The 72,089-nt window shown below is 34.9% G+C and overlaps 4 protein-coding genes and 1 long non-coding RNA gene across 9 annotated transcripts in view; all 5 read right to left on the reverse strand.

Annotated features, from left to right (window-relative positions):
* The window catches only part of LOC128206402 (histone H3.3A), a 1,897-nt gene extending 1,565 nt beyond the window's left edge, over positions 1–332 (reverse strand). Inside the window, exon 1 of the mRNA XM_052908816.1 lies at positions 237–332. The gene's annotated coding sequence lies outside the window, so the exon portion shown is untranslated. The remainder of the gene's footprint in view (positions 1–236) is intronic.
* Positions 333–6,772: 6,440 nt separating this feature from the next.
* Positions 6,773–12,569, reverse strand: LOC128214169 (uncharacterized). Its single transcript, XM_052920507.1, has 8 exons — positions 12,521–12,569; positions 9,141–9,437; positions 8,701–8,979; positions 8,337–8,441; positions 8,125–8,164; positions 7,923–7,939; positions 7,522–7,628; positions 6,773–6,934 (listed from the first exon to the last, which is right to left on the reverse strand). Exons 1-8 carry the CDS (start codon positions 12,567–12,569, stop codon positions 6,773–6,775), a joined length of 1,056 nt encoding a protein of 351 aa, XP_052776467.1.
* A 4,272-nt stretch (positions 12,570–16,841) lies between these two features.
* LOC128214177 (uncharacterized) lies at positions 16,842–44,967 on the reverse strand. The gene is made up of 20 exons (XM_052920519.1): positions 44,812–44,967; positions 43,171–43,452; positions 42,467–42,775; positions 41,849–42,151; positions 40,933–41,226; positions 39,328–39,624; positions 39,035–39,190; positions 26,166–26,263; positions 25,821–25,935; positions 24,877–25,158; positions 23,360–23,677; positions 22,762–23,064; positions 22,132–22,422; positions 20,271–20,567; positions 19,831–20,109; positions 19,463–19,615; positions 19,259–19,298; positions 19,049–19,068; positions 18,651–18,757; positions 16,842–18,052 (listed from the first exon to the last, which is right to left on the reverse strand). Exons 1-20 carry the CDS (start codon positions 44,870–44,872, stop codon positions 17,891–17,893), a joined length of 4,167 nt encoding a protein of 1,388 aa, XP_052776479.1. The 5' UTR covers positions 44,873–44,967; the 3' UTR covers positions 16,842–17,890.
* Positions 44,968–47,313: 2,346 nt separating this feature from the next.
* On the reverse strand, positions 47,314–49,780 carry LOC128242737 (uncharacterized). Its single transcript, XR_008262687.1, has 4 exons — positions 49,489–49,780; positions 49,279–49,318; positions 49,077–49,093; positions 47,314–48,104 (listed from the first exon to the last, which is right to left on the reverse strand). It is a non-coding gene; the product is annotated as an uncharacterized LOC128242737 (long non-coding RNA).
* Positions 49,781–70,689: 20,909 nt separating this feature from the next.
* The window catches only part of LOC128210662 (tyrosine-protein phosphatase non-receptor type substrate 1-like), an 8,864-nt gene continuing 7,464 nt past the window's right edge, over positions 70,690–72,089 (reverse strand). For 4 of the 5 annotated variants that reach the window (XM_052915046.1, XM_052915015.1, XM_052915029.1 and 1 more), the window contains one exon: positions 70,690–72,041. In XM_052915046.1, the coding sequence (XP_052771006.1) occupies positions 71,880–72,041 (162 nt within the window). In that variant the 3' untranslated portion in view covers positions 70,690–71,879. The remainder of the gene's footprint in view (positions 72,042–72,089) is intronic. The other variant, XM_052915022.1, reaches the window with a different exon arrangement.

Here is a 72,089-nt window from a genome sequence, read left to right on the forward strand (position 1 = left end):
CACGCCTTTCGTATGTGACGGAACTTGTGCTCGCAAAAATTTCCATCAGAACAATGAAAAGAAAAATGGCGGTCGTTTTTTTTACTGATCGAATTTCCGCTCTTTCTGAAGAAATTGGACGGATAAATAAATGGATATGCCTGCATAATTGTGCACATTACCCTCCAGATATACAAAGTATATGTTATCAAGACAAATCATGGAATTATTTTATGTTTTTCAGATATTTTTCTTACCTTTACGATTCAGTCAAATCTAGCGGTACTACTTGCTGTGAATTCTGGGTGATTATGTTTATTTTTGGAATACACAACAAATCTACGTCACACAAGTCTTTAGTTTCATTGGTCAAATGCATAACGCATACGATTGGATCTTATTCTAAACATTTCATTGGTCAAAATGCTTTGATATTTTGATGTTGATTGGTTAATAATGATCGACGACTTTTGGCTTCGTTTTCGTAACCCGAAGTCTTTTCGTGGTTTTCCGACTACTTTTCCGGTAAAGTTCGGACTCATCCGTAAAGCATTAATTTCGCGCTATATTCAAAGCGCAATCTCAAACACGTGATACTTGCAAATCTGTTTGCCGCTGAAAATGTATTTAATCTAGATACGTAGATCCGGAGTGGCCAGTGCCGTAGCTACACTGAGGCACACCGAGGCAGCTGCTTTTTGGAGCATATAACAATTTCTATAGCTTAAAAAACAACTCTTTTTGACTAACTTCATTTGCCTCAATGTACACCAACCATCGACCAAAGATACTCCAGAGTGCAGGAAATCGCTTCTTGCCGGGTGTGTGTGGGGGGTGGGGGGGGGGGGGATGCCCCAGGACCCCCATAGACCGTTCTGCCTCGGTGTGATTTTTAAGTCTGGCTACGGCAATGGTGGCGTGTACTATTCAGCTCTACCGTTATTTGCGCAACTTATAATGTGCATGTATACAATGTAGTTCAACGTGATCATAAGTAGCAAATTCGTCTGCCGGAATGTCGAAAATGTAATTGACCTCGAAGAGTAACTCAGTTGGAGACTCGCAGAGCTGTAACTTATTAGATGCTGAGAGACTATAAATTCGGGTTAAAAATGGAGTTAGCCACCCCCCCCCCCCCCCCCCCCCCCGAAACTAATTAATTGATTGGCCTGACTGTGGAAAAAGACGGGCATTTTTCCAAGTCCTCTAACGATTCGACCCTCAACAACAAATCCAATCATTGCCTTTGAAACGCCAGAAATCACCGCTACAATTCTGGACAAACGTCATTTGTCTCATATTGTTTTGTGACGTAAGCGGCATTCTTCCATAACAGTGCTGTAAGAAATATGCGGGAAATAGCCATACTGCGGTTTTCACAATATTATAAAATGCAAAAACTGTTATGTTGCGAACTTAAATGAATCACTCAGAAAAACTCAAGAGCATGTACCCGAGAGTCAATGAGAATAAGGGCGTATATTTGTTGATAATAAACTACTTTTGGGTTTAAAGCTGCACTCTCAAAGATGGACCGTTTTGACAACTTTTTTAATTTCTTGAAATGAGCCAATATTTGAGTAAATGTCTGAGAAATAGTGATATAAGACTGCTGAAAAAAGATCAGATCGCAGATTTTCATATATCCGTTCGAAAGTTAATGTTTATGGCTTAAAGCGTTACTAACGGTTTATGAAAAATGCATAAAACATCAACGTTTGAACTTAAATATGAAAATCTGCGATCTGATCTTTGGTCAGCAGTCTTATATCACTGGTATCCATGCCGTTTTCGTATAAATTGGCATGATCCAAGCCAAACAATAAAACTGAGTTTTCAAAACGTTCAAACTGAAAGAGTGCAGCTTTAAAATAGTTTCACGAACTTTGCTTTTGTTGCGACAGTTTCAAATAAAATGAAAACCATTATCGTTTGTTTTACGAAAACCGAATATGGTTCTGAAACTATCGAAACCTTCTCCGCGGAGGCGGTTTCGTTGGTTCGTTCCATCCGAAAACTAGCTCACTTCGAAAAAAAACACCCCATGGTAGACAGTGATCAAACACGTGTGTTGAAACACCATTAAGTTAAAACAGGCAAACGACCATCTGCGGTATCAATGTTTTAAAGAAATTTAGAAATAATGGCCACATGCAGAAGCTCCACAATATGGTTGGAGCTGTCTTGGAGTAGAATTGTTATTGGTCCCAGCTGTACACAAAACCATGCAATCGACATTGTATTATTTTTTATTTAAATGTATATTTGCTAAAATAAACTTATTTATTTAAAATTTAGATCTACAAAAATACCTAAGATTCAACTGAGATTTAAGCAAAAGTTACTGATTATTGAAAGTATGAAAATAATGACAACATACCTGTATTTTTGAAGATTAAGCTTGTTTAAGTCCCTTTATTTTGAAAGCAAACATGTATATGCCTTCCCGGACCTTTTTGCTCATCTTAAATACCAAGTTCGAACAATAAGGTACAGATCTCAGACTTGACAAGTGCTATTAAATCATCAACTTGTCACCTATTAAAATCTATAAAGGAAACTGGCTTCGCCTAAGGTTCTTAAAAAGCGAGTTAAGAATCTCCAAACAATACGATAAGTATCAAATGACCTGGGGCTAAATCAGGCCAAATAAACATTCGTTGTTTCCACTAACATCTCAATAAAATTAGGTAGGTAGGTGATCATTACTTAATTTATGAGACTCGAGATTCTGTACCATACCGATATATACCAGGGTATATCACTTTTGTAGAAAATTTAAGATGGTCAAATGTTAACATGTTCACTCCAAAAATGCATTTTTTTAGGAAATTTCAAAACGAAGTCCATAAACGCAGCAAAATACAAAAGCTCAAAACGAATAAGAGTAATGGGTTTGTGATGTTCCGGCTATGGAGTTGTTGTTGTTGTTGAGTTTATAAAGTTTATATTAAGACGATGTACTAATCTAATCTGGGAGTAGGATTGCTATTGGTCGAAGGTATAATAAACCGTTTGTTCTGTTCCTTAATTGTAACTTTGACTGATGGGAAAAGCTGAGAAGAAGTTGTGATATATTCGTATATATTAGTCGTATGCATTCAAACCTTCATTGGCACCGCTTTCAAATTTTAAATTGATCGACTTTTAATGTGCCGTACGTATTGGTCGAAACGCTAATATATTGACCGCTCATATTAAAGTTGAAAAGAAATAGTTTGTCTAATTTGTGTGTGACGTCAGCGTCTATAAGAAACCCATGGATATTTGTATACTACTACTACTACTACTACTACTACTACTACTACTACTACTACTACTACTACTACTACTACTACTACTACTACTACTACTATAAATAGTAATAATAATAATAATAAAAAAGAATAATAATAATAATAATAATAATAATAATAATAATAATAATAATAATAATAATAATAAATAATAATAATAATAATAATAATAATGACAACAACAACTATAAAACATCATATATTCAATATAGCCTTCTAAAACAAAACATAACGACATACAGCTTTACACAATTCACACATGTATACATACTATTATTTAAATATCATCAAAAACGTTCAACAACAAGTCATATAAAGCATTAATGAAAAATTAAACATGATAATTATGTTAAACACAATTCACACATGTATACTATCATTCAAATAGCAAAAAGGATAAACATAGATCATCATATGAAGCAGTAATGAATAATAAACCATGGTAAACACAGTTATCATTTCAGCTAATTTACCACGTTCCGGCAAACACCGAATTCATTTTACAATATTTAAATTGAGAAATATAATAATGAATATAACGTTTTAATAAACTGTTTAAATATATTCAGTCGGATTTCAAGTCTTTACTAGTCTTTCAGACCCCACCCGTCCCTTCAAGTCATCTAAGCATCCCCTCTAAGGCCAAATGGTAAATCGGTCCAAGATGTTGATCAGGAGGACACTTCTCCCTCCCCCCAAAAATGTTCAGCTTTTTTCAATATAATATAGTTATGCCCAAACATCCCTGGTCAACCAATGAGGGTGTGTGTGTGGGGGGGGGGAGGGGAGCTGTTGGAACCGCCATTGTGTTTACTTCTACAATCATATGAATTTGCAAATCAGATTACATATGCAACAAACAAGCAATCGCTAGATATTGAACAATTGCAAGTTTTACTGACCCCGAGCAAAACATTGATTTAGAGCTACATGACTGCTAAATGCTTGAAAGGACGAAGGAGCGAAAGTGCAAAGTCGAAGGGGCGAAGACACGAATGCGCAAAAGTACGAAACTATGGAGGAGAATTATATTACAACAATGAAAACTTTTGCAATATCGACATTGAAATTGCATGTTATGATAAAATGCCTCTGTTAATATTATGTATATGTATAACATCATGTTATGCAAATGATAACAGTAGGTCAGTTTTATACGCTAACAATATAGGTTGGTTTTAAAACACAATCCTTCTTTAATACATTTACATGTTTAACTCATTAGACATGAATAATGAAAAAAAAACGATATGATTTGTGTACAGATAGTTTAATTAATATTTTCGCGCCCTTTTAACTGATGGTTTGTGGCCACGTAGCTATTATTTACATAGATTAATTTTCTTTTAAACGTGTTGAGCGCGAAATGTCTCTATTATAACAGCCAGCAAGCTTGCTAAATAACGCACTTGTGACTAAATGTAAATGTTGGCAGCTCTTTTCATCGACATATGTGTATGTGAGTTAAACTTAGGACAACATTTAAAACTTTCAAAGTTTATGATTGTTTTTATATTTGCCATATCTGACATTTATACTCTACTTTTATATAATTTAAGTAACGACAAAAAAATTAAAATTTGTATAAGCATCGCAAATGGCAAGACATGGATTTTGTTATATCCTCGACTTCATGTTCATATTTAATGTTGGCTGAAGTTCAGTTTACACAAATATGAATCAAAATAATGAAATATGGCACTAAAATCATTTCAATTTACCACTACAATTGACTAAGATCTTAATTGGAACGCCCCCTGCCTTAGTGCAACTACGAATGTTAACCTACAAGACATCATTTTGCAACAAAAAGTACAAATTTTGAACAGTTTGGACTTGACGAGAAAACTCGACGTACGATGAAATCATCATATCGCGATCTAAAATGTATTGTTCAACTCAAGGGTAATGTGTCAAATAGCATTTTTCATACGAAAACAAGTTCGCCAAGGTGGTGTCCTTTAACATTAGAGGGGGCACAACCTTTTCACATTCGCGCCTCCCGCAGATCCAAAATCCAAATGGTTTAAAATGTAGGCAAAGGGGTACTCCCCAGGAAAATTTTAATACTTTCTAGTCCGAAATTGGTAACTTTGAGCTTATTTCTTTCTTTCCGTTAAATATATTAATATATTATCAACTATAAATCTTATTAAATCACAACAATTTCAAGCAATTTTGCTGTCATGCTATTTAGATTCACTGGGTGTCGCTGAATATAGGAACAATTTTGGTTCGATAAACTTTATAAAAAGAACATATAATGGATATTTTATAGTTAAAAAAGTGAAGAGATTGAGAAAAAACACAAGCATATACAAACATTAGACTGTACAAATACATCATTACACAGATGGTAAAGACAAAACATCTTACAAGGCGTCCATATATTTGAAGTACATGTACATGTAATAGTATAACAAGATGCACATGATGTCCTATGCTCCACTGGCTTGACCGTTTGGGTGTTTTTAATACCCCAAGAATGTACATACGAATTACAGGCACTATACAGAGCCCACATTCAAAGGGAAGCAAACAATGATCCTCATGGATCACAGACGGCGAAGGGAGAGAAACACTACAATACGACACAACTCTCTGTGCAGTTTGCCTCCCTTCGAGTATACTTCTGCTAGAGCTATAACATTTCAAGGGGTATAATTTACTCATGCATAGGCGGATCTGGCTGGTTTAAGAGAAGAATCTAGCTCTAATGGATATCTACTGTATAAGTTTGATTGAGATATACAATCAACACTTTACACTGCATCGCGTTCACGAGTAATTATTTACGGACACGGACGGACGAACGGACACCACGCCATGGCATAAGCTCTTCTGGTTTTTGGCCAGTAGAGCTTAAAATCATTCAACACTATTTAACAAAGGTAAGAGAGAAAACCCACTGCACTCTCTTCAGTATAGGTTGTCTTTTTAAAACTGAAATATACCACTTTAACAACTTAGACAAGGGAGTGAAAAAAACTACAGTCACTGAATACAGGTTGTCTCCCTTATACTGAAATCTTTCAATGGCAACGAAAGCAAATTATTCAAAAGCAATGATAATTTCAAGGGCCACCATAATCAAGTAGTGAAAAGGCGGATATTGGTGGTTTAAGGAAGGAACCGAGATCTCATGCAATAGTTAACTACTTTATAAGCTTGATTAAGATAAATCAAAACTGAATACTTTTAACAAGTTAACAAGCAACGTCTTCTCTATCGAGCTTAAGTAAATTAGTATAATCATGTATATGCATATTATTTGTTTGGAAATCTCAAAACTCTAAAAAAGATTGCTATCAGTGGGACTGATGTCGCTGAAAATGAATAGGATATGTCTTTTTTATCGAATGTATATCATATGGTAAATGCTATTTCTCAGATTAAATATGACTTAAATCATTTAAGAAATTTATTTTTCTGAAATGCTTTGCATTTGAGTACATCAGCTTATGTGCACGTAAGTAGAGTTATTATCTTCCCTGACGTTAGGTTATAATATTGTCACTGCTTGATCCACTTTCTGTTCTGATAGTATGAATTTCAGCATATTCTGTCGGACTTGGCGGCCTCTGTCTCGAAGGTGGTTTGCCGGCTGTCTCCAAATGGTCGATGTCTATATCTGCATAAACTAGGTTGCTTTCTGGACCCTAAAATACATAATAATGCCCTTGAGTGACGACAATATATAAAAAACAAACATTGTGCGGTTACATGAGTATTTTGAGACAGAGTGCTCACACGAAGTCTATACACTTTTTGAAGGCAAAAACAAACCCAAATAAACAATATCGAAACAAAAATGACGAACAGATTAGTATTATCTGATATGTTCATGAAATACAAAATGATGCGATTTAGTTTGATTTGTATTTTGCTTTATTGCTTGATGTTTTTCTATTGATGTACTGACAGTTAATTTTAGTAATAATATTGTTAATACTGTTTTATATCTGCCTTCACCTGTAAACACTGAATATGATATATGTCCACATGGGCCATGGCCTTCTAGATGTTATGCAAGTACAACTGTGAAACTTTGACTTTACTCTAAAACAGTGGTTCAGAAATGTTTTGATAAACTTAAAGTACATGTTTCAGTTTTATTTCAAATGTATGTGTTCATCAGTATTAATACTATTTATTGCTTATCATACATTTTTGGATTGCTTTTGCATATGTTTCAGACCATTCAACTGTGACTTGTCATTTACAGCCGGTTCCATAAACATAATACCTTCGTTTTAGGCCCCACTGCTTCTGTCCTATTTGTCCTGATTTTGTTAACTTGGGCGTACGTAACCTCTTCGTTCATTTCTACTGTTTCATTTTCGTGCACGTTGACTGCAGTGAAAACTGTTTACATATATTTTATATACGGCAAACAATTAAAGCGGTTCTTATGCTATGGTCAGCATATTAGTAAAGGTATGTATGGTTTTTTTTTCGGAATATATAGATCCATGTTTGTTTCACATACAAAAACACAGTACAATTTTGACTTAATATTTAATCGACATATCAGTGCCATTTAAACGAAATCTCGGTGCCACGAAATCACCAAATCCATGGCTATTACCTTGGTGACTTTTAACTTTAACTTTTAAATAGTTTGGTTACATGAGATGAATAACTCACCATGTTGGACAGGCTGACTGAAAAAGTAATTTTATAAAGTCATAATTAGTTCATTATTTATGTATAAACGACCATCTACACCAATTGTCAACGGAGAGCGCGTTCTAAAAGTTGAAAATGTTGTTCAAAACAACTAAAACTACTAGTACATGAATGTAGAAATGCAGAAACTGAAGAGATAATATCAAATAAATCTACGTACGGTTCACTTGCATTTACGTGTTGATTCTTCTTTAAAAATCCTACATTAGAAGAAATACATGTCAAATGAAAGCAACGAGGTGGAGTAAAAAATCCATAGATACAATAGATAATCCCCGAGCATAATATTTACATAATTTGCTACCATGTCTGTAAGAAGTGACCCCAAAACACAACGTAAAAACACCCAACACAAATGCTAGTTAACCTTACGTTTTCTGGCCAATACGATGACCGATGAAATAATGACAGCCGCAATAATAACGCTCAAACCAATGATTATCCACACTATTGGTATATCGTTACTGTTGGTCGAAGCTGTTATGGAAATAAAATCAGAATTGTATGTAACATGTTTGATGTATTGAAATCATAATGTTCTAATAGCGGGATGTTTTTGGGAAAAAAGGATGTTTACGAAAATATCAGTTTAATCATTTCGCCCTCGTTAAGTTCTTAAATAACTTAAAAATACGTAAAGATTAATAAAGAAACACATTCAACATAAAATAGCACACATGCGCACGTACGCATGCACGCGCGCATACCAAATATACTAAAAATATCTAAAACATACCTCTTCCAATTGCAAGAAATGAACTGTTCGCACTTGTGTTATAATTTCCTAATTCGAAATAAGCTGTGCATGTGTAGTTTCGGTGCTCGTTTGTTTCTATCGGGATAGTTTTCATCACACATTCCTCGGACTTATTGCAAACGAGGAGTTGTGTGTCTCCGTTTACCGTCCAAACAATATCCGAAAATGGTAGACTCTTTGCCGTGCAAGTAACGCTGGTAGAGTCATGAGCATTAAGCAATACTTCGTCTTTAACCGACAAGTGAACACTCGGTTTATCTGAAATAGGCAAATGCAAATTGAAAAATAGAAATAGTCAATTATTTATATATTATTGTTTATGACTATCTTTTCATTTATCAACGCCTCTTATAAATACAAAAGACTGGCAATGACTCCTCGGTATTTTAGAACTCTAGAAACGCTGTCGAGATACGTACATGGCACTTGTAAAGAATGCGACTTGAATAGTTGAACATCAAAGTTGGAGCAATTGACGCTGCAGGTAATAGTTTGACCGTTGTTTTCTTTACTGAGATTCACAAACACCATTAAAGACGAATTATGTATTTTGTCTGTCCCGTATCCGTTTGCACGAAGTAGTTGCCCATCTGTTGTCCAGGATATCAAGCAATAGTCATTGTTTACGTCCGTGAAGCAACTGATATTGAGAGTATATATGTCCTGCGAATAGCTTGTTATATTTGATGCGTTCATTGTCAGCGTCGATGGTGGATCTGTAAGTGATAATAAATCAATCAAAACCGCAGCAAACGGATCCACGCGCTCGTCGCTTTTTATTTCCGAAAAAAAGGGCATAGTCAATTTTCAATTCATCAATTTTTGAACATAAGTATGAAAACCTGCGATCTGATTTTTGTCAGCAGTCTTATATCACTGGTTACCATGCATTTTCGCAAAAATAATCTCGTTCCAAGACAAAAAGTTGTCAAAACGTTCAATCTGTGAGAGTGTAGCTTTAAGCTTTGAACAACACTTAACGTTTTGCACGTCGACTACGTCACCGCTATGCCAATATATTTTCTAATTTTATTAGAACGGACAAAAATCAGAAACAAAAGTTGTGTTATAATATTAATGTTTAGATTATGGCCTCGGGCAACAGGTCAGTGTCAACCCCTACACCAAGGAACAACAGATTTGACTGTTACTAACATAACCATGCAATAATCGTATACTAGTAAGGCCTATACAGAACTTAATGATTTATTTGAAATCTGCTTGAATATGATGCTTGGCCATGTTTAGTTTTTAACCATGTGTCCTGATAAAACATATGACATGTTACTTTAAAACTATGCATCCAACTGATGGACATATTTAAGAATAATTGGTTCAGGAACAACAATGACTTAAGGATTCGGGATGCACAGCAAAATGAATCATACTCCATATTCACATTTTTGTTTACCAAGATTTTACCTTAACATAAATTTTATATTATAATTATATGAAATACCATTTTACAAAATAAAACAGTACTTTGTAAAAAGGTAATAATAAACCAACTCCGTCTTGAAAAGTAAGGCTTATTTCAGCACCTTCAATTACATAAAACAATGAAAAAAAAATAAAACTGACATGCCTTGTAAGTCGAGATGAATATTTGGACTGTAGCATAAACCGTATTTTGCATGAAGGTGTCCAGTTTTCAGAAGATTTGTGTCAATCACCGTAGTAAAGACACCTAACATTGGATAAGACATAATGGTTGACGGAACAGGTATCCAATTCTTGTCATCACTGTTGACAATGATAGGCTTTTCAGAAGCCGAGAAATTGAAAATTGAAACTGAAAATTTCGGCAATTTTCCAAATAATTGAGATCTGTTTTATTGTGGGTTAGCTTATATGACTGAATCAAAAGCATTGATGACAAAATCAGCTGATTGTGAGACAAAAAATGAAAAAGTTGTCAAATCGAATAATCTGTGAGAGTGCAGCTTTAACGACTAAACTATTTTGGGTTAAGAATCCAGCAAAGTTTAAAAATAAGGAGACGAAAGTGCAAAGTACTGTTTCTAGAAATCTGATGAATTATTTGATGTGTTTTATATAAATATTACAGTTTTACAAAATAGATCAGTAATTTGTACAAAGGACATAATTAACCAACTTTTTGAAAAACATATGCTTATTTCAGCACCTTCAATTGCATAAAACAAGCAAAAAACAATTAAAGCTGACATGCCTTGTAAGTTGAGAATAATTATTTCACTGTTGCATGAACCATATTTTGCATATAGATGTCCAACATTCGAAAGATTTGTGTCAAACACCGTAGTAAAGACGCCCGACGTTGAATTTGACACAATGGTTGATGAAAGAAGTGTCCAATTATTTCCCCTTATGTAGAAAAATGTAGGTTTTTCAGAAACCGAGAATTCGATTGGCTTGTAGATTATTGTAACATTTCCCCCTTTGAAAGCTGGCTGTGAATAACTGAGATTGCCACAATTGTTGCCAACCACTGAAAAAAGAACATCATTACATATATGCATTTATATATAGAACTATAGAAATAATAGCTTACGAAGTTACACGTAACGACTTCCATACATTGTAAATATTACGGTGCAATATAAAATATAACTGCTTTTTGAAGAAAACATCCAACAACCTCATTTTTTATGTTTCGATTAGATAAAACTGTTAGGAATAAGTTTAAAGTTTACACCCTTTTCTTTAAGCTCGATTATGACTAAAGTGGATACCTAATAGAATCACTCTCGCGTCCGTTTTTTGGGTAAAAAACAATACTGGTGTACATTTTAAAGGGGTAAGGCGCCAGATGGTCCCGAAATCGATATATACATTATTTCCACAAGACAAGCCAAGAAATGTAAATACAAGCTAGTAGGAGGCCGATAATACATTATTTCACATAATTAAAATAATATTTTGTCGCTCTCTCAGCTGAGTTTATCCGTATAAAATTAGCGCATACTGGTTTCCAGTTTATAATGTGTATATTTAGTAGTGGAAGGCAAGTGATTAGCACAGATACAAATACCGAAGCTATTTTTAAATTTACTGGGATTTAAGTGGTAGACAAACAAAGTATATTTGGAATTGGAAAAATACCCCAAAACTGCGAAAGATACATGTATCGTAAGCGATGTGATAATCAGTAGGTAGGATTTAATGCGTTGTACACATTGATATCAATTTTAAGTAAGTTTTTGACAATTTTCTTTTTACTTGCAATTGTATTATCTATGTTTGGTCCCTTTAGGCCTTTTTAAAAAAAAAAAAATTGGTTAACGGATCCGCCGCCCAATTATTTCGAAATCTCCAAAAAATATAAAAAATGAAAAAAAGTCAGATTTTTTATCTGCGCACATAAAATGATGTAAAACCTGTTGCCTGTTGCCTGTTCCTTTGCAACATAAGGATGCAGTTTTAAAAATTGTTTTCAAAATGGCGGCCTCATTTGAGCTGAGATCATACAATTTTTTTTCTCATTTTCAATATTACCATCTGCATTTTAACAATTTGTTTTGGTAATAAATGTAAACTCAAACTGCTGCTATAATTAATGATATTTTGATCTTTTTGTTTTGGGTTTCCCCACAAACGCTATGAAAAATTTATGCATTGTAAAAAAATTAGTAACTTACAAGTCTGAATTCCTTTTTTTCTTTTCGCACCACCCGTCCAACATTTTTAAACAAAAATCCGTTCACCAATTAATAAAAAAAGGCCTTTCGAGATCGATAAGAAAATACCCCCTTGTTGGATATCTAACCAAAATCTGACACCTTTACCACAATAATACTCTCACTCAATTATTACTTACCTCCCTTGAAGCAAATGAACAGAAACACTATGAGGAATGGCACATTCATTTTGACACTCATATAGACACTTTTTATTACAGAAAACAGAATATCTTTAAATTCCGATAGTGTCTGCTATTTTCATGTACGAACATACTATTTAATACAACAACACAAACAAAGGGAACATTTATTTAAGCTTGATATACCAGAGTTGCAACTTTGCTTACCAGGAAATGAGTATATTTGAAACATTATTATATTGATTCTTAGGTTTTTGGCTGATAAAATTGTTAATATCTGTTTCCACTTTTAAGACAATAACTAACCTAGTGTTGTCAAAATTGCTTTTGTTTGTATCTTCCTCATTAAGATGTCACTTAAAGGCTTCACTTGTAAGAGTCTTGCAGTAAGTTTGTTTTCGAGACTTTCCAATCTTATGACAAAAGTCATATATAAGGTATTTTATCTAAGAATATGAGCAAACATTCGTGTATATAATATAGATCCAAGTGTTAATATGCAAGGTGATGCCTCATAACCCAACATGTAATAGTTATCATTTGGAAAAGTGTTAGCTGTAAATTATAATTTAGTTGTTGATTATAACAACAAACGGTCGTTGTTCATACTGTATTAACTGCATGTATCGGCGTCGTGTTGAATATATTCCGGTGTTTGTTTGGATGCACAGTATGCTAGTCGTGAATAATATGTCACGAGGGTGTCAAACTCGAATTAAGTATAAGGTTTTGACAGTGATCAAACGGCCTTTACACTCATCAGTGTGGTTTATTCTTCACATATCCCATCATAGTTCGAACTTGTAATGGATTGCCCCTCCATATTCAGATGACAAACGTAAAACCAAGCAGAACATACATAACTGTTATATAAAATCACAGTTGTCCTGTTAGCGCAGTCGTTAGCGAACCCGCTTCTCACTAAGTCGTCACGGGTTTGATTCCCGGCAAGTAAGAAAGCAAGATGTTTATTTTCTGCGTATATGCTCTTCCATTTCAAAACATGATATATTGAGTACAATTGAGAGCTGAATAATGTGCTTTGTTTTTATTAGTGTTTGTTTAAAAGAGTATTAAATCATGAAGAACAGTAAATTAAAATGTTTATTTCGAATACGATAGCATGCATCAATTCAAGGCAAAATCTGAGTAACTTTGTCAAATGATATAATAACAAACCCTTTTTTAGCAATCATAGACTCAAAGCGTCGCCTCTACGGCCAAATTGTAAATCGGTCCCAGATGTGGTGTATACAGTTACCAAATTTGATAGTCAACATTCGGAAAACCTCGGACATTTTTATCGAAAACAACCTCGGAAATATATGAACGGTTTACAATGTCAGAAATCGGTACATTTTAACTACGCTGCAAGTAGATCGCGCAGTCATTGTAATTAAGTAGTTAAACTTGATTTAACTCTTTGGAATCTTGAATAACGTTTGAAATAATACACTTCACTGGCAATCAATTTAAACTCAGATCTAAAAATACAAGCTAAAACATTACTTTTAATAAATTATATAGATTACAATTGTACGTATTACTTCTTCTGATGTACCGGCTTACATCCGAGGTTGATTTCGTAGAAAATGGCCGAGGAGTTCCGAATGTCATCTTAATTTTCCAAGAGCCAACTACCGCAGCTTGCGAAAATGAAACAAGCAGGTTCTCTTCATTTAAAAAACAGATTTACTTACGGTGTTCTGTTCGTCCCATCGTGCCTTCTCCCTTACGCGAAGGAGCGAAGTCGTGAAGGGACGACGACGAAGACGATATGAAGGCGAAGAAGCGACGGGACGAAAGTAAGAAAATCCAATGGCGAAGGAGCGTCCCCTCAGGTCTTCGCTCCTTCGCGTAAGGTTGAAAACACATTGGCCGTAACAGAAAACGTACGGGACGAAAATCCGAAAGTATGAAGGCGAAGGGGCGAAGGCGAAGACGCAAAGACTGAAAGGCACGACGGCACAAAGGCGAAGACACGATGGTACGAATGCCACTTAATTCGCTCCTTTGCCTTCGTCCCTTTGCCTTTGTACTTTCGTATCTTCGCATTCGTGTCTTCGCCTTCGTACTTTCGTACCTTTGCCCCTTCGTCCCTTTGCCTTTGTACTTTCGTATCTTCGCATTCGTGTATTCGCCTTCGTACTTTCGTACCTTTGCCCCTTCGTCCCTTTGCCTTTGTACTTTCGTACCTTTGCATTCGTGTATTCGCCTTCGTACTTTCGTACCTTTGCCCATTCGTCCCTTTGCTTTTCGTTAGCGCAAGCGCTTTTCAATCATTTATCATGAACTGACCAATCATCTCTGCACGGAATGGGAATGGGAATGGGTTTCTTCAATAGAAACAATGCACTTTTGATGTAAGGGAAACAACTCGGTGTTAAGTTGTACTAACTATGAGAACGAATTGTCTTTCTTGTGCTCGCGGATCATATTAAGCGACATACACGTTCTCTATATAAATGTATATATATATACGATTTATCTAAATAATTTTCCTTATGGCCGATTCCCATTCTGTACAGTGACTTGTGTCTCTTACTTGTTCTTTAACTGATTTATTGAAATGTTATGTTTTAAGGGGTAATATATATATATATATATATATTGAACTAGATAAACGACATACTCAACAAAAGTATTCGCTTACTATAGAAAATTATATCTGCATGCATTTCTGGGAAAGTTAATGCTGGGTTGAAATTTTGTTCAGTATGCTCATACAATCGATATTGGGGGGGGGGGGGGGGGGGGTAAGGGGCAAGGGGTGGGGGTCCTCCCTCAAGAAAATGTACAGCTATTTTAAGTTTAATATAGTGATGTCTAGAATTTCCCCTTGTCAGCCAATGAGTGAGGTGGCATGGTCCCTAGGCTTCAACGTTGGAACCGCCATTGTGTTTACTTGTTCAATCATATGAATTTACAAATCAGTTTACATATGCAACAAACAAGGAATCGCTAGATATGGAACAATTCCAAGTTTTACTGACCCCGAGCAAAACATTGATTAAGAGCTACATGACTGCTACATGATTGAAAGGACGAAGGAGCGGAAGTGCAAAGTCGAAGGGACGAAGACACGAAGGCGCGAAAGTACGAAACTATGGAGGACAATCATTTTATAACAATGAAAATCTTTGCAATATCGAAATTGAAATTGCATGTTATGATAAAATGCCACTGTTTATATTTTGTATATATATGCCATCATGTAATGCCATTGATAACAGTAGGTCAGTTTTATAAGCTAACAATATAGTTTGGTTTTAAAACTCATTTGACTTGAATAATAAAAAACAAAATACGATATAATTTGTGTACAGATAATTTAAGCAATATTTCGCGCCTTTTAAACTGATGATTTGTGGCCACGTAGCTATTATTTACATCGGTTAATATGTCTTTTTAACGTGTTTAGTGCGAAATGTCTCTATTTTAAGCAGCACGCATGCTAAATAACGCACTTGTGACTAAATGTAAATTTTGGCAGTTGTTTTTGTCGACATATCTGTGGGATTTTAACTTAGGAAACATTTAAAATGATACAAAGTTTAGGATTTTTTTTCGATATTTGCCATTTATAACTGACATTTATACTCTACTTTTATATAATTTAAGTAACGACTAAAATTCTAAAATCTGTATAAGCGTATAACAATACATGGATTTTTTTATTTCGTCAACTTAATGTTAATGTTCATTTCTAATGTCGGCTAGAGTTTAGTTCACACAAATACATATATGTGGCAAGATTATGAAACTATGGCTCTAAGATAATTTTAATTTACCACTACAACTGACTAAGATCTTTTTTGAAAAGCCCCACTGCCTTAGTGCAACTGCTGAGGTTAACTTTAAAGATATAATTTTGCAACAAAAAGTTTGAACAGTTTAGACTTGGCGGGGAAGCTCGATGTATGATGAAATCGTCATATCGCGATCTAAAATGTAATGTTAACCGCCATGGTATTAGTAAAATATGTCAAATAGCATTATCTTTACGAAAACCAGTTCGCCAAGGTGGTGTCATTTCTTTGACTTTAAAGGGGGGCGTATCCTAGAGGAACATCCTTTTGGCATTCGCCCCTTCCCCCGCCCGAAATTTAACTGGTTTAAATGTAAATTTGAGCGTATTTTATTGTTGTTGTTTTTTCTCCAAAATTGACATATAAAGTAATTTTGGACGATTTAATTGTTGAATATATAAATTGTATATCAACTATAAATCACAACAATTACAAGTGGTAAAGATTAATTTTGCTGTCATCCTATTTAGATTCAGTAGGTGTCGCTGAATAAACGAAAACTGTTGGTTCGATAAACTTTATTAAAATACCCTATAATGAATATTTTATAGTTCAAACAGTGAATTGAACACAAGAATACACAAATACAAGTATTTACAAAAACAAGACTGTACAAATACATCATTACAAAGATGGTAAAGACAAAACATCTTACAAGGCGCCCATATATTTTAAGTAAAAGTATAACAAAATGCCCATGATGTCCTATGCTCCACCGTCTGGACTTTTTTGGTGTTTTTGTTTTTACCCAAATAATGTATATACAAATTACAGGCACTATACTGAGCCCACATTCAGAGGAAAGCAATCAATGATCCTCATGGTTCACAGACGGCAAAAAGAGAGAATCACTACAATACTACACAACTCTCTGTACAGTTTGCCTCCCTTAGAGTATACTTCTGCTAGGGCTATAGCATTTCAAGGGCCATACTTTACTCATGCATATGCGGATATGGCTAGTTTAAAAGAGAAATTGAGCTCTCATTTATACTGTATGAGTTTGATTGAGATACACTCAAAACTTTCGCGTTCACGAGCAATCGTTTACGGACACACAGACGGACGAACGGACACCACGACATGGCATAAGCTCTTCTGGCCCTTGGGTTGTAGAGCTAAAAATCATTCAACACTTTTTACCAAAGGTAAGAGAAAAACCCACTGCATTCTCTTCAGTACAGGTTGTCTTTTTAAACTGAAATTTACCTCTTTAACAACTTATAAGTTTGATTAAGATAAATCAAAACTGAATACTTTTAACAAGTTAAACAAGCAACGTCTTCACAATCGAGTTAAAGTAAATTAGTATAATCATGTATATACATATTATTTGTTTGGAAATCTCAAAACTCTTAAAAGATTGCTATCAGTGGGACTGATTTCGCTGAAATTCCCTACACATGTCTTTTTTACCGAATGTTAATCAAATGGTAAATTCCATTTCTCAGATTGATTTATGACTTAAATCAATTAATAATTTTGATATTCAGAAATATGTTATATTTGAATACATCAGCTTATTGGCACATATGTAAAATTATTATTTTCCCTGACATTAGGTAATAATATTGTCACTGTTTGATCCACGTTCTGTTCTTATAAAATCAACGTCAGCATATTCTGTCGGACTTGGCGGCCTCTGTCTCGAAGGTGGTTTGCTGGCTGTCTCCAAATGTTCGATGTCTATATCTGCATAAACCAGGTTGGTATCTGAACCCTAGAAAATATAATTATTCCCTTGAGTGCTGACAATATACTAAAAAAATGTAGTACGATTGCCCAATCTTGCTTAGATCAAATTCTCTAAAATGCCACATGAGTGTTTTGAGTGACCACACGATGTAAATACATTTTGTTGGATGCAAAAAGAAACAAAAATAAACAACATCGAAAAATAACTGACAAACCGATTAAGATTATCTGTTCATGAAATACAAAATGATGCAAATTAGTTTGATAAGTATTTTGCTTTATTGCTTGATGTTTTTCTTTTGATGTACTGACAGTTAATTTTAGTAATAATATTGGTAATACTGTTTTGTATATGTGTTCACCTGTAAACACTGAATATGATATTTGTCCACATGGGCCATGGCCTTTTGGGTGTTATGCGAATAGAACTTTGAAACTTTGATATAACTCTAAGGCAATGGTTCAGAAAAAAATGTACATGTTTCAGTTTTATTTCAAATACATGTGTTCATCAGTTTAAAGACTATTCATTGCTTATCAATCGTTTTTGGATTGCTTTGGTATTTATTTCAGATCATTCAACTGTGACTTTTCCTTTACAGCCGATGTAATGAACATACTACCTTCGTTTGAAGCCCCACTGCTTCTGTCCTTTTTGTTCTGATTTTGTTAACTTGGGCGTACGTAACATCTTCGTTCATTTCTACTGTTTCATTTTCCTGCATGTCGGCTGCAGTGAAAACCGTTTACATATATTGTTATATACGGCAAACAAGTTAAGCGGTTATTATGCAATGGTCAACATAGTAGTAAAGGTACGTACGCTTTTTTCGGAATTTATAGATCAATGTTTGTTTCACATACAAAAACACAGTACAAGTTTGACTTAACATCTAACGACATATCAGTGCTATTTAATCGACATATCGGTGCCATGAAAATACCAAATCCATGGCTATTACCTAGGTGATATTCAACTTTAACTTTTAAATAGTTTGATTACATGAGACGAATAACTCACCACCATGTTGGACAGGTTGACTGAAAAAGGCATTGTAAAAAGTCATAACTATAAATAGTTCATTATTAATGTATAAACGACCAGCTACACCAATTGTCAACGGAGAGCGCATTCTAAACGTTGAAAATGTTGTTCAAAACAACTAAAACTACATGAATGTAGAATTGTAGAAACTAAAGAGATACAATAAAACATACTAAATGTACGTACGTTTCACTTGAATTTATGTGTTGATTCTTCTTTAAAAGCCCTACATTAAAAGAAATGCATGTCAAATGAAAGCGACGAGGTGGAATCTATGGATACAATAGATAATCCCTGAACATAATATTTACAAAATTTGCTACCATTTCTGTGAGAAGTGACCCGAAAACACAACGAAAAATCCACCACACAAATGCTAGGTAATCTTACGTTTTCTGACCAATACGATGACCGTTGAAAGAATGACAGCCGCAAAAATAACGCCCAAACCAATGACTATCCACACTATTGGTATTCCGTTACTGTTGGTCAATGACGCATTTTCACTTTCATTTGGAATTTCATATGGTTTTTGTTTCGAAGCTTTTATGGAAATAAAGTCGGAACTTTATGTAACATGTTTGATTTATTGAAATCATAATGTTCTAATAGCGAGATGTTCTTGGATATTTTCGAAAATATCATTTTAATCATTAGGCCTTCGTCAATTTCTGTAATAACTAAAACATACGTAAATATTAATAAAGAAACACAATATAAATAGCACACACAATATACTAAAATTATCTATAACATACCTCTTCCAATTGCAAGAAATGAACTGATCGCACTTGTGTTATAATTTCCGAATTCAAAATAAGCTGTGCACGTGTAGTTTCGGTGTTCCTTTGTTTCTATCGGGATAGTTTTCATCACACATTTCTCGGACTTATTGCAAACGAGGAGTTGTGTGTCTCCGTTTACCGTCCAAACAATATCCGAAAGTGGAAAGCTCGTTGCCGTGCAAGTTACGCTGGTAGAGTCATCAGCATTTAGCAATACTTCGTCTTTAACCGACAAGTGAGCACTCGGTTTATCTGAAATAGGCAAATGCGAATTGAAAAATAGAAATAGTCAATTATTTATATTTTATTGTTCATGACAATCTTTTCATTTATCAACGCCTCTTATAAATACAAAAGACTGGCAATGACTCCTCAGTATTTTAGAACTCTAAAAACTTAGTCGAGATACGTACATGGTACTTGTAAAATATGCGACTTGGATAGTTGAACATCAAAGTTGGAGCAATTGACGCTGCAGGTAATAGTTTGACCATTGTTTTCTTTACTGACTATGGCAAACTCCATTAAGGCCGAATCCTGTATTTTTTCTGTCTCGTATGTGTTTGCATAATGCAGTTGGCCATCTTTTGTCCAGGATAGCAAGCAATGGTCATTGTATGTGTCCGTGAAGCAACTGAACTTGAGGGTATAGCTGTCCTGCGAATAGCTTGTTATAGTTGGTGCATCCATTGTCAGCATCGTTGGGGGATCTGTGATTAAAAACAAGTCAAACAGAATCACGGGCAAACGGATGCCCACGTTTTAATTGACAAAGAGGCAATGTTAGTCAAATTCTTTAGTCAGAATTATCGGACGTGTACAATATGTTTTTAAATAGGAGTATAAATTTGAAATTTGATATTTTTGATAAGCTTTTCGTTATGAACGCTATTAACGTTTGCCACGTTTATGTCACCAAGGGCGGGTAAGCTTATTTACACTCGCACTCGGGCAAGGCCCATTCGGCAAGTACTCCGATATGATCGTTAGTCATTTTAGGATTTTGGAGCATAGTGGACCGACAAAATGTAACCCTGGTAAGAGCTACCCAGGAATTTTAATGTGCAACAGTGTATAGCACTATCTCACGGGACACCGATTTAACATCCCCCCCAAGTGTGTTACCACTAGACCACGGATCCGCAACAAATGCCAAAAGGGGATGGTAAGCTTATTTACACTCGCCATCGGGGGTTATGCCAACTGTTTTTTTATAAAGAAGAGCTAAAATCAGAAAAAAATGTGTTTTAATCAAGTTGATGATTACATAACAGTCTTTAAAATTCAAGGAAAATCCACAGGAAAAAGAAAACAAAACAGTATTATAAATAATCTATTGCAAAATCCGTGGGGTTATTGTCGCATGAAACAAACATATATTTATTATATAATATACATTGCGGTAAGTTCACCGTTTGGCACCGTTTAAACAATGGGTCTCATGAAGATACCGTGTTTAATTTGCAAAAAGATGCAGAAAACACGATATTTCTACCTTTTGGTTATAACTGTAAATCTTCTAGGACCCACCAATCATTTAATATTTATGCGTTTTCAACTATTACAGTCTTATTATCAGTAATCAATATTTTTCATAAATGAATTATTTTGTTAGGTGTTAAAGGTTTATCACTCCGAATTTAGGTTTGTTATTCATAAGTTTGTATTGCTTAAATGCACTTAAATGGTATGGCAAAAACGGACAAACCAACCGCTATTAGCAAGACCTGTTTATGACTCAGGGATTTTCTAAGCATTGGTCCTGATTCAATATCTAAGTGTCCTCATCATAGTGTCGTGCACATTATACATTAAAACAATGCCCCCAGTTGATACACATGATTAAGAATAATGGATCATTAGGAAAATTATGCGTATAGGTCTTTGGATTAGGAGCAAAATGAATCATACTGCATTTTTACATTTTCTGTTTTCTTACTTATTTGATATGGGTGTACTCTTTTTTTCTTGTGTGTGCGTGTGTGTGTGTGTGTGTATGTGTGTGTGTGTGTGTGCGTGCGTGCGTGCGTGCGCGTGCGTGCGTGTATGTGCGTGTGTGTGTGTGTTGACCTTTAATTTTCCCCGTATATTTATGGTATGCGTATTTCGGGACAAACCACAGGAACATACTTCACAAAATATTTTCAAAAATAAAGGGAATCTTCTTCATACTAGTGTATTAAATTTCAATTATATCAATATAATATCATCTAAAAACAAAACATCATTTATAAGTTGAATAATACATTTCAATAACATGACAACAGAACTTACATTCGCAATTTATTGTCTTTTGTTGTGTCGCTGTTTTCCCAAATAATGATGAAGATGACTCGCACGACACAGACTTCCACTCTTTTCTGGCAGGAGTGTTAAAAGTTAAAATTGTTGTATATGTTCTTGTAGAGTTGTCGTAAGTTTTTACAATGTCTTCTGAATAATTCGCTCCATCCAACCAGATACTTAAGTTTGTGGCTGGTCTCCCTCCTCTTGAAATGCACGTGATATTTGCTGGACTTCCCTCTCGCAAGATAGGTACATTAAGCACTAGAACCTCAGGTTTTACTGAATGAAATAAAGATTATTAAAGCTTCAATACCATTAGCGATGAAATCGACATATCACAAAATGATAAAATTATAAAATATGTAGATCTATATAAAGCAACAAACAATCTTAAATGAATTAGTAAAAACGTTCACATTTGCTGCGGACTTGAAATATGATTTGATGTGGGTAAGTTCAAAACTATATAACATGTAGAATAAAAAGTAAATCGCAATGTGAAATATTAAATTATTCACCAAAAAAAAACAATCATGACGTATGTTTCGACGTAATTGTTTGACATATGAAGTGTGTCAAGGTATTTTTAAAATAAGGAAGAGTTAGACGGTGCCTTACGTGCAACAAAGAGATTAGCCGACGTTGTTAACGGTTTTTCAAGCGCTGCGTTCGACACACTGCAGGTTACGGTCTTCATATGATCTTTTTCGCCTATAGTTCGAGAAAGTTTGTAAATATTCTCGAACTGTGTGTCGCTATACACTTTACCTCCCTCATCTCCGACATTTATGGAGGGTGTCGTGCCCCCAGATGTATTGCAAAACACATGGTGGTAGAAATTTTCATATAAGATGCCAACCAGGCATTCGGGACATTCTTGGACGATATTTGGTGACTGAAGAAATGGCTGGCCAGGCGGAACTAAAACAAAAAAAACACCTTATGTAAATCATCATCATCATCATCATCATCATCATCATCATCATCATCATCATCATCACCACCATCGTCGTCGTCGTCGTCGTCGTCGTCGTCGTCATCATCATCATCATCATCATCATCATCATCATCAATCAATGAAACAATCAATCACAAATTCGAATAAAAATCCATATTATATGTTATACGTGATAACCCAGGCAGATGTCACAAAACCGCTTGCGTCCGGTATTTTGATTATTGAAAGTAAACGTAAAACTGCCAATAATGGTCGTACCTGTCACCTTAACATAGACACGTTCGGTAGAAAGCCTGTTGGTGGTACTTTCCGTACATTTCACACTGTAACTTCCAGTCGTCCACCGAGTGGCGCTATAAATGGTCAGAACAAATTCTTTATTGGGTAATTCTTCCTCAGTCAACAGACCCTCCGTCAAAGTCATTGAAGAGCTTGATGATTCATTGTACCACTCACGACTGTATTCACCAGTGAGCCCAATCACCGCCGGTGAAGGATAATATCCTATTTCAACCCTTTTGCCCAGAGCAGGATTTGGTGTTCGGAGATAAATATATCCACATCCCTCAGAAAGGTCTTAAAGTAAATATAACAGCAAGAAACAGTTATTCAATGCCCGAACATTTATGATTTAAATCATACAAAACTATTCTTAATTCATTTGAAACAAGTGTTTTTTTGTATGGGAAAAATATTTCTCTCGTTTTTTGAACACGTCATCTCGTAGATTTCTACCCTTTTCATATAACATGTGAATGCTTTTTAACGTTATATTGTGATAATATAAGGGAATTAAGCTTTAGCAGAACAGAACAGAACAGAATTTATTTTTGACGTAAGCATAAACCGCTCATCGTCTTATTACACAAATATAAACATAAATATAGAATACACACACACATAAACAATCAAAATATATATAGTTTCATGTATAACACGTTTTAAATGATTTTTGTACCATTGACAGATTTTTTTCAGAAATTACTCAAAAGTGGAAAGAACAAAAGAAAAAAAAAACATCAACCAAGTTAAACACAAATCAGCGTGCATGATGGTTGATATGGAAGTGAGAATGTTAAATATACTATTTAACACATAAACCTTGAAAATTGCGGACAGAATAGAATGAAAATAGATTTATGAAGGAACCTAATACCAATAGATTGGAGATACATCATGTGTGATAAAACAACAACAGGAAACAAAACAAACAAACATGTAGAAAGGAAATACAAAGACATATACAGCTGGTCTTGTTTTTGGTGACAATTCATGAATAAAACAATTAGGCATTGTTCTTTCTTATTTCAAAGGCTTTTATACAAAAATTGCTAATTTAACAAGAAGTGATTTATTATCAGTTTGCAGTAGAGAGATAAACTTAGCCATACTAGGATGTTCTGAATAGTATCTGGGTATAAAGTTTCATCAGTATTCATTGGACATTTTAAGACAAAATGGTACTCGTCTTCCAGATCGTTTAAATTACAAAATGTACACTTTCTTTTATTTCTTACAATGTTATTATGTCTCCCAACTTCAATATTTAATCTATGTGACGATAGTCTTAATTTTGCAAGTACTTGTCTGTACTTAATGTTGTCTAACGACAGAACTATTCTGTTTTAAGAATCCTGCAAAGTTTAATATATATCTTGTACCATTTTGCAATATAAGACTTTTAGGTACAAAGGTAATAATTAACTTGCTCCGTGAAAAACTTATTTCAACACCTTAAATTGCATTTAACAACAGTGAAGAAAAATATGACATGCCTTGTAAATCTAAACGAATCATTTGACTGCTGCATTGACCGTATTTTGCATATAGGTATCCAGAATTCTGAAGATTTGTGTCAAACACTGTGGTAAAAACGCCCAACGTTGAATTATACATAACGGTTGATGGAACAGCTATCCATGGTGTAACAACATTGCTGTAGAAAATTGTAGGCGTGTGTGTATCCGAGAATTTGAATGGCTTGTAGATTATTGTAACATTTCTCCCTTTGAAAGCTGGCTGTGAATAATTGAGATTGCCACAAGTTTCGCAAAGAACTGAAACAGAACATCAGTACATATATACATTTATAACAAAACTGTAAACATACTTTAATATAGCATATAGTGTTACACATAAAGACTTTCATACATTGTTAGCATATAAGATTTATTCTACTATTTATTTACGTTGAATACAAACTGCTTAAAGGTATTGTATGTTTTGATTGGATACAATTATTGATAATTAGCTAAGTTTATACTAAATTAAGCTCGAGTGTGAAGAAAGCTGAAAGTTGATCGAATCAATAAAGAGTACGTTCCCTTGGAAAAAACATGACAGGTGTTAAATATAAGTGGCCATGAGAAAGTACCCATGGTTGGAATCCAACCCAAAACCTCTTTGGGTAATCTGCATGCAACTATACCACTAAACCTCTTATCCTGGTAGGGGATCCAACCCAGTACTTTTTAATAAGCGGCAGACTTCTATACCACAAGACTAATCTCACCATGTAATGGATTGAACCCACAACTTTTCGGTGAGAGGCAGACACCTATACCACTATAACACTCTCCCCCTGGTGGGGATTAAACCCAAAATTCCTTTGGTGAGAGGCTGACACCTATACCACTCGACCACTTTTACCCTGGTGGGGATTGAACCAAAAACCCCATCGGGTGAGAGGCTGACACCTTTTCCACTAGACCACTCTCACTCTGGTGGGGATTGAGCCCAAACGCCCTTGTGTAATAGGTGGACATCTTTACCACAATACTACTCACTTTCTCGTGGGGATTGAACCCAAAACCCCCTGGGGGAGAGGCGGACACCTATATTGCAAGACCACTCTCACCCTGGTAAGGATTGAACCCAAAAACCCTTGTGTGAGAGGCGGACGCCAAAACCGCTCGACTACTCTGAACCTGGTTGGGATTGAACCCCGAAGCCCTTGGGTGAGATGCAGACACCTATAAAACTAAACTACTCTTATCCTGGTTGGGATTGAACCAACAATCTTTTGTGTGAAAGGAAGGTGCTTATATCACTAGACCACTCTCACCCTGGTGGCGATCGGACCCACAACATCTGCATGAGAGGCGGACGCCAATACCGCTAGACTTCTCTCAACCTGGTTTGTCTTGGGTTTCCCCACAAACGCTATGAAAAATATATGCATTGTAAAAAAAATAGTAACTTACAAGTCTGAATTCCTTTTTTTTTCGCACCACCCGTCCAACATTTAAAAAAAAATGCGTTAACCAATTAAGAAAAGAAAATGGCCTTACGAGATCGATGAGAAAATACCCCCTTGTTGGATATCTAACCCAAATCTGACACCTATACCACAATAATACTCTCACTCAATTATTACTTACCTCCCTTGAAGCAAATGAACAGAAACACTATGAGGAATGGCACATTCATTTTGACACTCATATAGACACTTTTTATTACAGAAAACAGAATATCTTTAAATTCCGATAGTGTCTGCTATTTTCATGTACGAACATACTATTTAATACAACGACACAAACAAAGGGAACATTTATTTAAGCTTGATATACCAGAGTTGCAACTTTGCTTACCAGGAAAAGAGTATATTTGAAACATAATTATATTGATTCTTAGTTTTTTGGCTGATAAAATTGTTAATATCCGTTTCCACTTTTACGACAATAACTAACCTAGTGTTGTCAAAATTGCTTTTGTTTGTATCTTCCTCATTAAGATGTCTCTTAAAGGCTTCAGTTGTAAGAGTCTTGCAGTAAGTTTTTTTCGAGACTTTCCAAATTTATGACAAAAGTCATATATAAGGTATTTTATCTAAGAATATGAGCAAACATTCGTGTTTATAATATAGATCCAAGTCTTAATATGGAAGGTGATGCCTTATAACCCAACATGTAATAGTTATCATTTGGAAAAGTGTTAGCTTCTGTAAATTATAATTTAGTTGTTGGTTATAACAACAAACGGTCGTTGTTCATACTGTATTAACCGCATGTATCGGCGTCGTGTTGAATATCTTCCGGTGTTTGTTTGGACGCACAGTATGCTAGTCTTGAATAGTATGTCACGAGGGTGTCAAACTCGAATTAAGTATAAGGTTTTGACAGTGATCAAACGTCCTTTACACTCATCAGTGTGGTTTATTCTTCACATATCCCATCATAGTTCGAACTTGTAAGGCCAAAAAAAAAAATCCTGTGTTTCCGGTAACCCGACCGACCCTATTTTTTCCTCGTCGACCCTAATCTTTTTTTAGTCATAAAAGTAAAAAAAATGAGAAAAAAAATATCCTAAAATAATATATTTCTTTAAATATATCGTTATTATTTTCGTTGTTTGTCTTTTAATGTCCCAGGAGAATATACTTTCATTCCTGATTATGTATTACCGAGACGGGAAAACAAAAGGGTGGAGGGCGGCGAACCCTGTCCGATATCTTAAAATTGGCAAACGCATGTTTACGGTCCAAACATGTGGTTGATCCCCGGAGACATATTTTGCTGTCTTTATAATGAACATATTTTGAATTATAGTTCGCGGTGTTATCGGCGATTTTCCTCAAGCAGATCAAAAATTTAGTTGATAATTGACTGTTTGGCTAGAAGATTATCACAGATTTATTGAAATGGAAGTGCTGGATTTTCCTAAAAACCGATCACGACTTATAAACGAGTATTGTATACAAAAAACACACCAGATTTCATGGGCAAAATTGGCGGGAAAATACGGTAGTCGAAGGTAAGGAAATGATTTCAGACAGTAAACAATGCTGTTTATCAGACTTTTTGTAAATAAGGAAACGCGTAGATATAACATAATTGATCTGATGCAAAATTGCATGATATGGAAAGTGTAAAAAAACAACAACAAAAACAAAACCCGACCTGCCGACCCTATTTTTTCGCCATGTTACCGGAAACACAGGTATTTTTTTTTGGCCTAATGGATTGCCCCTCCTTATTCAGATGACAAACGTAAAACCAAGTAGAACATACATAACTATTATATAAAATCACAGTTGTCCTGTTAGCGCAGTCGTTAGCCAACCCGCTTCTCACTAAGGCGTCCCGGGTTTGATTCCCGGCAAGTAAGAAAGCAAGATGTTTGTTTTCTGCTTATATGCTCTTCCATATCATATATACATTTATAACAAAGCTGTAAAAGTACTTTAAAATAGCATACACGTAAAATCGTTCACACACTGTTAGCATATAAGATGTAATATACTACTTATTAACGTTCAATAAAATTTCTTAAAGGTATTGCATGTTTTGATTAGATACGATTAATTAGTTATAAGTTTAAAGTTTATACTAAATTGTGAAGAAAGCTGAAAGCTTATCAAATAACTAAAGATAACGTTTTCTTGGTAGAAACCAGGACAGGTGATAAAAATAGATTGGATGAGAAAGTACCCATGGTGGGGATCCAACCCCAAACCTCTCGGGTAAGCTGCAGGCAACTATACCACTAAACCTCTTATCCTGAGAGAGGATCCAACCTAGTACATTTTAGGAGGCAGACTCATATACCACAAGACTAATCTCAACCTAGTTGGGATTGAACCAACAACCTCTTTGGTGAGAGGAGGACACCTATACCACTATCCACTATCCCCTGGTGGGGATTAAACTCAAAATCCCTTAGGTGAGAGGCTGACACCTATACCACTAGACCACTCTCACCCTGGTGTGAATTTTACCCAAAACCCCTTGTGTAATAGGCGGACAATTACCACTAGACTACTCGCTACCTCGTAGGGATTGAACCCAAAACCCTTTGGGGGAGAGGCGGACACCTTTACTACGAGACCACTCTCACCCTGGTGGGGATTGAACACAAAACCCCTTGAAAGAGAAGGGGATGCCAATACCGCTAGCCTACTCTCAACCAGGTTGGTATTGAACCACAAACCCCTCCGGTGAGAGGCAGACACCTATACAGCCTGACTACTCTCACCCTAGTTGGGATTGAACCAATAACCTTTTGTGTGAAAGAAAGGCACCTATAACACAATACAACTCTCACTCTGGTGGGGATTGAACCCACAACCTCTTAGGTTAAAGGCGGACACCTTTACAACTAGATTACTCTCATCCTTGTTAGGATTGAACAAATACCCCTTTGGTGAGATGCAGACACCTATACATCTAGGCTTCTCTCACCCTGGTCGGGATTGAACCAACAACCCTCGTGTGAAAGAAAGGCACCTATACCACTAGACCACTCTCACCCTGGTAGCGATTGGACCCACAACCTCTTTGGTTAGAGGCTGACACATATACAACTATTCTCATCTTGGTGGGAATTGAAGCAACAACTTCTTGGTTGAGAGGCAGATACCTATACAACTAGACTACTCTCACCCTGGTGGAAATTGAGCCAACAACCTCTTGGGTGAAAGACAGAAACTTAACAACTAGACTAGTCTCATCCTGGTGCAGATTGAACCAACAACCTCTTGTGTGAAAGGCAGACGCGTAAACATTAGACTTCTCTCATCCTGGTGGGGATTGAACCACCAAAATTGAACCTACTCTCGTTCTGGTTTGAATCACACACACACCCGTTTGTGTGAGAGGCGGACACCTATACATCTAGACTACTCTCATCATGGTGGGGATTGAACCCACAACCTCTTGGATGAAAGGCTGACACCTAAAAAACTAGACTACTCTCATTCTGGTGGGGATCAAACCCACAACCTTTTGTGTGAGAGACGGAAACCTATACAACTATACTATTGTCATTCTGGTGGGGATTGAACCAACAACCTCTTGGGTGGGAGGCTGACACCTTATGCCACTAGGTTACTTTCATAATGGTGGGAATCGATACCTTTATCACTAGAATACTCATATATATTAGTTATTACTTACCTCCTTTGAAGCAAACTAATAGAATTACTAATACGCATGGAACTTTCATTTTGACATTTATTCTGGCATTATACACTAACAAGTAAAAACTGTAAATCACGATCTTTTAATTCCGATTTTTGTTTTCCATTAACAGACATACTATTTAATACGCCATCACAAAAAACAAAAACACGTTTTAAGCTTGATATACAAGTTATCATATTTGTCAACTAGAAAAAGAGACTCATTGACTTTTTACCGATACACTTCCTAGTAGCTGTTAAAAATTGTCATTAAACGAATCCGCTTCCAATCGAAAGACAATTGCTTATCTTGTAAAATACTTATTGTCACAATTGCTTTTGTTTGTTACCTTCCTTATAAAAATGTTACTTAATGCCGAATTTAAGTGGTAGTGTCTGACTGTATGTTGTTGGATACTTTTATAAATATTTTTTTTCAAATCTTATGACAGTAGTAGTCGATATAGGCGAATAATTGTGTATATAATGTAAATCCAAGTGTCCTGTTTATGGAAACTGATATCTTGTTACCAAATATGTAATTTTAATCGTTTAAATAAATGTCAATTTCTGTCAATTATAATAAAAATTGAATAAAGCAAATAACGGTTCTTGTTTATACTGATAGTGATCAAATGCATTTTGGGCGTCGTGTTGTAACACTGATGGCGTTCTTGAAGTTATGTATGCTAGTCGTAAATACTAGGATACGAGGGTGTCAAACTCGTATTTAGTATAAGGGTTTGACATTGATGAAATGTCTTTTGCACTCTTCAATGTGGTTAATTTTCAAGTATCCCATCCTAGTTCGAACTTGAAATGGCTTGCCCCTCCTACATAAAACCGAGCAGAATATATATATATATATATATATTACTGCATCTTATACCACGATTGTCCGGTTAGCGCAGTGTTTAGCGCCCTATGGCGTCCCGGAATCTATTCCCTGCCTGGGCGGATGTGAGTTTGGTTTGTGGTCACCAAGCCGGACAAGTGATCTCCTCCAGGTTCTCCGGTTTTCCCAAAATCCATTACGACTTTACTCCTGCGTAATATCGGGCCAACGAGAGTGATTAACGCAATGTTGTAATTACTTGTAATAACCACACAGACATTGAAATTAGAATTGTGTTGATTTGTGTACAGAGTGAAATGTAAAATCTTATAAGTTCATGACATGACATATTGAGTATATTTGCGAGCTAAATAATGTGTATTGTATTTGTTTTGTGATTGTTTCACAGAGTATTAAATCATGAAGAACTGTAATAATAATAATAATAATAATAATAATAATAATAATAATAATAATAATAATAATTATTATTAATAATAATAATAATAATAATAATAATAATAATAATAATAATAATAATAATAATAATAATAATAATATCTTTATTTAGAGAAGGTATAAACACATTATGACATAATTACAGGTTCAACCATAACAACATCATATTTACAATGTGGCCTTCTATGAAGAAAAACAAACAAACAAAAACAAAATGCTTTTGGTAAATCATAAAACATCTGCATCGCACTTATACATTCCTATACAATAACTTTTGATGTTTTGAATATAATTATTCTATACAAATCATGTTTAATTAAAATAACAATATACATCATGTACACGCCGACAGATACTCAATAAAACACAACAATTTATAAACAACAGTTATTTCAATCTTTAAGATAATGAAAAGATGATATACCTTTTTGAAACTAATGATATGCACATTTCAAGAGGTGCACTTTATAATTATGCTTAACTGTGTTTAACTTTTTTGCATTTCGTATTTCATCCGGAATAGTATTCCAAACCTTCATACTGTAGTACGAAAAGGAATCCATGAAATAATTAGTTCGCGGTGTTTGTATTAAAACTAAATCTTGTTTTTAAGTTGATCTTAAAGAATAGTGTTCATTATTTGCAAAGATTAGCAATTCAGACATATACCTCGGAGCCTTTCCATTAAAGGTTTTATAGACAAGGGTTGCACAGTGATATTTACACCTGTCTGTAAACGTTAGCCACTGAAGTTAAAGTGAAGCTTAGTTTTCGTATGTATTATTTAAACCTTGGCCTCACTTGTGTTTTCTTATATGAATCACACGCGTAGCGAGATTAAAGTAAGCCCGGTATGGTAAGGATAAAGGATGCGCGTGAAACGTTTTCCCTTAACACATCATATCACGCCTGTAACATGAATGACGCAACGTCATTGGTCAAGGACTGGTCACGCGCCCTATAATTTTCCATATTGGGTCACTTATCTTTAGAGCGTACCAAAATGACGTATATTATCCTATTTCGATGAATAAATGAAGCATTTCCAAGAATGGTTGGCGTATTGATAAATTTGAACAGGTTGCCGACGTGATATATACGTTACGGGGTTAGTAGGTGACCTTCTATGGGATATACTGGGCACAGAAAACCATATTCGAGTTCGAGCTTCGCCTTCATCCGATATGTTTTCCATATTAATATCATTATGAGGCATTTTGGGTCATAGTCTTGACGTTCATGATTTTAATGTGCATTCTCAAAAAGAGATCCTTCGAAAGTAAATAATATGTTTAATGACACATTCAATTGTATGCACTTAGCAGTCCCGGAAAGATTTCAAACACAGCAAGTGCAACACTTGACAATACTATAAACGACTGCATGCACCTTAAGTATTTGTTAAACATTTCAACCGCCTGTATTAAGTTTTTTTAATATTTTTATTCGCTTTCACCAGCTATGAATGTTATTGATGAAAAAAAGTCGATATTAGTATACAAATGATTGTATTTACTGCAACACATGGGTTTGAAACTTGATTTTGAGTTATGATATTAAAAAAGTGATTTTGATAATGTATGCGAACAATGTATCAAATTATTCCCACTCAGTAAAACAAAACAAATACAGTTATACTATATCCAAATGTAAATAAATGCCGAATACAATGCCTAGTATACCAATTTGTTAAAATGCAAAGTTTAGTTACAAGTTTTTTTTTAAATCTTTTAATCTGTTTAGTTAATATTCTATTCTACAAAGTGAGAGTGTAAACCATGACAACGATAAAATGGACTGCCGTGATGAGGAAGGTTATACACAATTATTTACATATTTGATAACAAACGGTTGTTGTTGTCTTTGAAAGTAAACTCGAAACTTTCTGAAATTATTCTAATAATTGGGACCATAAGTGTTTTGTCACATTGAATGGTCGAAATGATATTTTCAAAATAAAATATGCCCCTTCCAGAGCACTCATGATGAACGCTCTGAATTCAATATACATGCACGTCCAATGTCATCTATTGATTAGAAACAACAGATACATAGTTTACAAAGTTAAAAATATAAAATGAAAAGTATGTATAAAATTTTAACTTAGTATATGTCTTTTATGAGCTATGAACAGGCTTGCTTGCCATATCATTGAACATGTTTTACACTTGTATATAAAGTTATGATATTTGGTCAGGTTCATTAGAAGTAATTCAACACCTAGGTTTGCAATCATTTTCAATTGTAATAACCTTTTTCAATATCAAAATAAAATGGATGAAATCACATTGTTTCGCTAAGATGTCAAAAGCACAATTTTTCACGGAGTATGTGTCATTGTTTAACCCAATAAAAAGACTCAAACTTATTATGACGACAACTATAAGAAGCATACGACAACGATTCACAAGAATGGCAATCACAGTCTCAGTTTGATTGAGACTTTTATTTATTAATTTAAAATAGTAATGGTAAACGCGCAATTGCCAACGTTCACTGACAACCACAGTCTCATTTTGATCGAGACTTTTAATTATCAATATAAGATAGTAATGGTAAACGCTCAGTTGCTAACTTTCACTGGCTCCGTTTGTTTGAAATGATAACTCGACATATTTTCAGTGATCTTATAAATAATTTATTTCCCTTGAACAACGATGTGGAAATCAGCAGTAAAAACATTCGGTATTATTTTGACTCTATATTTGATTGATATAATGCTAAGAGTATATTCTTTGTGTTATATATTTATTACGTGGACACAAAACTATAACTCTGGACTTAAACCAAACGGAAGTTTTGGACTAAGATTTAAATGACACATTATACACAATATAACGTAGTTGTATTTTATATTGGACATTAACGATTACTGATTATAAATTCAGAATAGCACTTCAGTGAAGTGTTTGGAATCAAGAACTTAATTTGAATGTAATACGCCTCTCAATATGTTTGGTATTATTTGATTTTATATCTATATGTTTTAATATTTTCTTATTCATATTTGCTATTAAAAAAATATGACATATTAATAAAACCACAATAATAGTGTATTTCCTTAAAGCCTGTTTCCTATTTTTCGATTTTTTTAAGCGAAAGTATCATACTTCAGTTGCTTAAACTGTATTTTATACATTGTTTTTACACTTTTGTATTGCTGTTTTGTCCATATCAAGAAAAGTAATTCATGATGGGAGTTTACGTTGTGTATTTGAGTTATCTTTCCCTCAAAACAAATAAAGAAGGTAATCCGATTCGAGGCTGTAACTTGTTTCAATGACCAGATGTTACAACTATGTTTAAAATATTTTCCATTGAAAGTTTCACAATTCTTTAAATGGAAAATTTTACACAATTTATGCCATAACAGAAATTGAAATTTTTGCTTGATCTTGTTAAGGGACATACGATTGTTCGAGAAATTGGGACCTGTTTGTTTACTTAACCATGGTACGATCTAGTTTACAACATGAAATGATAAGATTTGGTAAAAACGGTCGTTTACTTTGAGAAGAAGTAAAATAAACAAAAATGCAATGAAAATGAAATAATAAGAACTTGATTTATATGTGTTTACAAACAGCTGGCTTACACCACAAATGCCATTGGTTATCAGAATGATTTGCTATTGATGGAAAATGTCGCCCACAAAAAATGTTATAGGACGAATCGAAGATCAATATTTGGTGATACATAATTTTTATTCTTCTGAAAAGAGCTGACTAGTGGTAGATATGAACAATATATCTGTTATTAACATTACCCGGGCAATGTAGTCAAACAAGGTCCTTGCCATTCATAAAGCAAATGGGTAATTACAGAGCATGCCAGAAGGCATCACTGAGGCATTTATGGATTGAACCGTATTTTCGTGCCTTCATGCACTATGATCGCTTGGGCTCGATTTGGAAATCCCCGTAGCGCGTTTGAGCATTTTGGTAAAGTCGAAAAATCGTGCTCGGGCGTTCAGACTGTGTTGACGCACAGAAAATAAAATTCAGTCTTCAAGTTTAAAGTTTAAGTACATACTTTGAAGTTTTTCAATTCAAGATATGAAATATTTCAGGTAAAACTAAGGAGCAAAAACATATTTTCGACAAAAAAATATGTGAAAAGGAATGATCGATATTTGAAACGTCGTTCACTATTAGTTAAATGAAGATGAATTAGTCGAATCTGAGTTAAACAATTGAACAAAAAATGACGTCATAATGCAAAATGAACGTGAGTTTTCTCCATAGAAAATACAATGAAATTTTCGAAGTATGTTTAGATTTAATAGAAAATCCACTTGGTGATACAAGGCAAGCTTCGATCAAATGTAAAATAACATTTACTAAAATAACTCTCTATTCTGAATTAGAAATATCGCCAACAACTCCAATTTAACACGAGTACGAAGAAATGTATTTAATACAGTCAATGCGTGATAAAACATGGCATATTGTTTGAGGAAAAAACCCAAACATTTTAAGGGTACGAAAAAAAACACACAAAAATAATAAATAACAGCCAATTGTTTAACGCTGGATAAGTCCCCCAAAGGTTCTCTTTGCACACAAAAGTATTTTGATTGGTCAACAATTATTATTGCATTGATATATTTCAATTAATAAAACGTTAACGTAATAATAAATTATTTTTTTTAATAAAAGGTCAACGTAAACCACACCAAGGAATCATCTGCTTTTATACAATTGGCAGCAGTTAAACAAATATGAAATGAACATAAAAACAACAAATGGTATCAAAATACAAAAACTATTATGTCCTTACTAATTCACGTCTTTTATAACTACATTGAAAAGTAGAGTAAAATAAAGCATTCCCCGGTCTTGGAAATGTTTCCATTACTCTTTCACACCTGATATATCTGATCAAACACACACCAATGTCGATAATATAAAACACAAATTACATGGACAAGCCAAGTAGCTAAACATCTAGCGAAGATCCTGTTTTAAGGAACAGTGACCAAGTCCGAACATACACTTACCGAGAAACAGTCAATGTCACATTACAACACACATTTTACGCAAATAACAATTTAAAACTGTGGTTATCAGTAAACGGTGTGGTAACATCACTTACGTCCAAAAGATATACATGAAATGCAGTAATTCCGTCTGACACATAGACATAGCACATACGTTTTCTTATTGGTCTAAGTGAGGGATTTTCAAAGTCGATTTAACGTAATCCAAAGAACAATATGTACTTAAACAGTATATCATTCAATCTTGAAAACCACAAGGAATAGCACAGTAGTCACAAATCTACTATTATAATAATTATTGTGAAGACAAAAACCAAAAGTAATGTCAAACTAAAAAACTCATAAGAAAACTAGGGTTCGAAATTACTTATGAGGGGTTGAATTGACGTTAAAAGGCAAGCAGGCTTTTAAAAGAGTACATAAAGAATGTTTATGAAAGAGTTACTACACAATATCTCATATAACATTGTGACTCAGGTAAAATTAACCAAACACTTTTAGTTAAATGTTGGCTTAAGTAACAGCAAGCCCCCTATATTATTGTAAACCCCCCTTATTACAGATGCAATTTCTAAGATTGATTAATATTTGGAATGAAAAATTACATCTAATTAATCAATTCTAAATACAATTTTTATTTTAAGAAATGTATTGCTATTTATATCAAACTTTCCGCTTATGGGCACGAGTGTGACGATATCTTTCCTGACATTCATTCATGATATTATCCCTCTTGGTCCACGGTTTCCTCTGATAAAATCAACGTCAACATATTCTTTGGAGCTGACGGCCTACCTCTGGTCTGTTACTTGCTGGCTGTATCCAAATGTTCTTTATCTACATCTTCATAGACTGGGTTGCTATTTGACACCTAAATGTTGAAACAAATTCTGTTGCTCGATTACCTGATATTGCTTAGTTTGATTCCTTTAAAACGACAAATGAGTATTAAATTAGTATTAGTAACGAGACTGAGTGCACATGCGCAGTAAACACATTCTGTTGTGGCAATAATATACAACAAAAAACATCCAAGAGCATCTTACATACAGGTTTTACATTTACGTTCATTAAAATGTCTTGGAAAGGTTCATGTTGTATAGTCATACATTTCAACAACGCCCTTATATTAAAGACAATGATTATCAGCTAAAAGTAAAACACTTAATAGTTTCATGAAATATAAAATGACACAAACTAGTTTGATCTTACTTGTTTTACAATTTTTATTACAATTAAATACTTGTTAGAGCCTTCAATTCTAACGTATCATTCGAAGCAGATACCATAAACATACTACCTTCGTTGTTTGGTCAATTTGGGAGTACGGGACGTCTTCGTTCCTTTCTAATGTTTCATATTCCTGCACGTTGGCTGCAGTGAAAACCGTTTACACATATAGTTTTATTCGATCAACAACATGAGAGGTCCTTATAACATGGTCGACAATGTAATAGAGATAGGTGTTATTTTATTTTTTAGCTCAATTATTATAGTATCACGAAGTTTATGTAATATAACCAAACAGATTTTTACTAAATATTTACTCGACAAATCGGTGCCATGAAAAAAACAATCAGATCACGTAGGTTATGTAATTTCACCAAACATAATTTTACTAAATATTTACTCGACATATCGGTGCCATGAAAAAAACAATCAGCGGCTATTTGAAATGCAACTTTTAAATTCACCTTAAAAATATTTGATACTCAAATGACAACTACATGGACAAGCCAAGAACTAAATATACAACCCATTTAGGGGCACAATGTAAGATCACAAAGGACACTGGACACGTATCAAAATTTCTTTTTGTAATAAACGATTGGGTAAGGGCCCACATTTGATAACATGGAAAGAGCAACTCACCATATTGTGCAGGTTGACTGAAAAAGGCATTGTAAACAGTTATCATTAGTTCATTATTGATATATGCACACAAAAAATCCATTAATTTCAAATGTACAGCGCTTTCTAAATGTTGTTTTTCAAAACAAATATAACATGAATGCAGAAACTCAAAAGATACTGTAAAGAAAAATAAATGTACGTACGGTTCAATTGGATTTTCGTGATGCTCCTCTTTCAAAAACCCTACATCAGAAGAAATAAATGTGAAATGGAAACGCTGAGATGGATTGAACAAAAAAAAATCAATTAATGCAATGGATGTACCCGCAGATTATACCTAAGCATTGGTAATATTTCTGTACCAAGTGACCCCCAAACAGATTATCAAAGAAAATCGTACAGAAATACTGAATCAACTTACGATTTCTGGCGAAAACAATGGCCGTTGAAACAAGAACCACCACAATAAAAACGCTCAAACCAACGGCAATCCCCTTTATTGCCATGTCTTTACTTTGCGTAGAAGCTGTCATTGAAAAAATGGATCTTTTGGCAAGAAGTTTCATTCATTGAAAACATGATTTTTTATTTAGAATATTTTGGAAGTACATACTATTTAAAAGAAAATAAATATAACAAAGGAGCCCTGTTAGAGCATCTGTAACAGCTATAAAATACCAAAAGCTTAATTAGAAATAATTCACGCACACATGCACGCACCCACACTAACGCACGAACCCACGCAAATATACAATAATAAAAACGTACCTCTTCCAATTGCAACAAATGAGCTGATCGTACTTAAGCTATAGTTTCCAGATTCGAAATAAGCTGTACATGTGTAGTTTCTGTGTTCATTTGTGTCCAATGGGAGTATATGAACCTCACATTTATGTGACTTATTGCAAACGATGAGTTGTGTGTCTCCGTAAACCGACCAAACAATATCCGAAAGTAAGCTGTTTGTCGTGCAAATTACATTGGTTGTGGCATGAGCATTAAGCAGTATTTCGTCTTTAACCGATAAGTGAACACTCAGTTTATCTGAAATACGCAAAAGGAACTTGAAAAAATAAGTAACTTATTTTTATTGTTTATGACTATCATTTATCAACGTCAACACTGTTATGAATTCAGTAATCTGGTGTTTAAGAACTCTATAAATCAATCAAGATACGTACATGGTACTTGTACAATATATGATTTGGATAGTTGAACATCAAAGTTGGAGCAATTGACGCTGCAGGTAATAGTTTGACCATTGTTTTCTTTACTGATACCCGCAAACTCAATTACAGCTGAGTCGTGTATTTTGTTTGTCACCTCTCCGTTTGCGTTTAGAAGTTGGCCATCTTTTGTCCAAGATATCAAGCAATTGCCATTGAATGTGTCCGTTAAGCAACTGAACTTCAGAGTATAGCTGTCCTGCAAATAGCTTGGTATACTTGGTGCATCCATTGTCAGCTTCGATGGAGGATCTGTGATTAAAAATAAGTCAAAAAGAATCATGGCAAACTGATGCCCATGTTTTAATCGACAAAGAAGCAACGCTAGTCAAAATCTTTAGTCAGAAGTATCAAACGTGTACAATGCGTTTTAAATAGGAGTATAAATTTTAAATTTAAATTTGATATCTTTGATGAACTTTACGCTATGATCAGCTATTCACGTTTGACACGTTTATGTCACCAAGGGTGGGCAAGCTTATTTATACTCGCACTAAGGGCAAGGCCCATTCGGCAAGTACTCCGATATGATCGTTAGTCAGTTTAAGATTATTGAGCATATATAGTGCACAGACAGAATGTAACCCTGGTTAGGCTATCCGGGTTCCTTAATGTGCATTAGTGTATAGCACTGTCACACGGGACACCTATTTAACACCCCCAAGTGTGTTACCACTAGACCACGGATCCGCAACAAATGCCAAAAAGGGGAGGGTAAGCTTATTTACACTCACCATCGGGGGTAATGCCAACTGTTTTTATAAAGAAGAGCTAAAATCAGAAACAAATGTGTTTCCATCACGTTGATGGTTAGATAGAGGTCTTTAAAATTCAAGGAAAATCCACAGGAAAAAGAAAACAAAACAGTATTATAAATAATCTATTGCATAATCCGTGGGTAAGTTTGTATTGCTTTTAAATATTTAATACGAATATCACTTAAATGGTATGGCAAAAAACGGACAAACCAACTACTAGTAGCAAGACCTGTACATGACTCAGTGATTTTCTAAGCATTGGTCCTGATTCAATATTTGAGTGTCCTCATCATAGGGTCGTGCACATATTACATTAAAACAATGCCTCCGGTTGATACACATGATTAAGAATAATGGATCATCAGAAAAATATGCGTATAGTTCTTGGGATTAGGAGCAAAATGAATCATACTGCATTTTCACATTTTCTGTTTTCTTACTTATTTGAGTTTGGGCTTACTCTTATTTTCTTGTGTGTGTGTGTGTGTGTGTGTGTGTGTGTGTGTGTGTGTGTTCGTGCGTACGTGCGTGCGTACGTGCGTGGGTGCGTGTGTTGACCTTTAATTTTCCCCGTATATTAATGGTATGCGTATTTCGTGGCACACCACAGGAACATACCTCACAAAATATTTTCATAAATAAAGGGAATCTTCTTCATACTAGTGTATAAAAATTTCAATTATATCAATATGATATCATCTAAAACCAACCATCATCTATAATTTGAATTATTATATTACTTGGTTTACTCTTAGCGTGAAAATATGATAATACATTTCAATAACATGACAACAGAACTAACATTTGCAATTTATTATCTTTTGTTGTGTCGCTGTCTCAAATAATGGTGAAGATGATACGCAAGACACAACATTTCTATTCCAATCTTTTCTGGCAGGGCTGTTAAAAGTTAAAATTGTTGTATATGTTCTTGTCGAGTTGTCGTAAGTCTTTATATGGTCTCCTGAATAATTCACTCCATCCAACCAGAGACTTAAATTTGTGGCGGGTCTCCCTCCTCTTGAAATGCACGTGATATTTGCTGGACTTCCCTCTCGCAAGATAGGTACGTTAAGCACTGGAACCTCAGGTTTTACTGAATGAAATAAAGATAGTTTATACTTCAATACCATTATCGATGATATCGACATATTTGATGATGATAAAAATAATTGTATATAGATCTATATAAAGCAACAAACAACTTAATGACAGTTTTTTGTCTCAGAATAAGCTGATTTTGGCATCAATGTCTTCAATTCAGTTATATAAGATAACTCACAAAAGAACAGATCTGAACTGTCAGGAAATCTTCCGAAAATTTCATTTACTTAAAGCGTTCTTAACTCTTTCGACCACAGTTTTCGGAAATAAATATGAAACATTGCCATTTAACCTTTTGTCCACAGTCCTATATCACTGGTTTCAAGACATTTACGCAAAATTTGGCTCATTCAAGACAAAAAATAAAAGAACAATCTGTGAGAGTGCAGCTTTAAAAATGTAAAAATACTCACATACTGCGGATTAAAATTATAATTGGATGCGGTTACGTCCAAAATAATATTACATGTAGAGTGAAAAGTAAAACGCAATGTGAAATCTTTTATTATTCCCCAAATAGATCAACCATGACGTGTTTTTCGACAAATTGTTTCTCATATGAAGTGTGTCTTCAAGGTATTTCTAAAATAGGGAAGAGTCAGAAATTGCCTTACGTGCAACGTAGAGTTTAGCCGACATTGTTAACGGTTTTTCAAGCGCTGCATTGAAAACACTGCAGGCTACGGTCTTCATATGATATTCTTTGCGTATAATTCGGGACATTTTGTAAATATTCTCCGAGGAGGTATCTCTGTACGCCTTATATTTAACATCGTCGAGGTATATGTATGGGAGTGTGCCCCCAGATGTATTGCAAAATACATGTTCGTACATATTTGCACCTAAAATGACAACCAGGCATTTGGGACAATCCTGGACGTTTATCTTTGACCGAAGAAATGGCTGGCCAGGCGGAACTAAAACAAAACACCTTATGTAAATCAACATCATCATCATCATCATCGTCGTCGTCGTCATCATCATTAATCAAACAATCAATCAATCAATCAATCAATCAATCAATCAATCAATCAATCAAATAATTAATTAAATAATCAATCAAATAGTCAATTAAATAATTTTTGGTCAATCAATTAGTCAATCAAAAATCCGTATCATATGTTAAACGCAGGCAGATGACAAAACAAAATCAAACATTCAACAAACCGCTTGCGTCTGGTATTTCGTTTAACGAAAGTTTGCGTTAAACTCCAATTATAAAATAGTCGTACCTGTCACCTTAACAAAGACACGTTCAGTATGAAGACTGTAAGTGGTATTTTTCGTACATTTCACACTGTAATTTCCCGTCGTCCACCGAGTGGAGTTATACATGGTCAAAACAAATTCTTCACTGTGTATTTCTTCCTCAGTCAACAGACCCTCCGTCAAGGTCATTAAAGATCTTGATGATTCATTATACCACTCACGAGTGTATTCACCAGTGAGCCCAACCACCGCCGGTGAAGGATTATATGCTATTTCAACATTTTTGCCCAGAACAGGATTTGGTGTTCGAAGATGAATATCACCACACCCCACTGAAAGATATTTAAGCAAAATCAGCAACAACAAACAGTTATTCAATGCCCGAATATAAATGTTCAACATCATACAAACTATTCCTAATTCAATTAAACAAGTGTATTTTGTTTGGGAAAAATGATTTCTTTTGTTTTTTGGCACACGCCTTCTCGTAGATTTCTACCTTTTCATATTACAGTTAATGTATTTTGTAATAATATAAGGGAATTGAACTTATACGAACAACTATATTGTTTTAAGAATTCTGCAAAGTTTAATATATATCTCGTACAATTGTACAACATAGAACAGTACTTTTAGGTACAAAGGTAAAAAATAACCTACATCATAAAAAACTTATTTCAACACCTTCAATTGCATAAAACAACAGTGCGTAAATTAACTGACATGCCTTGTAAATCTAAACGAATGCTTTGGCTGCTGCAGTCACCGTATACTGCATATAGGTGTCCAGAATTCGGAATATTTGGATACACTGTGGTAAAAACGCCCAACGTTGCATTATACATATAAACGTTTGATGGAACAGCTATCCATCGTGTAACAGCACTAGTGTAGAAAATTGTAGGCGTTTGAGTAGCCGAGAATTTGAACGGCTTGAAGGATATTGTAACATTTCTCCCTTTAAAAGCAGGCTGTGAATAATAAAGATTGCCACAAATTTCGCAAACAACTGAAACAGAACATCAGAACATATATGCATTTGTATCAATACTGTAAACATACTTTAATATAGCATATAGTGTTACACGTAAAGACTTTCATACATTGTTAGCATATACGATGTGATATACTACTTATTTACGTTGAATACAAACTGCTTAAACGTATTGTATGTTTTGATTAGACACACTTATTAGTTATTAGTTTAAAGTTAATACTAAATTAAACTCGATTGTGAAGAAAGCTGAAAGCTTATCGAATCACTTAAGAGTACGTTTTTTTGGAAGAAACAGGAATCTTTTTAATTTTGAATGGCCACGAGAAAGAACCCAAGGTGGGGATCCAACCCAAAACCAATGGGTAAGCGACAGGCAACTATACCATTAAACCTCTTATCCTGGTTTGGGATCCAACCAAGTACAGGCAGACACCTATACAACTAGACTTCTCTCCTCATGGTGGGGATCGTACCAACAACCTCTTGGGTAAAAGGCCGACACCTATATAACGTGACTACTCTCATCCTGGTGGCGATTGGACCCACAACTTCTTGATTGAAAGACAGACACCTATACAACTTGACTACTCTCATCCTGGTGGTGATTGGACCCACAATCTCTTGGGTAAAAGGCCGACACCTATATAACGTGACTTATCTCATCCTGGTGGCGATTGGACCCACAACTTCTTGATTGAAAGGCAGACACCTATACAACTTGACTACTCTCATCCTGGTGGGGATTGTACCAACAACCTCGTGGTTGAAAGGCATACACCTGTATAACTTGACTACTCTCATCCTGGTGGGGTTTGTACCAACAACCTCGTGGTTGAAAGGCAGACACCTGTATAACTTGACTACTCTTATCCTGGTGGGGTTTGTACCAACAACCTCGTGGTTGAAAGGCAGACACCTATACAACTAGGCTACTTTGATCTTGGTGGGCATTGAACCAACAAACTCTTGGGTGAAAAGCAGACACCTATACAACTAGACTTCTCTCCTCCTGATGGGGATTGAACGAACAATCTCTTTGGTGAAAAGCTGACATCTATACTTATATACTACTCTGACTCTGGTGGGGATTGGACCCATAACCTCTTGGGTGAGAGGCTAACACATATAACACTAGACTACTCTCATTCTGTTTTGGATCACACCCACAGCCTTTTGTGTGAGAGATGGACACCTATACAACTAGACTATTGTAATTCTGGTGGGGATTGAACCAACAACCTCTTGGGTGAGAGGCTGACACCCATACCATTAGATTACTTTCATAATGGTGGGGATTGAAACCGAAACCTTTTGCCTGAGAGGCGGATACATATACCACTAGAGTACTCTCATATTGTCGTTATTACTTACCTCCTTTGAAGCAAATGAATATAAACGCTATTAGGCATGGCACCTTCATTAATATATTCATTTTATTTTATTCACTATCAAATAAAAACTGTAAATCACGATATTTAAATTCCGATTTTTGTGTTATTTCCATTAACACACATACTATTTAATACGCCATCACAAAGAACGAGACCACTTTTTAAGCTTGGTAATCAAGTAGTTCATATTTGTCAACTAGGAAAAGGGGATAGGTTTTTACCAATGGTCGTTCTAGTGACTGGTAAGAATTGTCATTAAACGAATCCGCTTCCACTCGAGAGACAATATCTTATGGTGTAAAACACTTATTGTCACAATTGTTATTGTGTGTTACCTTCCTCATAAAAATGTTCCTTGACGCGAACTTTAAGTGGTAGTGTCTGGCTGTAAGTTCATCGATACTTCTATTGAGAATTTTTATTCAAATCTTATGACAGTAGTGGTCGATATAGGCGAAATATTGTATATATAATGTAGATCTAAGAGCCTTTTTAATGGAAATTGATGCCTTGTTACCAAATATATAATTTTAATCGTTTAAAAAAATGTCAATTTCTGTCAATTATAATAAAACATTGAATATAACAAATAATGGTCCTTGTTCATACTGCATGTGATCAAATGTATTTTGGCGTCGTGTTGTAACACTGATGGCGTCGTTTTGGATGACCAGTATGGTAGTCGTGAACAATATGATACGGGGTGTCACATTCGCATTTAGTATTAGGCTTTGACATTGATGAAATGTCCTTTGCACTCATCATTGTGGTATCACATTCTAGTTCGAGCTTGTAATTGCTTGCCTATCCTACATAAAACTGAGCACAAAATATATAACTGCAATGTTATAACACGGTTGCCCGGTTAGCTCAGTGTTTAGCGCACTCGCTTCGCCCTATGGCATCCCGGGATCTATTCCCGGCCAGGGCGGGTGTGAGTTTCGTTTGTGCTTACCAATCCGGACAAGTGGGTCTCCTCCAGGTTCTTCAATTTTCCACACAACACAAGACCTCAATACCGCGTAACATCGTGTCAACAAAAGTGATAAACGTAATGTTGTAATTACTTGTCATACATACATCTATTGAAATTAAGGTTGTGTTGTTTTTGTGTGAAACACATTATAATGTAAAATCTTAAGATATCAAAACATAACACATTGAGTGTATCTGCGACCTAAATAGTGTGTATTGTTTTGATTTATTGTATTTCCTTTAGTATTATTGTGTGTATTAAATCATGAAGAACAATAAATAAAAATATTAATTTTGAATATAATAGCATGGATCGATTCAAGGCAAAATCTAAGAAACTTGGTCAAATATTATAATAACAAACCCTGGTAACACAATACTATCTAGCAATCATAGACTCTGGGTGTCACCCCCACCCCTCTTGGAATCAGGCATAACGTACTTTCTGACCGGACTCCAGAATACCACTTTTAGGTAAATTCAAGTTTTAACAGTTTAGGAAAGCTTGACGTATGATGAAATCGTCATATCGCTATCTAAATGCATTGTTAACCTCAATGACAATATGTCAAATAGAATTTCCTTTACGTAAATCTGTTCATGAAGGCGATGTCCTTTCTTTGACCTTAGAGGGGGCGTATCCTAGGGGTACAACCTTTTGACATTCGCCCCTCCCTCAGAATCAAAATTTGAATGGTTTAAAATGTTGGCAGAGGAGTACTCCATATTATTTTTTAATAATTTCTAGTCCGAAATGGTTAATTTTGAGCGTTTTTCTTTCTTTCCGTTAAATTTTTAAATATATTCATATAAATTATCAACCATAAGTCACAACAATTTTAACTGGTATATATTAATTTTACTGTCATGCTGTTTAGATTCAATAGTTATCGCTGAATAAAGGAAAACATTTGGTTCGATAAACTTTATTAAAAAAACCTATAATGAATATTTTATAGTTACAAACGTGAAAAGATTGAGAAAAACACACACGCAACAATATACAAACACAAGAATGTACAAATACATCATTACACAGATGGTAAAGACAAAACATCTTACAAGGCGTCCATATATTTGAAGAAGTATAACAAGATGCCCATGATGTCCTATGTTCCACCGAATGGACTTTTTTGGTTTGTTTGTTTTTACCCCAAGAATGTACATACTAATTACAGGCACTATACGGAGCCCACATTCAAAGGGAAGCAATAAATGATCCTCATGGATCACAGACGGCAAAAGGAGATCATCACTACAATACGACACATCTCTATGTACAGTTTGCCTCCCTTAGAGTATACTTCTGCTAGGGATAAAGTATTTCAAGGGCCCAAACCCACTCATGCATAAGCGGATCTGGCTGGTTTAAGGGAAACATCTAGCTCTAATAGATATCTAACTACTGTATGAGTTTTATTGAGATACAATCAAACTTAAACACCGGATAGCATTCGCAAGCAATTGTTTACGGACACACTGACGGATACCATGCCACGGCATAAGCTCTTCTGGCATTTGGCCAATAAAGCTAAATTCATTCAATACTCTTTAACAAAGGTAAGGGAGAAAACCCACCGCTATCTTTTCAGTACAGGTTGTCTATCTTAAACTGTAAGTTTCACCACTTTAACAAAGTCAAGTGAGTGAAAAAACTACGCTCACTGAATACACGTTGTCTCCCTTAGACTGTTTTTTTTCATTTGACAACAAAAAGCAATTTTGATCATTTCAAGAGTCATAATCAAGTAGTGAAAAGGCGGATCTGGCTGGTTTAAAACGGAACCGAGCTCCCATGGATAGTTTACTACTTTATAAGTTTGATTAAGATACAATTAACACTGAATTCTTCTAACAAGCTAAACAAGCAACTACTTCACAATCGAACTAAAGTAAATTAGTATTATCATGGATATTATTTGCTTGGAAATCTCAAAACTCTTCATAGATTGCTATCAGTGAGACTGATGTCGCTGGAAATCCCTGGAAAGTCATTTGTATTGAATGTAAACCATTTGGTAAATGTCATTTCTCAGATTGATTTATGAGTTAAATCAATTAAGAATTTAAGCAATGTTTTGTATATGAGTACATCAGCTTGTGAGCACGTATGTAAAGTTATTATCTTCCCTGACATTAGGTAATAATATTGTCACTGTTTGATCCACGTTCTGTTCTGATAAAATCAACGCCAGCAAATTTTGTCGGACTTGGCGGCTTCTGTCTCGCAGATGGTTTGCTGGCTGTCTCCAAATGTTCGATGTCTATATCTGCATAAACTAGGTTGCTTTCTGAACCCTAAAAATACATAATAATGCCCTTGAGTGACAACAATGTATAAAAACAAACATTGTGCGATTACCTAATGTTGCTGAGATCAAATTCCTTTAATTGTCACATGAGTATTTTGAGAAGGCAAAAACAAACACAAATAAACAACATCGAAAATTAAATGACGAACAGGTTAGGGTTATCTGATATGTTCATGAAATACAAAAGGATGCAAATTAGTTTGATTTGTATTTTGCTTAATTGCTTGATGTTTTTCTATTGAAGTACTGACAGTTAATAATATTTGTAATACTGTTTTGTATCTGCCTTCACCTGTAAACACTGACTATGATATATGTCCACATGGGCCATGGCCTTCTAGATGTTATGCAAGTACAACTGTGAAACTTTGACTTTACTCTAAAGCAGTGGTTCAGAAAAGTTTTGATAAACTTAAAGTACATGTTTCAGTTTTATTTCAAATACATGTGTTCATCAGTATTCATACTATTTATTTCTTATCATACATTTTTGGATTGCTTTTGCATATGTTTCAGACCATTCAACTGTGACTTGTCATTTACAGCCGGTTCCATAAACATAATACTTTCGTTTTAGGCCCCAGTGCTTCTGTTCTATTTTTTTCTGATTTTGTTAACTTGGGCGTACGAAACCTCTTCGTTCATTTCTACTGTTTCACTTTTCTGCACGATGGCTGCAGTGAAAACCGTTTACATATATTGTTATATACGGCAAACAATTTAAGAGGTTCTTATGCTATGGTCAGCATAGTAGTAAAGGAATGTATGTTTTTTTTCAGGAATATATAGATCCATGTTTGTTTCACATACAAAAACACAGTACAATTTTGACTTAATAATTAATCGACATATCAGTGCCATTTAAACGACATCTCGGTGCCACGAAATCACCAAATCCATGGCTATTACCTTAACTTTATCTTTTAAATAGTTTGGTTACATGAGATGAATAACTCACCATGTTGGACAGGCTGACTGAAAAAGTAATTTTAAAAAGTCATAATTGGTTCATTATTTATGTATAAACGACCATCTACACCAATTGTCAACGGAGGGCGCGTTCTAAAAGTTGAAAATGCTGTTCAAAACAACTAAAACTACTAGTACATGAATGTAGAAATGCAGAAACTGAAGAGATAATATCAAATAAATCTACGTACGGTTCACTTGTATTTACGTGCTGATTCTTCTTTAAAAATCCTACATTAGAAGAAATACATGTCAAATGAAAGCCACGAGGTAGAGCAAAAAAATCCATGGATACAAACGATAACCCTCGAACACTATTTACAAAATTTGCTACCATTTCTGTAAAAAGTTACCCCAAAACACAACGATAAAAACACAATACAAATGCTTGGTAATCTTACGTTTTCTGACCAATACGATGACCGTTGAAATAATGACAACCGCAATAATAACGCTCAACCCAATGACTATCCACACTATTGGTATACCGTTACTGTTGGTCAATGACGCATCTTCACTTTCATTAGGAATTTCATATGGTTTTTGTGTCGAAGATGTTATGGAAATAAAATCGGAACTTTAAGTCACAAGTTTGTTTTATTGAAATCAATAAATAGCTGGATGTTTTTGGGAAAAAAGGATATTCACGAAATTATAGGTTTAAACATTGGGCTCTCGTGAAGTTTTTAAATACGTAAAGATTAATAAAGAAACAAAATAAAAATAACAAGCACACGCACGCACGCATGCACGCACGCATACCAAATATACTAAAATAAAAACATACCTCTTCCAATTGCAAGAAATGAAATGGTCGCACTTGTGTCATAGTCTCCAAATTCGAAAAAAGCTGTGCATGTATAGTTTCTGTGTTCATCTGTTTCTATTGGCAGTGTATGAATCTCACATTCTATGGACTTATTGCAAACGATAAGTCGTTTGTCTCCGTTAACCGACCAAACAATATCCGAAAGTGGTAGGCTCTTTGCCGTGCAAGTTACGCTGGTAGTGTCATGAGCATTTAGCCATACTTTGTCTTAAACCGACAAGCTAACACTCGGTTTATCTGAAATAGGCAAATGGGAATTGGAGAATAGAAATAGTCAATTATTTATTTTTATTATGTATAACTATTTTGTCATTTATCAACGCCTCTTATAAATACAAAAGTCCGGTAATGACTCCAAAGGGTTTTAGAACTGTATAAATTAGTCGAGATACGCACAGTGTACTTGTACTATATGCGACTTTGATAGTTGAACATCAAAGATGGAGCAATTGACGCTGCAGGTAATAGTTTGACCATTGTTTTCTTTACTGACATTCACAAACACCATCAAAGACGAATTATGTATTTTGTCTGTCCCGTATCCGTTTGCACGAAGTAGTTGCCCATCTGTTGTCCAGGATATCAAGCAATAGTCATTGTTTATGTCCGTGAAGCAATTAATATTGAGAGTATATATGTCCTGCGAATAGCTTGTTATATTTGATGCGTTCATTGTCAGCGTCGATGGTGGATCTGTAAGTGATAATAAATCAATCAAAACCGCAACAAACGGATCCACGCGCTCGTCGCTTTTTTATTTCCGAAGGGCATAGTTAATCAAGTACTTTAGTAAGAATGATAGGACTTAATACACACGTTTGCGTGGCGTTATAAATAGTAGTATGAATTTAAAATGGCATTTTGATGACTTTAGTATGATTTAAAGCTGTACTCTCACAGATTAACCGTGAAATATGTGAAAACCAGTGATATAAGACATATGACAAAAGATCAGATCGCAGTTTTTTTCCGATCGAAAATTAATTTTTCATGGCTAAAAGCGTTATTAGCGCTTGAAGAAAAATGCACAAAGCATCAATTTTTGAACATAAGTATGAAAACCTGCGATCTTATTTTTGTCAGCAGTCTTATATCACTGGTTACCATGCATTTTCCCAAAAATAATCTCGTTCCAAGACAAAAAGTTGTCAAACGTCTGTGAGAGTGCAGCTTTAAGCTTTGAACAACACTTAACGTTTTGCACGTCGACTACGTCACCGCTATGCCAATATATTTACTATTTTTATTAAAACGGACAAAAATCAGAAACAAATGTTTTGTTATAAAAATAATATTTAGATTATGGCCTCGGGCAACAGGTCAGTGTCAACCCCTACACCAAGGAACAACAGTTTCCTCGTATACTAGTAAGGCCTAAATAGAACTTAATGATTTATTTCAAATGTGCTTGAATAAGATGCTTGGCCATGTTTATTTTTTAACCACGTGTCCTGATAAAACATATGACATGATACTTTAAAACTATGCATCCAACAGATGCACATATTTAAGAATAATTGGTTCAGGAACAACACTGACTTTAGGATTCGGGATGCGCAGCAAAATGAATCATACTGCATATTCACATTTTTGTTTACCAAGATTCTTGCTAACATAAATTTTATATTATAATTATATGAATAACCATTTTACAAAATAGAACAGTACTTTGTACAAAGGTAATAATTAACTAACTTCGTGAAAACCTATAGCTTATTTCAGCGCATTTAATTGCATAAAACAATATAAAATCAAAACTGACATGCCTTGTAAGTGGAGGCGGATTTCTTCACTGTAGCATGACCCGTATTTTGCATGAAGGTATACAGTATTCAGAATATTTGTTTCAAACACCGTGGTAAAGACGCCCAACATTGGATTAGACATAATGGTTGACAGAACAGGTATCCAATTCTTGCCATCACTGTTGAAAATGATAGGCTTTTCAGTAGCCGAAAATTTGATTGGTTTGTAGGTTATTGTAACATTTCCCCCATTGAAAGCTGGCTGTGAATAACTGAGAATGCCACAATTATTGTCAACAACTGAAAGAATATCATATGCATTTATATATAAAACTATAGAAATAATATCATACGTTGTGACATGTAACGACTTCCAAACATTGTAAATATTACGGTGCAATATAAAATATAACTGCGTTTTGAATAAAACCACCAACTATCTCATTATTATGTTTCGATTAGATCAAATAATTAGGAAATAGTTTAAAGTTTATACCACTTTCTTTAAGCTCGATTATGACTTAAGCGGATAGCTCATAGAATCACTCTAGATAACGTCCGTTTCTTGGGTAGAAAGCAATACTGGTGTCCATTTTAAAGGGGTTAGACACCAGATGGTCCCCAAATCGGTGTAAACATTATTTCAAGAAGACAAGCTACGAGCTAGTAGGAGGCCGATAATACATTATTTCACATAATTAAAATAATATTTTGTCGCCGTCTCAGCTGAGTTTACCCGTATAAAATTAGCGCATACTGGTTTCCAGTTTATAATGTGTATATTTAGCATGTGGAAGACAAGTGATTAGCACAGATAAAAATACCGAAACTATTTTTAAATTTACTGGGATTTACGCGGTAGACAAACAAAGTATATTTGGAATTGGAAAACTACCCCAAAACTGCGAAAGATACATGTGTCGTAAGCAATGTGATCAACCAGCAAAATGGATTTAATGCGTTGTACATATTGATATAAATTTTATGTAAGTTTTTGACAATTTTCTTTTTACTTGCAATTGTATCATCTGTGTATAGTTCCTTTAGGAGATCGATGAGAAAATACCCCCTTGTTCGATATCTAACCCAAAACCTCTTAGTTGAGAGGCTGACACCTATAACACAATACTACTCTCACTTATCAATTATTACTTACCTCCCTTGAAGCAAATGGACAGAAACACTATGACGGATGGCACGTTCATTTTGACACTCATTTTGACATTATTAACTACAAAAAACAGAACATCTTTAAATTCCAATATTCTCTGCTAACTTCAAGTACGAACATACTATTTAATACAACAACACAAACAAAGGGAACATTTATTTAAGCTTGATATACCAGAGTTGCAACTTTGCTTACCAGGAAATGAGTATATTTGAAACATAGAATTATATTGATTCTTTGCTTTTTGGCTGATAAAATTGTTAATATCCGGTTCCACTTTTAAGACAATAACTAACCTAGTGTTGTCAAAATTGCTTTTGTTTGTATCTTCCTCATTAAGATGTCTCTTAAAGGCTTCAGTTGTAAGAGTCTTGCAGTAAGTTTTTTTTGAGACTTTCCAAATTTATGACAAAAGTCATATATAAGGTATTTTATCTAATAATATGAGCAAACATTCGTGTATATAATATAGATCCAAGTGCCCTTAATATGGAATGTGATGCCTCATAACCCAACTTGTTATAGTTATCATATTGAAAAGTGTTAGCTTCTGTACATTATAATTTAGTTGTTGATTATAATAACAAACGGTCGTTGTTCATACTGTATTAACCGCATGTATCGGCGTCGTGTTGAATATCTTCCGGTGTTTGTTTGGACGCACAGTATGCTAGTCTTGAATAGTATGTCACGAGGGTGTCAAATTCGAATTAAGTATAAGGTTTTGACAGTGATCAAATGTCCTTTACACTCATCAGTGTGGTTTATTCTTCACATATCCCATCATAGTTCGTACTTGTAATGGATTGCCCCTCCATATTCAGATGACAAACGTAAAACCAAGCAGAACATACAAAACTGTTATATAAAATCACAGTTGTCCTGTTAGCGCAGTCGTTAGCGAACCCGCTTCTCACTAAGGCCTCACGGGTTTGATTCCCGGCAATTAAGAAAGCAAGATGTTTGTTTTCTGCTTATATGCTCTTCCATATCAAAACATGACATATCTAGTGCAATTGAGAGCTGAATAATGTGTTTTGTTTTTATTTGTGTTTGTTTTAAAGAGTATTAAATCATGAAGAACAATAAATTTAAATGTTTATTTCGAATACGATAGCATGCATCAATTCAAGGCAAAATCTGAGTAACTTGATCAAATGATATAATAACAAACCATTGTCTAGCAATCATAAACTCAAAGCGTCGCCTCTACGGCCAAATTGTAAATCGGTCCCAGTTGTGGTGTATACAGTTACCAAATTTGATAGTCAACATTCGGAAAACCTCGGACATTTTTATCGAAAACAACCTCGGAAATATATGAACGGTTTACAATGTCAGAAATCGGTACATGCCTTTGTACTTTCGTATCTTCGCATTCGTGTCTTCGCCTTCGTACTTTCGTACCTTTGCCCCTTCGTCCCTTTGCCTTTGTACTTTCGTACCTTTGCATTCGTGTATTCGCCTTCGTACTTTCGTACCTTTGCCCATTCGTCCCTTTGCTTTTCGTTAGCGCAAGCGCTTTTCAATCATTTATCATGAACTGACCAATCATCTCTGCACGGAAAGGGAATGGGAATGGGTTTCTTCAATAGAAAAAATGCACTTTTGATGTAAGGGAAACAACTCGGTGTTAAGTTGTACTAACTATGAGAACGAATTGTCTTTCTTGTGCTCGCGGATCATATTAAGCGACATACACGTTCTCTATATAAATGTATATATATATACGATTTATCTAAATAATTTTCCTTATGGCCGATTCCCATTCTGTACAGTGACTTGTGTCTCTTACTTGTTCTTTAACTGATTTATTGAAATGTTATGTTTTAAGGGGTAATATATATATATATTGAACTAGATAAACGACATACTCAACAAAAGTATTCGCTTACTATAGAACAAATTATATCTGCATGCATTTCTGGGAAAGTTAATGCTGGGTTGAAATTTTGTTCAGTATGCTCATACAATCGATATTGGGGGGGGGGGGGGGGGGTAAGGGGCAAGGGGTGGGGGTCCTCCTTCAAGAAAATATACATCTATTTTAAGTTTAATATAGTGATGTCTAGAATTTCCCCTTGTCAGCCAATGAGTGAGGTGGCATGGTCCCTATGCTTCAACGTTGGAACCGCCATTGTGTTTACTTGTTCAATCATATGAATTTGCAAAACAGTTTACATATGCAACAAACAAGGAATCGCTAGATATGAAACAATTGCAAGTTTTACTGACCCCGAGCAAAACATTGATTAAGAGCTACATGACTGCTACATGACTGAACGGGTGAAGGAGCGGAAGTGCAAAGTCGAAGGGACGAAGACACGAAGGCGCGAAAGTACGAAACTATGGAGGAAAATTATTTTATAACAATGAAAACCTTTGCGATATCGAAATTGAAATTGCATGTTATGATAAAATGCCACTGTTTATATTTTGTATATATATGCCATCATGTAATGCCATTGATAACAGTAGGTCAGTTTTATAAGCTAACAATATAGTTTGGTTTTAAAACTCATTTGACTTGAATAATAAAAAACAAAATACGATATAATTTGTGTACAGATAATTTAAGCAATATTTCGCGCCTTTTAAACTGATGATTTGTGGCCACGTAGCTATTATTTACATCGGTTAAAGTGTCTTTTTAACGTGTTTAGTGCGAAATGTCTCTATTTTAAGCAGCACGCATGCTAAATAACGCACTTGTGACTAAATGTAAATTTTGGCAGTTGTTTTTGTCGACATATCTGTGGGATTTTAACTTAGGAAACATTTAAAATGATACAAAGTTTAGGATTTTTTTTTCGATATTTGCCATTTATAACTGACATTTATACTCTACTTTTATATAATTTAAGTAACGACTAAAATTCTAAAATCTGTATAAGCGTCGCAAATAACAATACATGGATTTTTTTATTTCGTCAACTTAATGTTAATGTTCATTTCCAATGTCGGCTAGAGTTTAGTTCACACAAATACATATATGTGGCAAGATTAAAAAACTATGGCTCTAAGATAATTTTAATTTACCACTACAACTGACTAAGATCTTTTTTGAAAAGCCCCACTGCCTTAGTGCAACTACTGAGGTTAACTTTAAAGATATAATTTTGCAACAAAAAGTTTGAACAGTTTAGACTTGGCGGGGAAGCTCGACGTATGATGAAATCGTCATATCGCGATCTATAATGTAATGTTAACCGCAATGGTACTAGTAAAATATGTCAAATAGCATTATCTTTACGAAAACCAGTTCGCCAAGGTGGTGTCATTTCTTTGACTTTAAAGGGGGGGGGGGCGTATCCTAGAGGAACATCCTTTTGGCATTCGCCCCTTCCCCCGCCCGAAATTTAACTGGTTTAAATGTAAATTTGAGCGTATTTTATTGTTGTTGTTTTTTCTCCAAAATTGACATATAAAGTAATTTTGGACGATTTAATTGTTGAATACATAAATATATATTATCAACTATAAATCACAACAATTACAAGTGGTAAAGATTAATTTTGCTGTCATCCTATTTAGATTCAGTAGGTGTCGCTGAATAAACGAAAACTGTTGGTTCGATAAACTTTATTAAAAGACCCTATAATGAATATTTTATAGTTCAAACAGTGAATTGAACAAAAGAATACACAAATACAAGTATTTACAAAAACAAGACTGTACAAATACATCATTACAAAGATGGTAAAGACAAAACATCTTACAAGGCGCCCCTATATTTTAAGTAAAAGTATAACAAAATGCCCATGATGTCCTATGCTCCACCGTCTGGACTTTTTTGGTGTTTTTGTTTTTACCCAAATAATGTATATACAAATTACAGGCACTATACTGAGCCCACATTCAAAGGAAAGCAATCAATGATCCTCATGGTTCACCGACGGCAAAAAGAGAGAATCACTACAATACTACACAACTCTCTGTACAGTTTGCCTCCCTTAGAGTATACTTCTGCTAGGGCTATAGCATTTCAAGGGCCATACTTTACTCATGCATATGCGGATATGGCTAGTTTAAAAGAGAAATTGAGCTCTCATTTATACTGTATGAGTTTGATTGAGATACACTCAAAACTTTCGCGTTCACGAGCAATCGTTTACGGACACACAGACGGACGAACGGACACCACGACATGGCATAAGCTCTTCTGGCCCTTGGGTTGTAGAGCTAAAAATCATTCAACACTTTTTACCAAAGGTAAGAGAAAAACTCCACTGCATTCTCTTTAGTACAGGTTGTCTTTTTAAACTGAAATTTACCTCTTTAACAACTTATAAGTTTGATTAAGATAAATCAAAACTGAATACTTTTAACAAGTTAAACAAGCAACGTCTTCACAATCGAGTTAAAGTAAATTAGTATAATCATGTATATACATATTATTTGTTTGGAAATCTCAAAACTCTTAAACGATTGCTATCAGTGGGACTGATTTCGCTGAAATTCCCTATACATGTCTTTTTTAAATCAAATGGTAAATTCCATTTCTCAGATTGATTTATGACTTAAATCAATTAATAATTTTGATATTCAGAAATATGTTATATTTGAATACATCAGCTTATTGGCACGTATGTAAAATTATTATTTTCCCTGACTTTAGGTAATAATATTGTCACTGTTTGATCCACGTTCTGTTCTTATAAAATCAACGTCAGCATATTCTGTCGGACTTGGCGGCCTCTGTCTCGAAGGTGGTTTGCTGGCTGTCTCCAAATGTTCGATGTCTATATCTGCATAAACCAGGTTGGTATCTGAACCCTAGAAAATATAATTATGCTCTTGAGTGCCGACAATATACTAAAAAAATGTAGTACGATTGCCCAATCTTGCTTAGATCAAATTCTCTAAAATGCCACATGAGTGTTTTGAGTGACCACACGATGTAAATACATTTTGTTAGATGCAAAAAGAAACAAAAATAAACAACATCGAAAAATAACTGACAAACCGATTAAGATTATCTGTTCATGAAATACAAAATGATGCAAATTAGTATTTTGCTTTATTGCTTGATGTTTTTCTTTTGATGTACTGACAGTTAATTTTAGTAATAATATTGGTAATACTGTTTTGTATATGTGTTCACCTGTAAACACTGAATATGATATTTGTCCACATGGGCCATGGCCTTTTGGGTGTTATGCGAATAGAACTTTGAAACTTTGATCTAACTCTAAGGAAATGGTTCAGAAAAAATGTACATGTTTCAGTTTCATTTCAAATACATGTGTTCATCAGTTTAAAGACTATTCATTGCTTATCAATCGTTTTTGGATTGCTTTGGTATTTATTTCAGATCATTCAACTGTGACTTTTCCTTTACAGCCGATGTAATGAACATACTACCTTCGTTTGAAGCCCCACTGCTTCTGTCCTTTTTGTTCTGATTTTGTTAACTTGGGCGTATGTAACCTCTTCGTTCATTTCTACTGTTTCATTTTCCTGCACGTCGGCTGCAGTGAAAACCGTTTACATATATTGTTATATACGGCAAACAAATTAAGCGGTTATTATGCAATGGTCAACATAGTAGTAAAGGTACGTATGCTTTTTTCGGAATTTATAGATCAATGTTTGTTTCACATACAAAAACACAGTACAAGTTTGACTTAACATCTAACGACATATCAGTGCCATTTAATCGACATATCGGTGCCATGAAAATACCAAATCCATGGCTATTACCTAGGTGATATTCAACTTTAACATTTAAATAGTTTGATTACATGAGACGAATAACTCACCACCATGTTGGACAGGTTGACTGAAAAAGGCATTGTAAAAAGTCATAACTATAAATAGTTCATTATTAATGTATAAACGACCAGCTACACCAATTGTCAACGGAAAGCGCGTTCTAAACGTTGAAAATGTTGTTCAAAACAACTAAAACTACATGAATGTAGAATTGTAGAAACTAAAAAGATACAATAAAACATACTAAATGTACGTACGTTTCACTTGAATTTATGTGTTGATTCTTCTTTAAAAGCCCTACATTAGAAGAAATACATGTCAAATGAAAGCGACGAGGTGGAATCCATGGATACAATAGATAATCCCTGAACATAATATTTACAAAATTTGCTACCATTTCTGTGAGAAGTGACCCGAAAACACAACGAAAAATCCACCACACAAATGCTAGGTAATCTTACGTTTTCTGACCAATACGATGACCGTTGAAAGAATGACAGCCGCAAAAATAACGCCCAAACCAATGAATATCCACACTATTGGTATTCCGTTACTGTTGGTCAATGACGCATCTTCACTTTCATTTGGAATTTCATATGGTTTTTGTTTCGAAGCTTTTATGGAAATAAAATCGGAACTTTATGTAACATGTTTGATTTATTGAAATCATAATGTTCTAATAGCGAGATGTTCTTGGATATTTTCGAAAATATCATTTTAATCATTAGGCCGTCGTCAATTTCTGTAATAACTAAAACATACGTAAATATTAATTAAAAAAACACAATATAAATAGCACACACAATATACTAAAATTATCTATAACATACCTCTTCTAATTGCAAGAAATGAACTAATCGCACTTGTGTTATAATTTCCGAATTCGAAATAAGCTGTGCACGTGTAGTTTCGGTGTTCCTTTGTTTCTATCGGGATAGTTTTCATCACACATTTCTCGGACTTATTGCAAACGAGGAGTTGTGTGTCTCCGTTTACCGTCCAAACAATATCCGAAAGTGGAAAGCTCGTTGCCGTGCAAGTTACGCTGGTAGAGTCATCAGCATTTAGCAATACTTCGTCTTTAACCGACAAGTGAGCACTCGGTTTATCTGAAATAGGCAAATGCGAATTGAAAAATAGAAATAGTCAGTTATTTATATTTTATTGTTCATGACAATCTTTTCATTTATCAACGCCTCTTATAAATACAAAAGACTGGCAATGACTCCTCAGTATTTTAGAACTCTAAAAACTTAGTCGAGATACGTACATGGTACTTGTAAAATATGCGACTTGGACAGTTGAACATCAAAGTTGGAGCAATTGACGCTGCAGGTAATAGTTTGACCATTGTTTTCTTTACTGACTATGGCAAACTCCATTAAGGCCGAATCCTGTATTTTTTCTGTTTCGTATGTGTTTGCATAATGCAGTTGGCCATCTTTTGTCCAGGATAGCAAGCAATGGTCATTGTATGTGTCCGTGAAGCAACTGAACTTGAGAGTATAGCTGTCCTGCGAATAGCTTGTTATAGTTGGTGCATCCATTGTCAGCATCATTGGGGGATCTGTGATTAAAAACAAGTCAAACAGAATCACGGGCAAACGGATGCCCACGTTTTAATCGACAAAGAGGCAATGTTAGTCAAATTCTTTAGTCAGAATTATCGGACGTGTACAATATGTTTTTAAATAGGAGCATAAATTTGAAATTTGATATTTTTGATAAGCTTTTCGTTATGAACGCTATTAACGTTTGCCACTTTTATGTCACCAAGGGTGGGTAAGCTTGTTTACACTCGCACTCGGGCAAGGCCCATTCGGCAAGTACTCCGATATGATCGTTAGTCATTTTAGGATTTTGGAGCATAGTGGACCGACAAAATGTAACCCTGGTAAGAGCTACCCAGGAATTTTAATGTGCAACCGTGTATAGCACTATCTCACGGGACAACGATTTAACATCCCCCCCCAAGTGTGTTACCACTAGACCACGGATCCGCAAAAAATGCCAAAAAGGGTATGGTAAGCTTATTTACACTCGCCATCGGGGGTTATGCCAACTGTTGTTTTATAAAGAAGAGCTAAAATCAGAAAAAAATGTGTTTCAATCACGTTGATGTTTAGATAACAGTCTTTAAAATTCAAGGAAAATCCACAGGAAAAAGAAAACAAAACAGTATTATAAATAATCTATTGCAAAATCCGTGGGGTTATTGTCGCATGGAACAAACATATATTTATTATATAATATACATTGCGGTAAGTTCACCGTTTGACACCGTTTAAACAATGGGTCTAATGAAGATACCGTGTTTAATTTGAAAAAAAGATGCAGAAAACACGATATTTCTACCTTATGGTTTTAACTGTAAATCTTCTAGGACCACCAGTCATTTAATATTTATGCGTTTTCAGCTATTACAGTCTTATTATCAGTAATAAATATTTTTCATAAATGCATTATTTAGTTAGGTGTTAAAGGTTTATCACTCCGAATTTAGGTTTGTTACTCATAAGTTTGTATTGCTTTTAAAATTTAAATACGAGTATCACTAAATGGTATGGCAAAAACGGACAAACCAACTGCTATTAGCAAGACATTTATATGACTCAGTGATTTTCTAAGCATTGGTCCTGATTCAATATCTGAGTGTCCTCATCATTGGGTCGTGCACATATTACATTAAAACAATGCCTCCAGTTGATTCACATGATTAAGAATAATGGATCCTCAGAAAAAAATATGCGTATAGGTCTTGGGATTAGGAGCAAAATGAATCATACTGCATGTTCACATTTTCTGTTTGCAAAGATTCTTACTTATTTGGGTTTGGGTTTACTCTTAGCGTGAAACTATGATGACAACAGAACATACATTTGCAATTTATTGTCTTTCGTTGTGTCGCTGTTTTCCCAAATAAGGATGAAGATGACGCGCACGACCCAGACTTCCAATCTTTTCTGGCAGGGTCGTTAAGAGTTATAATTGTTGTATATGTTCTTGTCGAGTTGTCGTAAGTCTTTACATGGTCTACTGAAGCATTCGCGTCATCCAACCAGAGACTTAAGTTTGTGGCGGGTCTCCCTCCTCTTGAAATGAACGTGATATTTGCTGGACTTCCCTCTCGCAAGATAGGTACGTTGAGCACTGGAACCCCAGGTTTTACTAAATGAAATAAAGATTGTTAATACTTCAATACCATTTTTGATTAAAAAAATAATTATATAAATCTATATTAAGCAACAAACAACTTAATGATAGTTTAAACACATTTTTTGTCTCATGATAAATTGATTTTGGCATCAATGTCTTAAATTCAGTTATATAAGATAATTTACAATAGAACGAATCTCAATTGTCAGGAAATCTTCCGAAAATTTCATTTCAGCGTTCTTATCTTTTTCAACCACAGTATTCAAAAATAAATATGAAACATTGCAATTTAATATTTTGTACACAGTCCTTTATCACTGGTTTCTATATTAACGCAAAATTGACTCGTTTCAATGGGGAAAAAAATGAACAATGTGTGAGAATGCAGCTTTCAAAAATGTAAAAATACTCACATTTACTGCGGATTTGAAATATAATTTGATGCGGATACGTTCAAAAACAAAAGTTCATGTAGGATGAAAGGAAATCGCAATTTGAAATCTTTAAATATTCACCAAATAAATCAATCATGACTAGTTTTTCGACCTTTTGTTTCACATATGAAGTGTGTCAAGGTATCTTTAAAATAAAGAAGAGTCAGAATGTGATATACGTGCAACGAAGAGTTTAGCCGACGTTGTGAACGGTTTTTTCAAGCGCTGCGTTCGAAACATTGCAGGTGACGGTCTTCATATGATCTTCTGCGCGTACTGTTCGGGAAATTTTATAAATATTCCCCGTGGAAGTATCTCTGTACGCCTTATATTCAACATCGTCGAGGTATATGTATGGGAGTGTGCCCCCAGATGTATTGCAAAATACATGATCATACATATTTGACTTTAAGATGCCAACCAGGCATTTGGGACAATCCTGGACGACCCTCGTTGACTGAAGAAATGGCTGGCCAGGCGGATGTAAAACAAATCACCTTATGAAAATCATCATCATCAATCAATCAATCAATCAATCAATCAATCAATCAATCAATCAATCAATCAATCAATCAATCAATCAATCAATCAATCAATCAATCAATCAATCAATCAATCAATCAATCAACCAACCAACCAATCAATCAATCAATCAACCAATCAAATAATTAGTAAATCAAATAGTCAATCAAAAATCTGTATAATATGTTAAACGCAGAGATATGACAAAACAAAAACAAACATTCACAAAACCGCTTGGGTGCAGTATTTCGATTAATGAAAGTTTACGTTAAACTGCGATTATTAGTCGTACCTGTCACCTTAACAAAGACACGTTCTGTATGAAGACTGTTAGTGGTACTTTTCGTACATTTCACACTGTAATGTCCCGTCGTCCACCGAGTGGAGTTATAAATGGTCAAAACCAATTCTTCGTTGTGTAATTCTTCCTCAGTCAACAGACCCTCTGTCAAAGTCATCGAAGATCTTGATGATTCATTATACCACTCACGACTGTATTCACCAGTGAGCCGTATCACCGCCGAGGCAGGATAATATCCTATTTCAACGTTATTGCCCAGAACGGGATTTGGTGTTCGGAGATAAATATATCCACATTCCCCAGAAAGGTCTGGTAGCAAAAAACCCAGCAACAAACAATTATTTAATGCCCGAATATAAATGATCAACATCAGACAAACTATTCCTATATCAATTAAACAAGTGTATTTTGTATGGGAAAACTGACTTGTTTTGTTTTTTTAATACGCCTTCTCGTATATATCTAAGTTTTCGTATTACAGTTTATGTTTTTTCTATTGTATTTTGTGATAATATAAGGGAATTGAACTTTAACGACAAAACTTTTTTGTTTTAAGAATCCTGCAAATTTTTATATAGAGCTCGTACCATTTTACAAAATAAAACAGTACTTTTAGGTACAAAGGTAATAATTAATCTGCTTCATTAAATATTAATTTCAATACCTTAAATTGCATTTAACAACAGTGAGCAAATAAAACTGACATGCCTTGTAGATTTAAAGAATGCTTTGGCTGCTGCATTGACCGTATTTTGCATATAGGTATCCAGAATTCGGAATATTTGTGTCAAACACTGTGGTAAAAACGCCCAACGTTGCATTATACATAACGGTTGATGGAACAGGTATCCATTGTGTTGGAACATTGCTGTAGAAAATAGGCGTTTGAGTTGCCGAGAATTTGAATGGCTTGAAGAATATTGTAACATTTCTTCCTTTAAAAGCAGGCTGTGAATAACTGAGATTGCCACAACTGAAACAGAACATCAAAACATATATGCATTTATATCAAAGCTTTAAACTACTTTAATATAGCATACAGTGTTACACGTTAAGACTTTCATACATTGTTAGCATATAAAATGTAAAATGCTATTTACTTATGTTGAATACAAACTGCTTAAAGTTACTGTATGTTTTGTTCAGGTACAATTATTAGTTATTAGTTTAAACTTTTAACTTAATTGTGAAGAAAGCTGAAAGCTTATCGAATCACTATAGAGAACGTTTTCCTTGGTAGAAACCAGGACAGATATTAAATACAAGTGGCCATGAGAAAATACCCATGGTGGGGATCCAACCCAAAAACCGCTTTAGTAAGCTGCAGGCAACTATAGCACTGAACCTCTTATTCTGGTAGAGGATCCAACCCAGTATTTTTTAATACGCGGCAGACTACTATACCACAAGACTACTCTCAACCTTGTAGGGATTGAACCCATAACCTTTTGGGTGCGAGGCAGACACCTATACCATAAGACCACTCTCAACCTGGTGGGGATTAAACCGTAAACCCCATCGGGTGAGAGACTGTTACCTATACCACTTGACTATTCTCACCCTGGTGGGGATTGGACCTCCAACCTCTTGGGTGAGAGGCTGACACCGATACCACTGGATTACACTCATCATAGTGGGGATTGAACTCAAAACCTCTTGCATGAGAGGCTAACACCTTTACCACTAGATTACTCACATCAGCTTGGGGATTGAACTCACAACCTCTTGCGTTAGAGGCTAACACCTTTACCACTAGATAACTCTCATCAGCTTGGGGATTGAACTCACAACCTCTTGCGTTAGAGGCTAACACCTTTACCACTAGATAACTCTCATCAGGTTTGGGATTGAATTCACAACCTCTTGGGGGAGAGGCTGACACTTATACCACTAGATTACTCTCATCAGGTTGGGGATTAAACTCACAATCTCTTTGGGGAGAGGCTGACACCTATACCACTAGTTTACTTTTATAATGTTGGGGATTAAACCAAAACATTTTGATGAGAGGCGGATACCTATACCACTAGAATACTCTCATGTATTAATTATTACTTACCTCCTTTGAAGCAAATGAATACAAACGCTATTACGCATAGCACCTTCATTATGACATTCATTTTGATTTTATTCACTAACAAGTGAAAACTGTAAATCATGATCTTTAAATTCCGATTTCTGTGCTATATCCATTAACACACAAACTATTTAATACGCAATCACAGAGAAAGTGAACACTTTTACAACACAAGGGAAGTCTGGTATACCAGTAGTTCATATTTGCCAACAAGGAAAAGAGGATAATTGAACCCTTTATCTTTTAATTGATGCACTTCCTAGTAGCTGGTAAGAATCGTCATTAAACGAATCCCCATCCACGCGAAAGACAATTGCTTATCTTGTAAAATACTTATTGTCAAAATTGCTATTGTTTGTTACCTTCCTCATTAAAATGTTACTTAACGCGAATTTTAAGTGGTAGTGTCTGGCTGTAAGTTCATGTATACTTTTATTATTATTTTTTCTTATGACAGTAGTATTCGATACAGGCGAAATATTGTGAATATAATGTAGATCCAAGTGCCCTTTATATGAAAACTGATGCCTTGTAACCAAATATAGAATTTTAATCGTTTAAAAAAATGTCATTTTCTGTCATTAAAATAAACATATGATATAAAAAGTAACGGTCCTTGTTCATACTGAATGTGATCAAATGCATTTGGGCGTCGTGTTGTAACACGGTTGGTGTCCTTTTTGGACGCTTAAAATGCTAGTCGTGAATATCATTATACGAGGGTGTCAAACTCGTATTAAGTATAAGGTGTTGCCATTGATCAAATGTCCTTTACACTCATCAGTGTGGTTAATTTTCACGTATCCCATTCTAGTTTAAACTTGAAATGGCTTGACCCTCCTACCTAAAACCGAGCAGAATATATATATAGCTGAAATGTTATACCACGGTTGTTCGGTTAGCTCAGTGGTTAGCGCACTGGCCTCGCGCCGAGGTGTCCCGGGATCTGTTCCCGGCCTGGGCGGATGTGACTTTCGTTTGTGATCACCAAGCCAGACAAGTGGGCTCCTCCAGGTTCTACTGGTTTCTCCACAACACAAGACCACACTACCGCGTTACATCGTGTCAATGAAAGTGACGTAATGTTGTAAATACTTGTCATAACCACACAACAATGGAAATTAAAGTTGTGCTGTTTTTGTGTGCAACACGGTGTATAATGTAAATACTCAAATGTTTAAGACATGACATATTGAGTATATTGCGAGCTGAATTATGTGTATTGTTTTTACCCTGGTAACACAATACTTTCTAGCAATCTTAGAGTTATGGTGTCACCACCTCCCTCTTGGGATCAGGCATAACATACTTTCTGACCGGACTCCGGACACCGGAATACCACCTAACCCGGAATACAATTAAATGAAGTGTTTTAATACTGCTTATTTTTCGTATGTTTTATTCAGACATTGGCTTCACTTGTGATTTCTTTCAGGAATCAGTTATAACTCAAGCGTAACGAGATAAAGTAGACCCGGTATGGTAAGGGTTCAGCAAGCGCGTAAAAACGTTTTCCGATAAAATAATATATTCTTACCAAAAGATATACCTTCCCCATTGAATGTTTGTTTGATTAAGGAAGTCCATTATAATTATCATTATGAGCCATATTGGGTCATAGTCTTGATGATCATAAAATTGTTTTTAAAATGCATCCGCAAAAAGAGAATATTCGGAAGTACATGATATGTTTAATGACACATTCAATTTTATGCACTTTGCAGCGCCGCTTTGATTTCAAACACAGCAAGTGTAACACTTGACAATACTATAAACGCGTGCATGTACTAAGTATTTGTTGAACTTTACACCCGCCTTTATTAAGTTTTTCAATATTTTAATTCGCTTTCACTAGCTATAATGTTATAGATGAAGAAAATATCGATGGTAGTACACAAACGATTGTATTAACTGCAACACATGGGTTTGCAACTTTCGGAGTTATGATATTCTAAAATGTTTTTTTTTCTTTTCAACCGAGGGTATGTCTAAGAGGCCAGTCAATGAAATCTGACACTGGGGTACATGTACACAGCCCCGGGATGGGGTGGATATACCTTTCTGTTTCTTTGGCACCAACAACGAGAAACCTACGGAATAAGTTATATACTATTAATCGATATTTGGGGGATTTAAGGCGAATTTGCCTTATTCCATAAACACTGTCCCGTACGTCTTTGCGACAATGTAACATCTGATTTTCACACGGTTTGGCACGAACAATAATTGACTTATTTGTAACAAGGGGACGTTACTATTTTTTATTTAAAGATCAAACTATACTAAATCTCAAAATATTTTTTGGCTTTATTAATGCAGTGATCTCCCTTAACAAATATCGGCGATCTGTACAAAACCCCGATATGTTTTAGTATTAATTTTGATCTTTATTAGTTTAAATAAGTCAACACTCATGATGGAACTAGCTTTAACAACTTGTGAAGGTAGCTATATTTGATCATTTTTAACATTTTCTGGTGGAAAGAGTATCCAAAATCATAACACACGAAATGTATACACATGTATATATCTCATACATATAGACATTCGGATTTCGCCTGCCCAATCTCACCCTGATAACGAGAGATATGTTTATTTATTAATTAAGTTATATGTTCTAGAAATGTGCTCGTTGAAATAGTTTTACTTCACTGGAAAGCAAACGTAGAAATACAAATTACACGTAAAACCTCCTATCCACCCACCCCACCCCTACCTTTCAAGTCATCAAAGCGTCGCCTCTACGGCCAAATTGTAAATCGGTCCAAGTTGTGTTGTATACAGTTACCAAATTTGATGGTCAACATTCGGAAATCCTCGGACATTTTTATCGAAAACATCCTCGGAAATATATGAACGGTTTACAATGTCAGAAATCGGTACATTTTAACTACGCTGCAAGTAGATCGCGTAGTCATTGCAATTAAGTAGTTTAACTTGATTTAACTCTTTGGAATCTTTAATAACGTTTGAAATAATACACTCACTGCAATCAGTTTAAACTCAGATCTACAAATACAAGCTAGAACATTACTTTAAGTTAATAATATAGATAACAATTTTTACGTACTTCTTTTTCTGATGTACCGGCATACATCCGAGGTTGATTTCGATAAAAATGTCCGAGGTGTTTCGAATGTCATCTTAAATTTCCAAGAACCAACTACCGCAGCTTGCGAAAGTGAGACAAGCAGGTTCTCTTCATTTAAAAGACAAATTTACTTACGGTGTTCTGTTCGGCCCATCGTGCCTTCTCCCTTACGCGAAGGAGCGAAGTCGTGAAGGGACAACAGCGAAGACGATATGAAGGCGAAGAAGCGACGGGACGAAAGTAAGAAAATCCAATGGCGAAGGAGCGTCCCCTCAGGTCTTCGCTCCTTCGCGTAAGGTTGAAAACACTTTGGCCGTAACAGAAAACGTACGGGACGAAAATCCGAAAGTATGAAGGCGAAGGGGCGAAGGCGAAGACGCAAAGACTGAAAGGCACGACGGCACAAAGGCGAAGAAACGAAAGTACGAATGCCACTTAATTCGCTTCTTCGCCATCGTCCCTTTGCCTTCGTACTTTCTTGTCTTTGCATTCGTGTCTTCGCCTTCGTACTTTCGTACCTTTGCCCATTCGTCCCTTTTCGTTTGCGTAAGCGCTTTTTAATCATTTCAAAATGAACTGACCAATCATCTCTGCAATGAATGGGAATGGGAATGGGGTTCTTCAATAGAACCAATGTACTATTGATGTAAGGGAAACAACTCAGTGTTAAGTTGTATTAACTATGAGAACGAATTGTCTTTCTTGTGCTCGCGGATCATATTAAGTAACATACGCGTGTATATATATATATATATATTAAACTAGATAAACGACATACTCAACAGAAGTATTCGCTTACTATAGAACAAACTATATCTGCATGCATTTCAGCGAAAGTTAATGCTGGTTCGAAATTGTGTTAAGTATGCACATACATTCGATATTGGCGGGGGTAAGGGGAAGTGGTTGTGTCCTCCCTCAAGAAAAAGTACAGTTATTTTAAATTTAATATAGTGATGTCTACAATGGCAGTCCTTGTCCGCCAATAAATGAGGAGACATGGGCCCTAGGCTTCACCGTTGGAACCGTCATTGTGTTTACTTGTTAATTATATGAATTTGCAAATCAGATTACATATGCAACAAACAAGGAATCGCTAGATATGGAACAATTGCGAGTTTGAGATGACTCCGAGCAAAACATTCATTTAGAGCTACATGACTGATAAATGATTGATAAACGGAAAGTGAAGGGGCGAAGGAGCGAAATGCAAAGGCGAAGGAGTGAAGACACGAAGACGCAAAAGTACAAAACTATCATCCGGAGGGTATTTTTTTATAACAATGAAAACCTTTGCAATATCGAATTTGAAGTTGTATGTTATGATAAAGTACCTCTGTTCATATTTTGTATATGTATGCCATCATGTAATGCCATTGATAACAGTAGGTCAGTTTTATACGCTAACAATATAGGTTGGTTTTAAAACACAATCGTTCTTTAATACATTTACATGTTTAACTCATTCGACTTAAATGATCAAAACCGAAAAAAAGATATTATTTGCGTACGGATTTTTTTATCCATAACATAAAAGCGATATTTTGCGCCTTTTTAGCTGGGCATTTGTTGCCATGTAGCTATAATTTACATAGCTATAAATATATTGTTGACTAGTTGAGCGCGAAATGTGCGAGTTTCTATATATCGCTCATGCGCGAGATAACTCACTAAATAAAACCAACCTATGATTTAATGCAATTTTGGAGTTGTTTTTGTCTGGAGGCAATTTCAGTAAGGGGCTTAATCGATTTTAGACATATTTGTGTGAATTGGACATTGAAAATGATATGAAGTTTAGGAAATAAAAAAACAATCCATACGATCCATAAAATAATTTAAGTAACGGCTAAAATTCTTAAATCTGAATAAGGGTCACAAATGGCAATACATGGATTTTTTTATCCACTCAACTTCATGCTCATTTTCAATGTCGGCTAAAGTTCAATTTACACAAACATCTAGAAAAATAATAACTATGGCACTAAGATAATTTCAATTTACGACTAAAATTGACTAAGATCTTTATTGACCCCACCCCTGCCTTAGTGCAACTACGAAGTTTAACCTACAAGATATCACTTTGCAACATAAAGTACAAATTTTAATGTTTGACGGGAAAGCTTGGCATATAATGAAATCATCATATCGCGATCTAAAATGTATTGTTTAACTCATTGGTTACATGTCAAATAGCATTTTCCAGGTCGCAAAGGTGGTGTCTTTTCTTTGACGTTAGAGGGGCAACCTTTTGACATTTTGACATTCGCCCTTTCCTAAGAACCGAAATTTGAATGGTTTAAAATGTTGGCAGAAGGGTACTCAATAAGAAAATTTCAATAATTTCTAGTCCGAAATGGTTAATATTGAGCGTACTTTATTGTTTTATCTTCTCCAAAATCGACATATAAAGTAAATTTGGACGATTTAAATGTTGAATATATAAATATATATTATCAACTATAAATCACAACAATTTCAAGCGATATAGATTAATTTCACTGTCATTCACTGCTATTTAGATTCAATAGGTGTCGCTGAATAAACGAAAACTGTTGGTTAGATAAACTTTATTAAAATAACCTATAATGAATATTTTATAGTTACAACAGTAAACAGATTGAGAAAAAAACAAGACAAGAATAAACAAATACAAGACTGTACAAATACATCATTACACAGATGGTAAAGACAAAACATCTTACAAGGCGCCAATATGTTTGAAGTAATAGTATAAAAAGATACCATGATGTCCCATGCTCCACCGTCTGGGCTTTTTTGTGTGTTTTTTTTTTTTACCCAAAGATTGTACATACTAATTATAGGCAAAACTAGATCATCATTTCAATACTACACTCCTTTATGTACAGTTTTCCTCCCTTAGAGAATACTTCTGCTAGGGCTAAAGCATTTCAAGGGCCATAATTCACTCATGCATAGGCGGATCTAGCTGGTTTAAGAGAGGAATCTAGATCTCATGGATATCTAACTAATGTATGAGTTTTTTGAGATACAATCAAAATTAAACACCGCATAGCATTCGCAAGCAATTGTTTACGGACACACGGACGGATACCACGCCACGGCATAAGCTCTTCTGGCATTTGGCGAATAAAGCTAAAAATCATTCAGCACTCTTTAACAAAGGTTAGAGAGAAAACCCACTGCACTCTCTTCAATACAGGTTGTCTATCTTAAACTGTAGTTTTCACCTCTTTAACAAAGACAAGGGAGTGAAAAAACTACACTCACTGAATACAGGTTGCCTCCCTTAGACTGTTTTTTTTACCTCACAACAATAGCAATTTTTATAATTTCAAAGGCCATAATCAAGTTGTGAAAAGGCGGATCTTGCTGGATTTAAGAAAGGAACCGACCTCTCAAGCAATAGTTAACTACTTTATAAGTTTGATTAAGATAAATCAAAACTGAATACTTTTTACAAGTTAAACAAGCAACGTCTTTACAATCGAGCTAAAGTAAATTAGTATAATCAAGTATATACATATTATTTGCTTGGAAATCTCAAAATTCTTAATAGATTGCTATCAGTGGGATTGATATCGCTGGAACTCCCTGGACATGTCTTTATGTTTTATCGGATGTAAATAATATGTTAATACCATTTCTCAGATTGATTTATGGCTTATATCAATTAAGAATTTTATTTTTTAGAAAATGTTTTATATTTGATAACTTTAGAACTCAGCTTATGCGGTGCACGTATGTAGAATTATTATCTTCCCTGACATTAGGTTATAATATTGTCACTTTTTGATCCACGTTTTGTTCTGATAAAATCAACGTCAGCATATTCTGTCGGACTTGGCGGCCTCTGTCTCGAAGGTGGTTTGCTGGCTGTCTCCAAATGTTCGATGTCAATATCTGCATAAACCAGGTTGGTATCTGAACCCTAGAAAATATAATAATGCCATTGAGTGTTGACAATGTATAAAAACAA

This window comes from Mya arenaria, chromosome 2 (genome assembly GCF_026914265.1).
Source record: "Mya arenaria isolate MELC-2E11 chromosome 2, ASM2691426v1".
Lineage (NCBI taxonomy): Eukaryota > Metazoa > Mollusca > Bivalvia > Myida > Myidae > Mya > Mya arenaria.

Excerpts from the sequence above, each read along its gene's own strand:
- LOC128214169 (XM_052920507.1), bottom strand. The coding sequence starts at position 12,569 with ATGAATGTGCCATTCCTCATAGTGTTTCTGTTCATTTGCTTCAAGGGA. Across the intron at positions 9,438-12,520 it reads GTTCATTTGCTTCAAGGGAG|ATCCACCATCGACGCTGACA; the intron begins GTAAGTAATAAT and ends TATCACTTACAG. Across the intron at positions 6,935-7,521 it reads CAGTGGGGCCTAAAACGAAG|GGTCCAGAAAGCAACCTAGT; the intron begins GTATTATGTTTA and ends TATGTATTTTAG.
- LOC128214177 (XM_052920519.1), bottom strand. The coding sequence starts at position 44,872 with ATGAATATATTAATGAAGGTGCCATGCCTAATAGCGTTTATATTCATT. Across the intron at positions 25,159-25,820 it reads TGGGCTCAATCCCCACCAGA|TTCTTTGCGAAACTTGTGGC; the intron begins GTGAGAGTGGTC and ends GTTCTGTTTCAG. Across the intron at positions 18,053-18,650 it reads CAGTGGGGCTTCAAACGAAG|GGTTCAGATACCAACCTGGT; the intron begins GTAGTATGTTCA and ends TATATTTTCTAG.